This window comes from Macaca fascicularis, chromosome 8, assembly GCF_037993035.2.
Source record: "Macaca fascicularis isolate 582-1 chromosome 8, T2T-MFA8v1.1".
NCBI lineage: Eukaryota > Metazoa > Chordata > Mammalia > Primates > Cercopithecidae > Macaca > Macaca fascicularis.
The window spans coordinates 53,340,487-53,412,575 of record NC_088382.1 but is presented as its reverse complement, the minus strand read 5'-3'; positions in this window follow the sequence as shown (position 1 = coordinate 53,412,575).

The following is a 72,089-nucleotide window of genomic DNA, read 5'->3' as shown; positions in this document are numbered from 1 at the left end:
ATCTCACAGAGTTACAGCTTTCCCCTCAAGAAGCCTTTCGCTAAGACAGTTCTTGAGGAATTGGAAAAGTGATATTTTTAAGCCCATAGAGGGCTATGGTGAAAAAGGAAATATCCTCAGATGAAATCTGGAAAGAAGCTTTCTGAGAAACTGCTTAGTGTTCTGTTCATTCATCTCACGGAGTTACATGTGTATTTCGTGGATCTCTTTGCTAGCCTTATTTCTGTGGAATCTGAGAACAGATATTTCGGATCCCTTTGAAGACTATAGGGCCAAAGGAAATATCCTCCGATAACAAAGAGAAAGAAGCTTTCTGAGAAACTTCTTTGTGTTCTGTGAAATCATCTCACAGAGTTACAGCTTTGCCCTCAAGAAGCCTTTCGCTAAGACAGTTCTTGTGGAATTGGCAAAGTGATATTTGGAAGCCAATATAGGGCTATGTTGAAAAAGGAAATATCCTCAGATGAAACCTGGAAAGAAGCTTTCTGAAAACTGCTCTGTGATGTGTGACTTCCACTCACGGAGTTACATCTGTATTTCGTGGATCTCTTTGCTAGCCTTATTTCTGTGGAATCTGAGAACAGATATTTCGGATCCCTTTGAAGACTATAGGGCCCAAGGAAATATCCTCCGATAACAAAGAGAAAGAAGCTTTCTGAGAAACTTCTTTGTGTTCTGTGAAATCATCTCACAGAGTTACAGCTTTCCCCTCAAGAAGCCTTTCGCTAAGACAGTTCTTGTGGAATTTGCAAAGTAATATTTGGAATCCCATAGAGGGCTATGGTGAAAAAGGAAATATCCTCAGATGAAATCTGGAAAGAAGCTTTCTGAGAAACTGCTCTGTGATGTGTGACTTCCACACACAGAGTTACATCTGTATTTCGTCAATCTCCTTGCTAGCCTTATTTCTGTGGAATCTGAGAACAGATATTTCGGATCCCTTTGAAGACTATAGGGCCAAAGGAAATATCCTCTGATAACAAAGAGAAAGAAGCTTTCTGAGAAACTTCTTTGTGTTCTGTGAAATCATCTCACAGAGTTACAGCTTTCCCCTCAAGAAGCCTTTCGCTAAGACAGTTCTTGAGGAATTGGAAAAGTGATATTTTTAAGCCCATAGAGAGCTATGGTGAAAAAGGAAATATCCTCAGATGAAATCTGGAAAGAAGCTTTCTGAGAAACTGTTTAGTGTTCTGTTCATTCATCTCACGGAGTTACATGTGTATTTCGTGGATCTCTTTGCTAGCCTTATTTCTGTGGAATCTGAGAACAGATATTTCGGATCCCTTTGAAGACTATAGGGCCCAAGGAAATATCCTCCGATAACGAAGAGAAAGAAGCTTTCTGAGAAACTTCTTTGTGTTCTGTGAAATCATCTCACAGAGTTACAGCTTTGCCCTCAAGAAGCCTTTCGCTAAGACAGTTCTTGTGGAATTGGCAAAGTGATATTTGGAAGCCCATAGAGGGCTATGTTGAAAAAGGAAATATCCTCAGATGAAATCTGGAAAGAAGCTTTCTGAAAACTGCTCTGTGATGTGTGACTTCCACTCACGGAGTTACATCTGTATTTCGTGGATCTCTTTGCTAGCCTTATTTCTGTGGAATCTGAGAATAGATATTTCAGATCCCTTTGAAGACTATAGGGCCAAAGGAAATATCCCCCGATAACAAAGAGAAAGAAGCTTTCTGAGAAACTTCTTTGTGTTCCGTGAAATCATCTCACAGAGTTACAGCTTTCCCCTCAAGAAGCCTTTCGCTAAGACAGTTCTTGTGGAATTTGCAAAGTAATATTTGGAAGCCCATAGAGGGCTATGGTGAAAAAGGAAATATCCTCAGATGAAATCTGGAAAGAAGCTTTCTGAGAAACTGCTCTGTGATGTGTGACTTCCACTCACAGAGTTACATCTGTATTTCGTGGATCTCCTTGCTAGCCTTATTTCTGTGGAATCTGAGAACAGATATTTCGGATCCCTTTGAAGACTATAGGGCCAAAGGAAATATCCTCTGATAACAAAGAGAAAGAAGCTTTCTGAGAAACTTCTTTGTGTTCTGTGAAATCATCTCACAGAGTTACAGCTTTCCCCTCAAGAAGCCTTTCGCTAAGACAGTTCTTGAGGAATTGGAAAAGTGATATTTTTAAGCCCATAGAGGGCTATGGTGAAAAAGGAAATATCCTCAGATGAAATCTGGAAAGAAGCTTTCTGAGAAACTGCTTAGTGTTCTGTTCATTCATCTCACGGAGTTACATCTGTATTTCGTGGATCTCTTTGCTAGCCTTATTTCTGTGGAATCTGAGAACAGATATTTCGGATCCCTTTGAAAACTATAGGGCCGAAAGGAAATATCCTCCGATAACAAAGAGAAAGAAGCTTTCTGAGATACTTCTTTGTGTTCTGTGAAATCATCTCACAGAGTTACAGCTTTCCCCTCAAGAAGCCTTTCACTAAGACAGTTCTTGTGGAATTGGCAAAGTGATATTTGGAAGCCCATAGAGGTCTATGATGAAAAAGGATATATCCTCAGATGAAATATGGAAAGAAGCTTTCTGAGAAACTGCTCTGTGATGTGTGACTTCCACTCACAGAGTTACATCTGTATTTTGTGGATCTCTTTGCTAGCCTTATTTCTGTGGAATCTGAGAACAGATATTTCGTATCCCTTTGAAGACTATAGGGCCAAAGGAAATATCCTCCGATAACAAAGAGAAAGAAGCTTTCTGAGAAACTTCTTTGTGTTCTGTGAAATCATCTCACAGAGTTACAGCTTTCCCATTAAGAAGCCTTTCGCTAAGACAGTTCTTGTGGAATTGGCAAAGTGATATTTGGAAGCCCATAGAGGGCTATGGTGAAAAAGGAAATATCCTCAGGTGAAATCTGGAAAGAAGCTTTCTGAGAAACTGCTCTGTGATGTGTGACATCCACTCAAAGAGTTACATCTGTATTTTGTGGATCTCTTTGCTAGCCTTATTTCTGTTGAATCTGAGAACAGATATTTCGGATCCCTTTGAAGACTATAGGGCCAAAGGAAATATCCTCCAATAACAAAGAGAAAGAAGCTTTCTGAGAAACTTCTTTGTGTTCTGTGAAATCATCTCACAGAGGTACAGCTTTCCCCTCAAGGAGCCTTTCGCTAAGACAGTTCTTGTTTAATTGGCAAAGTGATATTTGGAAGCCCATAGAGGGCTATGGTGAAAAAGGAAATATCCTCAGATGAAATCTGGAAAAAAGCTTTCTGAGAAACTGCTTAGTGTTCTGTTCATTCATCTCACAGAGTTACGTCTGTATTACGTGGATCTCTTTGCTAGCCTTATTTCTGTGGAATCTGAGAACAGATATTTCGGATCCCTTTGAAGACTATAGGGCCAAAGGAAATATCCTCCGATAACAAAGAGAAAGAAGCTTTCTGAGAAACTTCTTTGTGTTCTGTGAAATCATCTCACAGAGTTACAGCTTTCCCCTCAAGAAGCCTTTCGCTAAGACAGTTCTTGTGGATTTGGCAAAGTGATATTTGGAAGCCCATATAGGGCTTTTTTAAAAAAGGAAATATCCTCAGATGAAATCTGGAAGGAAGCTTTCTGAGAAACTGCTCTGTTTTGTGTGACTTCCACTCACGGAGTTATATCTGCATTTCGTGGATCTCCTTGCTAGCCTTATTTCTGTGGAATCTGAGAACAGATATTTCGTATCCCTTTGAAGACTATAGGGCCAAAGGAATTATCCTCCGATAACAAGGAGAAAGAAGCTTCCTGAGAAACTTCTTTGTGTTCTGTGAAATCATCTCACAGAGTTACAGCTTTCCCCTCAAGAAGCCTTTCGCTAAGACAGTTCTTGTGGAATTTGCAAAGTAATAATTGGAAGCCCATAGAGGGCTATGGTGAAAAAGGAAATATCCTCAGATGAAATCTGGAAAGAAGCTTTCTGAGAAACTTCTCTGTGATGTGTGACTTCCACTCACAGAGTTACATCTGTATTTCGTCGATCTCCTTGCTAGCCTTATTTCTGTGGAATTTGAGAACAGATATTTCGGATCCCTTTGAAGACTATAGGGCCAAAGGAAATATCCTCTGATAACAAAGAGAAAGAAGCTTTCTGAGAAACTTCTTTGTGTTCTGTGAAATCATCTCACAGAGTTACAGCTTTCCCCTCAAGGAGCCTTTCGCTAAGACAGTTCTTGTGGAATTGTAAAAGTGATATTTTTAAGCCCATAGAGGGCTATGGTGAAAAAGGAAATATCCTCAGATGAAATCTGGAAAGAAGCTTTCTGAGAAACTGCTTAGTGTTCTGTTCATTCATCTCACAGAGTTACATCTGTATTTCGTGGATCTCTTTGCCAGCCTTATTTCTGTGGAATCTGAGAACAGACATTTCGGATCCCTTTGAAGACTATAGGGCCAAAGGAAATATCCTCCGATAACAAAGAGAAAGAAGCTTTCTGAGAAACTTCTTTGTGTTCTGTGAAATCATCTCACAGAGTTACAGCTTTCCCCTCAAGAAGCCTTTCGCTAAGACAGCTCTTGTGGAATTGGCAAAGTGATATTTGGAAGCCCATAGAGGGCTATGGTGAAAAAGGAAATATCCTCAGATGAAATCTGGAAAGAAGATTTCTGAGAAACTGCTTAGTGTTCTGTTCATTCATCTCACAGAGTTACATCTGTATTTCGTGGATCTCTTTGCTAGCCTTATTTCTGTGGAATCTGAGAACAGATATTTCGGATCAATTTGAAGACTAAAGGGCCAAAGGAAATATCCTCCGATAACAAAGAGAAAGAAGCTTTCTGAGAAACTTCTTTGTGTTCTGTGAAATCATCTCACAGAGTTACAGCTTTCCCCTAAAGAAGCCTTTCGCTAAGACAGTTCTTGTGGAATTGGCAAAGTGATATTTGGAAGCCCATAGAGGGCTATGGTGAAAAAGGAAATATCCTCAGATGAAATCTGGAAAGAAGCTTTCTGAGAAACTGCTTAGTGTTCTGTTCATTCATCTCACATAGTTACATCTGTATTTCGTGGATCTCTTTGCTAGCCTTATTTCTGTGGAATCTGAGAACAGATATTTCGGATCCCTTTGAAGACTATAGGGCCAAAGGAAATATCCTCCGATAACAAAGAGAAAGAAGCTTTCTGAGAAACTTCTTTGTGTTCTGTGAAATCATCTCACAGAGTTACAGCTTTCCCCTCAAGAAGCCTTTCCCTAAGACAGTTCCTGTGGAATTTGCAAAGTAATATTTGGAAGCCCATAGAGGGCTATGGTGAAAAAGGAAATATCCTCAGATGAAATGTGGAAAGAAGCTTTCTGAGAAACTGCTCTGTGATGTGTGATTTCCACTCACAGAGTTACATCTGTATTTCGTGGATCTCCTTGCTAGCCTTATTTCTGTGGAATCTGAGAACACATATTTCGGATCCCTTTGAAGACTATAGGGCCAAAGGAAATATCCTCTGATAACAAAGAGAAAGAAGCTTTCTGAGAAACTTCTTTGTGTTCTGTGAAATCTTCTCACAGAGTTACAGCTTTCCCCTCAAGAAGCCTTTCGCTAAGACAGTTCTTGAGGAATTGGAAAAGTGATATTTTTAAGCCCATAGAGGGCTATGGTGAAAAAGGAAATATCCTCAGATGAAATCTGGAAAGAAGCTTTCTGAGAAACTGCTTAGTGTTCTGTTCATTCATCTCACGGAGTTACATCTGTATTTCGTGGATCTCTTTGCTAGCCTTATTTCTGTGGAATCTGAGAACAGATATTTCGGATCCCTTTGAAGAGTATAGGGCCAAAGGAAATATCCTCCGATAACAAAGAGAAAGAAGCTTTCTGAGAAACTTCTTTGTGTTCTGTGAAATCATCACACAGAGTTACAGCTTTCCCCTCAAGAAGCCTTTCGCTAAGACAGTTCTTGTGGAATTGGCAAAGTAATATTTGGAAGCCCATAGAGGGCTATGGTGAAAAAGGAAATATCCTCAGATGAAATCTGGAAAGAAGCTTTCTGAGAAACTGCTCTGTGATGTGTGACTTCCACTCACAGAGATATATCTGTATTTCGTGGATCTCTTTGCTAGCCTTATTTCTGTGGAATCTGAGAACAGATATTTTGGATCCCTTTGAAGACTATAGGGCCAAAGGAAATATCCTCCAATAACAAAGAGAAAGAAGCTTTCTGAGAAACTTCTTTGTGTTCTGTGAAATAATCTCACAGAGTTACAGCTTTCCCCTCAAGAAGCCTTTCGCTAAGACAGTTCTTGTGGAATTGTCAAAGTGATATTTGGAAGCCCATAGAGGGCTATGGTGAAAAAGGAAATATCCTCAGATGAAATCTGGAAAGAAGATTTCTGAGAAACTGCTTAGTGTTCTGTTCATTCATCTCACAGAGTTACATCAGTATTTCGTGTATCTCTTTGCTAGCCTTATTTCTGTGGAATCTGAGAACAGATATTTCGGATCCCTTTGAAGAGTATAGGGCCAAAGGAAATATCCTCCGATAACAAAGAGAAAGAAGCTTTCTGAGAAACTTCTTTGTGTTCTGTGAAATCATCTCACAGAGTTACAGCTTTCCCCTCAAGAAGCCTTTCGCTAAGACAGTTCTTCTGGAATTGGCAAAGTGATATTTGGAAGCCCATAGAGGGCTACGGTGAAAAAGGAAATATCCTCAGATGAAATCTGGAAGGAAGCTTTCTGAGAAACTGCTTAGTGTTCTGTTCATTCATCTCGCAGAGGTACATCTGCATTTCGTGGATCTCTTTGCTAGCCTTATTTCTGTGGAATCTGAGAACAGATATTTCAGATCCCTTTGAAAACTATAGGGCCGAAAGGAAATATCCTCCGATAACAAAGAGAAAGAAGCTTTCTGAGATACTTCTTTGTGTTCTGTGAAATCATCTCACAGAGTTACAGCTTTCCCCTCAAGAAGCCTTTCGCTAAGACAGTTCTTGTGGAATTGGCAAAGTGATATTTGGAAGCCCATAGAGGTCTATGGTGAAAAAGGATATATCCTCAGATGAAATATGGAAAGAAGCTTTCTGAGAAACTGCTCTGTGATGTGTGACTTCCACTCACAGAGTTACATCTGTATTTTGTGGATCTCTTTGCTGGCCTTATTTCTGTGGAATCTGAGAACAGATATTTCGGATCCCTTTGAAGACTATAGGGCCAAAGGAAATATCCTCCGATAAAAAAGAGAAAGAAGCTTTCTGAGAAACTTCTTTGTGTTCTGTGAAATCATCTCACAGAGTTACAGCTTTCCCATTAAGAAGCCTTTCGCTAAGACAGTTCTTGTGGAATTGGCAAAGTGATATTTGGAAGCCCATAGAGGGCTATGTTGAAAAAGGAAATATCCTCAGGTGAAATCTGGAAAGAAGCTTTCTGAGAAACTGCTCTGTGATGTGTGACATCCACTCAAAGAGTTACATCTGTATTTTGTGGATCACTTTGCTAGCCTTATTTCTCTGGAATCTGAGAACACATATTGCGGATCCCTTTGAAGACTATAGGGCCAAAGGAAATATCCTCCGATAACAAAGAGAAAGAAGCTTTCTGAGAAACTTCTTTGTGTTCTGTGAAATCATCTCACAGAGTTACAGCTTTGCCCTCAAGAAGCCTTTCGCTAAGACAGTTCTTGTGGAATTGGCAAAGTGATATTTGGAAGCCCATATAGGGCTATGTTGAAAAAGGAAATATCCTCAGATGAAATCTGGAAAGAAGCTTTCTGAGAAACTGCTCTGTGATGTGTGACTTCCACTCACAGAGTTACATCTCTATTTCGTGGATCTCCTTGCTAGCCTTATTTCTGTGGAATCTGAGAACAGATATTTCGGATCCCTTTGAAGACTATAGGGCAAAAGGAAATATCCTCTGATAACAAAGAGAAAGAAGCTTTCTGAGAAACTTCTTTGTGTTCTGTGAAATCATCTCACAGAGTTACAGCTTTCCCCTCAAGAAGCCTTTCGCTAACACAGTTCTTGTGGAATTGGCAAAGTGATATTTGGAAGCCCATAGAGGGCTATGGTGAAAAAGGAAATATCCTCAGATGAAATCTGGAAAGAAGCTTTCTGAGAAACTGCTTAGTGTTCTGTTCATTCATCTCACAGAGTTACGTCTGTATTTTGTGGATCTCTTTGCTAGCCTTATTTCTGTGGAATCTGAGAACAGATATTTCGGATCCCTTTGAAGACTATAGGGCCAAAGGAAATATCCTCCGATAACAAAGAGAAAGAAGCTTTCTGAGAAACTTCTTTGTATTCTGTGAAATCATCTCACAGAGTTACAGCTTTGCCCTCAAGAAACCTTTCGCTAAGACAGTTCTTGTGGAATTGGCAAAGTGATATTTGGAAGCCCATATAGGGCTACGTTGAAAAAGGAAATATCCTCAGATGAAATCTGGAAAGAAGCTTTCTGAAAACTGCTCTGTGATGTGTGACTTCCACTCACGGTGTTACATCTGTATTTCGTGGATCTCTTTGCTAGCCTTATTTCTGTGGAATCTGAGAACAGATATTTCGGATCCCTTTGAAGAGTATAGGGCCCAAGGAAATATCCTCCGATAACAAAGAGAAAGAAGCTTTCTGAGAAACTTCTTTGTGTTCTGTGAAATCATCGCACAGAGTTACAGCTTTCCTCTCAAGAAGCCTTTCGCTAAGACAGTTCTTGTGGAATTTGCAAAGTAATATTTGGAAGCCCATAGAGGGCTATGGTGAAAAAGGAAATATCCTCAGATGAAATCTGGAAAGAAGCTTTCTGAGAAACTGCTCTGTGATGTGTGACTTCCACTCACAGAGTTACATCTGTATTTCGTCGATCTCCTTGCTAGCCTTATTTCTGTGGAATCTGAGAACAGATATTTCGGATCCCTTTGAAGACTATAGGGCCAAAGGAAATATCCTCCGATAACAAAGAGAAAGAAGCTTTCTGAGAAACTTCTTTGTGTTCTGTGAAATCATCTCACAGAGTTACAGCTTTCCCCTCAAGAAGCCTTTCGCTAAGACACTTCTTGAGGAATTGGAAAAGTGATATTTTTAAGCCCATAGAGGGCTATGGTAAAAAAGGAAATATCCTCAGATGAAATCTGGAAAGAAGCTTTCTGAGAAACTGCTTAGTGTTCTGTTCATTCATCTCACGGAATTACATGTGTATTTCGTGGATCTCTTTGCTAGCCTTATTTCTGTGGAATCTGAGAACAGATATTTCGGATCCCTTTGAAGACTATAGGGCCCAAGGAAATATCCACCGATAACAAAGAGAAAGAAGCTTTCTGAGACACTTCTTTGTGTTCTGTGAAATCATCTCACAGAGTTACAGCTTTCCCCTCAAGAAGCCTTTCGCTAAGACAGTTCTTGTGGAATTGGCAAAGTGATATTTGGAAGCCCATAGAGGCCTATGGTGAAAAAGGAAATATCCTCAGATGAAATCTGGAAAGAAGCTTTCTGAGAAACTGCTTAGTGTTCTGTTCATTCATCTCACAGAGTTACGTCTGTATTTTGTGGATCTCTTTGCTAGCCTTATTTCTGTGGAATCTGAGAACAGATATTTCGGATCCCTTTGAAGACTATAGGGCCAAAGGAAATATCCTCCGATAACAAAGAGAAAGAAGCTTTCTGAGAAACTTCTTTGTATTCTGTGAAATCATCTCACAGAGTTACAGCTTTGCCCTCAAGAAACCTTTCGCTAAGACAGTTCTTGTGGAATTGGCAAAGTGATATTTGGAAGCCCATATAGGGCTACGTTGAAAAAGGAAATATCCTCAGATGAAATCTGGAAAGAAGCTTTCTGAAAACTGCTGTGTGATGTGTGACTTCCACTCACGGAGTTACATCTGTATTTCGTGGATCTCTTTGCTAGCCTTATTTCTGTGGAATCTGAGAACAGATATTTCGGATCCCTTTGAAGAGTATAGGGCCCAAGGAAATATCCTCCGATAACAAAGAGAAAGAAGCTTTCTGAGAAACTTCTTTGTGTTCTGTGAAATCATCGCACAGAGTTACAGCTTTCCTCTCAAGAAGCCTTTCGCTAAGACAGTTCTTGTGGAATTTGCAAAGTAATATTTGGAAGCCCATAGAGGGCTATGGTGAAAAAGGAAATATCCTCAGATGAAATCTGGAAAGAAGCTTTCTGAGAAACTGCTCTGTGATGTGTGACTTCCACTCACAGAGTTACATCTGTATTTCGTCGATCTCCTTGCTAGCCTTATTTCTGTGGAATCTGAGAACAGATATTTCGGATCCCTTTGAAGACTATAGGGCCAAAGGAAATATCCTCTGATAACAAAGAGAAAGAAGCTTTCTGAGAAACTTCTTTGTGTTCTGTGAAATCATCTCACAGAGTTACAGCTTTCCCCTCAAGAAGCCTTTCGCTAAGACAGTTCTTGAGGAATTGGAAAAGTGATATTTTTAAGCCCATAGAGGGCTATGGTGAAAAAGGAAATATCCTCAGATGAAATCTGGAAAGAAGCTTTCTGAGAAACTGCTTAGTGTTCTGTTCATTCATCTCACGGAGTTACATGTGTATTTCGTGGATCTCTTTGCTAGCCTTATTTCTGTGGAATCTGAGAACAGATATTTCGGATCCCTTTGAAGACTATAGGGCCCAAGGAAATATCCTCCGATAACAAAGAGAAAGAAGCTTTCTGAGACACTTCTTTGTGTTCTGTGAAATCATCTCACAGAGTTACAGCTTTCCCCTCAAGAATCCTTTCGCTAAGACAGTTCTTGTGGAATTGGCAAAGTGATATTTGGAAGCCCATAGAGGGCTATGGTGAAAAAGGAAATATCCTCAGATGAAATCTGGAAAGAAGCTTTCTGAGAAACTGCTTAGTGTTCTGTTCATTCATTTCACAGAGTTACGTCTGTATTTTGTGGATCTCTTTGCTAGCCTTATTTCTGTGGAATCAGAGAACAGATATTTCGGATCCCTTTGAAGACTATAGGGTCAAACGAAATATCCTCCGATAACAAAGAGAAAGAAGCTTTCTGAGAATCTTCTTTGTATTCTGTGAAATCATCTCACAGAGTTACAGCTTTGCCCTCAAGAAACCTTTCGCTAAGACAGTTCTTGTGGAATTGGCAAAGTGATATTTGGAAGCCCATAGAGGGCTATGGTGAAAAAGGAAATATCCTCAGATGAAATCTGGAAAGAAGCTTTCTGAAAACTGCTCTGTGATGTGTGACTTCCACTCACGGAGTTACATCTGTATTTCGTGGATCTCTTTGCTAGCCTTATTTCTGTGGAATCTGAGAACAGATATTTCGGATCCCTTTGAAGAGTATAGGGCCCAAGGAAATATCCTCCGATAACAAAGAGAAAGAAGCTTTCTGAGAAACTTCTTTGTGTTCTGTGAAATCATCGCACAGAGTTACAGCTTTCCTCTCAAGAAGCCTTTCGCTAAGACAGTTCTTGTGGAATTTGCAAAGTAATATTTGGAAGCCCATAGAGGGCTATGGTGAAAAAGGAAATATCCTCAGATGAAATCTGGAAAGAAGCTTTCTGAGAAACTGCTCTGTGATGTGTGACTTCCACTCACAGAGTTACATCTGTATTTCGTCGATCTCCTTGCTAGCCTTATTTCTGTGGAATCTGAGAACAGATATTTCGGATCCCTTTGAAGACTATAGGGCCAAAGGAAATATCCTCTGATAACAAAGAGAAAGAAGCTTTCTGAGAAACTTCTTTGTGTTCTGTGAAATCATCTCACAGAGTTACAGCTTTCCCCTCAAGAAGCCTTTCGCTAAGACAGTTCTTGAGGAATTGGAAAAGTGATATTTTTAAGCCCATAGAGGGCTATGGTGAAAAAGGAAATATCCTCAGATGAAATCTGGAAAGAAGCTTTCTGAGAAACTGCTTAGTGTTCTGTTCATTCATCTCACGGAGTTACATGTGTATTTCTTGGATCTCTTTGCTAGCCTTATTTCTGTGGAATCTGAGAACAGATATTTCGGATCCCTTTGAAGACTATAGGGCCCAAGGAAATATCCTCCGATAACAAAGAGAAAGAAGCTTTCTGAGACACTTCTTTGTGTTCTGTGAAATCATCTCACAGAGTTACAGCTTTGCCCTCAAGAAGCCTTTCGCTAAGACAGTTCTTGTGGAATTGGCAAAGTGATATTTGGAAGCCCATATAGGGCTATGGTGAAAAAGGAAATATCCTCAGATGAAATCTGGAAAGAAGCTTTCTGAAAACTGCTCTGTGATGTGTGACTTCCACTCACAGAGTTACATCTGTATTTCGTGGATCTCTTTGCTAGCCTTATTTCTGTGGAATCTGAGAACAGATATTTCAGATCCCTTTGAAGACTATAGGGCCAAAGGAAATATCCCCCGATAACAAAGAGAAAGAAGCTTTCTGAGAAACTTCTTTGTGTTCTGTGAAATCATCTCACAGAGTTACAGCTTTCCCCTCAAGAAGCCTTTCGCTAAGACAGTTCTTGTGGAATTTGCAAAGTAATATTTGGAAGCCCATAGAGGGCTATGGTGAAAAAGGAAATATCCTCAGATGAAATCTGGAAAGAAGCTTTCTGAGAAACTGCTCTGTGATGTGTGACTTCCACTCACAGAGTTACATCTGTATTTCGTGGATCTCCTTGCTAGCCTTATTTCTGTGGAATCTGAGAACAGATATTTCGGATCCCTTTGAAGACTATAGGGCCAAAGGAAATATCCTCCGATAACAAAGAGAAAGAAGCTTTCTGAGAAACTTCTTTGTGTTCTGTGAAATCATCTCACAGAGTTACAGCTTTCCCCTCAAGAAGCCTTTCGCTAAGACAGTTCTTGTGGAATTGGCAAAGTGATATTTGGAAGCCCATAGAGGGCTATGGTGAAAAAGGAAATATCCTCAGATGAAATCTGGAAAGAAGCTTTCTGAGAAACTGCTTAGTGTTCTGTTCATTCATCTCACAGAGTTACGTCTGTATTTTGTGGATCTCTTTGCTAGCCTTATTTCTGTGGAATCTGAGAACAGATATTTCGGATCCCTTTGAAGACTATAGGGCCAAAGGAAATATCCTCCGATAACAAAGACAAAGAAGCTTTCTGAGAAACTTCTTTGTATTCTGTGAAATCATCTCACAGAGTTACAGCTTTGCCCTCAAGAAACCTTTCGCTAAGACAGTTCTTGTGGAATTGGCAAAGTGATATTTGGAAGCCCATATAGGGCTATGTTGAAAAAGGAAATATCCTCAGATGAAATCTGGAAAGAAGCTTCCTGAAAACTGCTCTGTGATGTGTGACTTCCACTCACGGAGTTACATCTGTATTTCGTGGATCTCTTTGCTAGCCTTATTTCTGTGGAATCTGAGAACAGATATTTCGGATCCCTTTGAAGAGTATAGGGCCCAAGGAAATATCCTCCGATAACAAAGAGAAAGAAGCTTTCTGAGAAACTTCTTTGTGTTCTGTGAAATCATCGCACAGAGTTACTGCTTTCCTCTCAAGAAGCCTTTCGCTAAGACAGTTCTTGTGGAATTTGCAAAGTAATATTTGGAAGCCCATAGAGGGCTATGGTGAAAAAGGAAATATCCTCAGATGAAATCTGGAAAGAAGCTTTCTGAGAAACTGCTCGGTGATGTGTGACTTCCACTCACAGAGTTACATCTGTATTTCGTCGATCTCCTTGCTAGCCTTATTTCTGTGGAATCTGAGAACAGATATTTCGGATCCCTTTGAAGACTATAGGGCCAAAGGAAATATCCTCTGATAACAAAGAGAAAGAAGCTTTCTGAGAAACTTCTTTGTGTTCTGTGAAATCATCTCACAGAGTTACAGCTTTCCCCTCAAGAAGCCTTTCGCTAAGACAGTTCTTGAGGAATTGGAAAAGTGATATTTTTAAGCCCATAGAGGGCTATGGTGAAAAAGGAAATATCCTCAGATGAAATCTGGAAAGAAGCTTTCTGAGAAACTGCTTAGTGTTCTGTTCATTCATCTCACGGAGTTACATGTGTATTTCGTGGATCTCTTTGCTAGCCTTATTTCTGTGGAATCTGAGAACAGATATTTCGGATCCCTTTGAAGACTATAGGGCCCAAGGAAATATCCTCCGATAACAAAGAGAAAGAAGCTTTCTGAGACACTTCTTTGTGTTCTGTGAAATCATCTCACAGAGTTACAGCTTTCCCCTCAAGAAGCCTTTCGCTAAGACAGTTCTTGTGGAATTGGCAAAGTGATATTTGGAAGCCCATAGAGGGCTATGGTGAAAAAGGAAATATCCTCAGATGAAATCTGGAAAGAAGCTTTCTGAGAAACTGCTTAGTGTTCTGTTCATTCATCTCACAGAGTTACGTCTGTATTTTGTGGATCTCTTTGCTAGCCTTATTTCTGTGGAATCTGAGAACAGATATTTCGGATCCCTTTGAAGACTATAGGGCCAAAGGAAATATCCTCCGATAACAAAGAGAAAGAAGCTTTCTGAGAAACTTCTTTGTATTCTGTGAAATCATCTCACAGAGTTACAGCTTTGCCCTCAAGAAACCTTTCGCTAAGACAGTTCTTGTGGAATTGGCAAAGTGATATTTGGAAGCCCATATAGGGCTATGTTGAAAAAGGAAATATCCTCAGATGAAATCTGGAAAGAAGCTTTCTGAAAACTGCTCTGTGATGTGTGACTTCCACTCACGGAGTTACATCTGTATTTCGTGGATCTCTTTGCTAGCCTTATTTCTGTGGAATCTGAGAACAGATATTTCGGATCCCTTTGAAGAGTATAGGGCCCAAGGAAATATCCTCCGATAACAAAGAGAAAGAAGCTTTCTGAGAAACTTCTTTGTGTTCTGTGAAATCATCGCACAGAGTTACAGCTTTCCTCTCAAGAAGCCTTTCGCTAAGACAGTTCTTGTGGAATTTGCAAAGTAATATTTGGAAGCCCATAGAGGGCTATGGTGAAAAAGGAAATATCCTCAGATGAAATCTGGAAAGAAGCTTTCTGAGAAACTGCTCTGCGATGTGTGACTTCCACTCACAGAGTTACATATGTATTTCGTCGATCTCCTTGCTAGCCTTATTTCTGTGGAATCTGAGAACAGATATTTCGGATCCCTTTGAAGACTATAGGGCCAAAGGAAATATCCTCTGATAACAAAGAGAAAGAAGCTTTCTGAGAAACTTCTTTGTGTTCTGTGAAATCATCTCACAGAGTTACAGCTTTCCCCTCAAGAGGCCTTTCGCTAAGACAGTTCTTGAGGAATTGGAAAAGTGATATTTTTAAGCCCATAGAGGGCTATGGTGAAAAAGGAAATATCCTCAGATGAAATCTGGAAAGAAGCTTTCTGAGAAACTGCTTAGTGTTCTGTTCATTCATCTCACGGAGTTACATGTGTATTTCGTGGATCTCTTTGCTAGCCTTATTTCTGTGGAATCTGAGAACAGATATTTCGGATCCCTTTGAAGACTATAGGGCCCTAGGAAATATCCTCCGATAACAAAGAGAAAGAAGCTTTCTGAGACACTTCCTTGTGTTCTGTGAAATCATCTCACAGAGTTACAGCTTTGCCCTCAAGAAGCCTTTCGCTAAGACAGTTCTTGTGGAATTGGCAAAGTGATATTTGGAAGCCCATATAGGGCTATGTTGAAAAAGGAAATATCCTCAGATGAAATCTGGAAAGAAGCTTTCTGAGAAACTGCTCTGTGATGTGTGACTTCCAAACACAGAGTTAAATCTCTATTTCGTGGATCTCCTTGCTAGCCTTATTTCTGTGGAATCTGAGAACACATATTTCGGATCCCTTTGAAGACTATAGGGCCAAAGGAAATATTCTCTGATAACAAAGAGAAAGAAGCTTTCTGAGAAACTTCTTTGTGTTCTGTGAAATCATCTCACAGAGTTGCAGCTTTCCCCTCAAGAAGCCTTTCGCTAAGACAGTTCTTGTGGAATTGGCAAAGTGATATTTGGAAGCCCATATAGGGCTATGTTGAAAAAGGAAATATCCTCAGATGAAATCTGGAAAGAAGCTTTCTGAGAAACTGCTCTGTGATGTGTGACTTCCACTCACAGAGTTACATCTCTATTTCGTGGATCTCCTTGCTAGCCTTATTTCTGTGGAATCTGAGAACAGATATTTCGGATCCCTTTGAAGACTATAGGGCCAAAGGAAATATCCTCTGATAACAAAGAGAAAGAAGCTTTCTGAGAAACTTCTTTGTGTTCTGTGAAATCATCTCACAGAGTTACAGCTTTCCCCTCAAGAAGCCTTTCGCTAAGACAGTTCTTGTGGAATTGGCAAAGTGATATTTGGAAGCCCATAGAGGGCTATGGTGAAAAAGGAAATATCCTCAGATGAAATCTGGAAAGAAGCTTTCTGAGAAACTGCTTAGTGTTCTGTTCATTCATCTCACAGAGTTACGTCTGTATTTTGTGGATCTCTTTGCTAGCCTTATTTCTGTGGAATCTGAGAACAGATATTTCGGATCCCTTTGAAGACTATAGGGCCAAAGGAAATATCCTCCGATAACAAAGAGAAAGAAGCTTTCTGAGAAACTTCTTTGTATTCTGTGAAATCATCTCACAGAGTTACAGCTTTGCCCTCAAGAAACCTTTCGCTAAGACAGTTCTTGTGGAATTGGCAAAGTGATATTTGGAAGCCCATATAGGGCTATGTTGAAAAAGGAAATATCCTCAGATGAAATCTGGAAAGAAGCTTTCTGAAAACTGCTCTGTGATGTGTGACTTCCACTCACGGTGTTACATCTGTATTTCGTGGATCTCTTTGCTAGCCTTATTTCTGTGGAATCTGAGAACAGATATTTCGGATCCCTTTGAAGAGTATAGGGCCCAAGGAAATATCCTCCGATAACAAAGAGAAAGAAGCTTTCTGAGAAACTTCTTTGTGTTCTGTGAAATCATCGCACAGAGTTACAGCTTTCCTCTCAAGAAGCCTTTCGCTAAGACAGTTCTTGTGGAATTTGCAAAGTAATATTTGGAAGCCCATAGAGGGCTATGGTGAAAAAGGAAATATCCTCAGATGAAATCTGGAAAGAAGCTTTCTGAGAAACTGCTCTGTGATGTGTGACTTCCACTCACAGAGTTACATCTGTATTTCGTCGATCTCCTTGCTAGCCTTATTTCTGTGGAATCTGAGAACAGATATTTCGGATCCCTTTGAAGACTATAGGGCCAAAGGAAATATCCTCCGATAACAAAGAGAAAGAAGCTTTCTGAGAAACTTCTTTGTGTTCTGTGAAATCATCTCACAGAGTTACAGCTTTCCCCTCAAGAAGCCTTTCGCTAAGACAGTTCTTGAGGAATTGGAAAAGTGATATTTTTAAGCCCATAGAGGGCTATGGTAAAAAAGGAAATATCCTCAGATGAAATCTGGAAAGAAGCTTTCTGAGAAACTGCTTAGTGTTCTGTTCATTCATCTCACGGAATTACATGTGTATTTCGTGGATCTCTTTGCTAGCCTTATTTCTGTGGAATCTGAGAACAGATATTTCGGATCCCTTTGAAGACTATAGGGCCCAAGGAAATATCCTCCGATAACAAAGAGAAAGAAGCTTTCTGAGACACTTCTTTGTGTTCTGTGAAATCATCTCACAGAGTTACAGCTTTCCCCTCAAGAAGCCTTTCGCTAAGACAGTTCTTGTGGAATTGGCAAAGTGATATTTGGAAGCCCATAGAGGGCTATGGTGAAAAAGGAAATATCCTCAGATGAAATCTGGAAAGAAGCTTTCTGAGAAACTGCTTAGTGTTCTGTTCATTCATCTCACAGAGTTACGTCTGTATTTTGTGGATCTCTTTGCTAGCCTTATTTCTGTGGAATCTGAGAACAGATATTTCGGATCCCTTTGAAGACTATAGGGCCAAGGAAATATCCTCCGATAACAAAGAGAAAGAAGCTTTCTGAGAAACTTCTTTGTATTCTGTGAAATCATCTCACAGAGTTACAGCTTTGCCCTCAAGAAACCTTTCGCTAAGACAGTTCTTGTGGAATTGGCAAAGTGATATTTGGAAGCCCATATAGGGTTATGTTGAAAAAGGAAATATCCTCAGATGAAATCTGGAAAGAAGCTTTCTGAAAACTGCTGTGTGATGTGTGACTTCCACTCACGGAGTTACATCTGTATTTCGTGGATCTCTTTGCTAGCCTTATTTCTGTGGAATCTGAGAACAGATATTTCGGATCCCTTTGAAGAGTATAGGGCCCAAGGAAATATCCTCCGATAACAAAGAGAAAGAAGCTTTCTGAGAAACTTCTTTGTGTTCTGTGAAATCATCGCACAGAGTTACAGCTTTCCTCTCAAGAAGCCTTTCGCTAAGACAGTTCTTGTGGAATTTGCAAAGTAATATTTGGAAGCCCATAGAGGGCTATGGTGAAAAAGGAAATATCCTCAGATGAAATCTGGAAAGAAGCTTTCTGAGAAACTGCTCTGTGATGTGTGACTTCCACTCACAGAGTTACATCTGTATTTCGTCGATCTCCTTGCTAGCCTTATTTCTGTGGAATCTGAGAACAGATATTTCGGATCCCTTTGAAGACTATAGGGCCAAAGGAAATATCCTCTGATAACAAAGAGAAAGAAGCTTTCTGAGAAACTTCTTTGTGTTCTGTGAAATCATCTCACAGAGTTACAGCTTTCCCCTCAAGAAGCCTTTCGCTAAGACAGTTCTTGAGGAATTGGAAAAGTGATATTTTTAAGCCCATAGAGGGCTATGGTGAAAAAGGAAATATCCTCAGATGAAATCTGGAAAGAAGCTTTCTGAGAAACTGCTTAGTGTTCTGTTCATTCATCTCACGGAGTTACATGTGTATTTCGTGGATCTCTTTGCTAGCCTTATTTCTGTGGAATCTGAGAACAGATATTTCGGATCCCTTTGAAGACTATAGGGCCCAAGGAAATATCCTCCGATAACAAAGAGAAAGAAGCTTTCTGAGACACTTCTTTGTGTTCTGTGAAATCATCTCACAGAGTTACAGCTTTCCCCTCAAGAATCCTTTCGCTAAGACAGTTCTTGTGGAATTGGCAAAGTGATATTTGGAAGCCCATAGAGGGCTATGGTGAAAAAGGAAATATCCTCAGATGAAATCTGGAAAGAAGCTTTCTGAGAAACTGCTTAGTGTTCTGTTCATTCATTTCACAGAGTTACGTCTGTATTTTGTGGATCTCTTTGCTAGCCTTATTTCTGTGGAATCTGAGAACAGATATTTCGGATCCCTTTGAAGACTATAGGGTCAAAGGAAATATCCTCCGATAACAAAGAGAAAGAAGCTTTCTGAGAAACTTCTTTGTATTCTGTGAAATCATCTCACAGAGTTACAGCTTTGCCCTCAAGAAACCTTTCGCTAAGACAGTTCTTGTGGAATTGGCAAAGTGATATTTGGAAGCCCATATAGTGCTATGTTGAAAAAGGAAATATCCTCAGATGAAATCTGGAAAGAAGCTTTCTGAAAACTGCTCTGTGATGTGTGACTTCCACTCACGGAGTTACATCTGTATTTCGTGGATCTCTTTGCTAGCCTTATTTCTGTGGAATCTGAGAACAGATATGTCGGATCCCTTTGAAGAGTATAGGGCCCAAGGAAATATCCTCCGATAACAAAGAGAAAGAAGCTTTCTGAGAAACTTCTTTGTGTTCTGTGAAATCATCTCACAGAGTTACAGCTTTCCCCTCAAGAAGCCTTTCGCTAAGACAGTTCTTGAGGAATTGGAAAAGTGATATTTTTAAGCCCATAGAGGGCTATGGTAAAAAAGGAAATATCCTCAGATGAAATCTGGAAAGAAGCTTTCTGAGAAACTGCTTAGTGTTCTGTTCATTCATCTCACGGAATTACATGTGTATTTCGTGGATCTCTTTGCTAGCCTTATTTCTGTGGAATCTGAGAACAGATATTTCGGATCCCTTTGAAGAGTATAGGGCCCAAGGAAATATCCTCCGATAACAAAGAGAAAGAAGCTTTCTGAGAAACTTCTTTGTGTTCTGTGAAATCATCGCACAGAGTTACAGCTTTCCCCTCAAGAAGACTTTCGCTAAGACAGTTCTTGAGGAATTGGAAAAGTGATATTTTTAAGCCCATAGAGGGCTATGGTGAAAAAGGAAATATCCTCAGATGAAATCTGGAAAGAAGCTTTCTGAGAAACTGCTTAGTGTTCTGTTCATTCATCTCACGGAGTTACATGTGTATTTCGTGGATCTCTTTGCTAGCCTTATTTCTGTGGAATCTGAGAACAGATATTTCGGATCCCTTTGAAGACTATAGGGCCCAAGGAAATATCCTCCGATAACAAAGAGAAAGAAGCTTTCTGAGACACTTCTTTGTGTTCTGTGAAATCATCTCACAGAGTTACAGCTTTCCCCTCAAGAATCCTTTCGCTAAGACAGTTCTTGTGGAATTGGCAAAGTGATATTTGGAAGCCCATAGAGGGCTATGGTGAAAAAGGAAATATCCTCAGATGAAATCTGGAAAGAAGCTTCCTGAGAAACTGCTTAGTGTTCTGTTCATTCATTTCACAGAGTTACGTCTGTATTTTGTGGATCTCTTTGCTAGCCTTATTTCTGTGGAATCTGAGAACAGATATTTCGGATCCCTTTGAAGACTATAGGGTCAAAGGAAATATCCTCCGATAACAAAGAGAAAGAAGCTTTCTGAGAAACTTCTTTGTATTCTGTGAAATCATCTCACAGAGTTACAGCTTTGCCCTCAAGAAACCTTTCGCTAAGACAGTTCTTGTGGAATTGGCAAAGTGATATTTGGAAGCCCATATAGTGCTATGTTGAAAAAGGAAATATCCTCAGATGAAATCTGGAAAGAAGCTTTCTGAAAACTGCTCTGTGATGTGTGACTTCCACTCACCGAGTTACATCTGTATTTCGTGGATCTCTTTGCTAGCCTTATTTCTGTGGAATCTGAGAACAGATATTTCGGATCCCTTTGAAGAGTATAGGGCCCAAGGAAATATCCTCCGATAACAAAGAGAAAGAAGCTTTCTGAGAAACTTCTTTGTGTTCTGTGAAATCATCGCACAGAGTTACAGCTTTAATCTCAAGAAGCCTTTCGCTAAGACAGTTCTTGTGGAATTTGCAAAGTAATATTTGGAAGCCCATAGAGGGCTATGGTGAAAAAGGAAATATCCTCAGATGAAATCTGGAAAGAAGCTTTCTGAGAAACTGCTCTGTGATGTGTGACTTCCACTCACAGAGTTACATCTGTATTTCGTCGATCTCCTTGCTAGCCTTATTTCTGTGGAATCTGAGAACAGATATTTCGGATCCCTTTGAAGACTATAGGGCCAAAGGAAATATCCTCTGATAACAAAGAGAAAGAAGCTTTCTGAGAAACTTCTTTGTGTTCTGTGAAATCATCTCACAGAGTTACAGCTTTCCCCTCAAGAAGCCTTTCGCTAAGACAGTTCTTGAGGAATTGGAAAAGTGATATTTTTAAGCCCATAGAGGGCTATGGTGAAAAAGGAAATATCCTCAGATGAAATCTGGAAAGAAGCTTTCTGAGAAACTGCTTAGTGTTCTGTTCATTCATCTCACGGAGTTACATGTGTATTTCGTGGATCTCTTTGCTAGCCTTATTTCTGTGGAATCTGAGAACAGATATTTCGGATCCCTTTGAAGACTATAGGGCCCAAGGAAATATCCTCCGATAACAAAGAGAAAGAAGCTTTCTGAGACACTTCTTTGTGTTCTGTGAAATCATCTCACAGAGTTACAGCTTTGCCCTCAAGAAGCCTTTCGCTAAGACAGTTCTTGTGGAATTGGCAAAGTGATATTTGGAAGCCCATATAGGGCTATGGTGAAAAAGGAAATATCCTCAGATGAAATCTGGAAAGAAGCTTTCTGAAAACTGCTCTGTGATGTGTGACTTCCACTCACAGAGTTACATCTGTATTTCGTGGATCTCTTTGCTAGCCTTATTTCTGTGGAATCTGAGAACAGATATTTCAGATCCCTTTGAAGACTATAGGGCCCAAGGAAATATCCTCCGATAACAAAGAGAAAGAAGCTTTCTGAGACACTTCTTTGTGTTCTGTGAAATCATCTCACAGAGTTACAGCTTTGCCCTCAAGAAGCCTTTCGCTAAGACAGTTCTTGTGGAATTTGCAAAGTAATATTTGGAAGCCCATAGAGGGCTATGGTGAAAAAGGAAATATCCTCAGATGAAATCTGGAAAGAAGCTTTCTGAGAAACTGCTCTGTGATGTGTGACTTCCACTCACAGAGTTACATCTGTATTTCGTGGATCTCCTTGCTAGCCTTATTTCTGTGGAATCTGAGAACAGATATTTCGGATCCCTTTGAAGACTATAGGGCCAAAGGAAATATCCTCTGATAACAAAGAGAAAGAAGCTTTCTGAGAAACTTCTTTGTGTTCTGTGAAATCATCTCACAGAGTTACAGCTTTCCCCTCAAGAAGCCTTTCGCTAAGACAGTTCTTGTGGAATTGGCAAAGTGATATTTGGAAGCCCATAGAGGGCTATGGTGAAAAAGGAAATATCCTCAGATGAAATCTGGAAAGAAGCTTTCTGAGAAACTGCTTAGTGTTCTGTTCATTCATCTCACAGAGTTACGTCTGTATTTTGTGGATCTCTTTGCTAGCCTTATTTCTGTGGAATCTGAGAACAGATATTTCGGATCCCTTTGAAGACTATAGGGCCAAAGGAAATATCCTCCGATAACAAAGACAAAGAAGCTTTCTGAGAAACTTCTTTGTATTCTGTGAAATCATCTCACAGAGTTACAGCTTTGCCCTCAAGAAACCTTTCGCTAAGACAGTTCTTGTGGAATTGGCAAAGTGATATTTGGAAGCCCATATAGGGCTATGTTGAAAAAGGAAATATCCTCAGATGAAATCTGGAAAGAAGCTTCCTGAAAACTGCTCTGTGATGTGTGACTTCCACTCACGGAGTTACATCTGTATTTCGTGGATCTCTTTGCTAGCCTTATTTCTGTGGAATCTGAGAACAGATATTTCGGATCCCTTTGAAGAGTATAGGGCCCAAGGAAATATCCTCCGATAACAAAGAGAAAGAAGCTTTCTGAGAAACTTCTTTGTGTTCTGTGAAATCATCGCACAGAGTTACAGCTTTCCTCTCAAGAAGCCTTTCGCTAAGACAGTTCTTGTGGAATTTGCAAAGTAATATTTGGAAGCCCATAGAGGGCTATGGTGAAAAAGGAAATATCCTCAGATGAAATCTGGAAAGAAGCTTTCTGAGAAACTGCTCTGCGATGTGTGACTTCCACTCACAGAGTTACATCTGTATTTCGTCGATCTCCTTGCTAGCCTTATTTCTGTGGAATCTGAGAACAGATATTTCGGATCCCTTTGAAGACTATAGGGCCAAAGGAAATATCCTCTGATAACAAAGAGAAAGAAGCTTTCTGAGAAACTTCTTTGTGTTCTGTGAAATCATCTCACAGAGTTACAGCTTTCCCCTCAAGAAGCCTTTCGCTAAGACAGTTCTTGAGGAATTGGAAAAGTGATATTTTTAAGCCCATAGAGGGCTATGGTGAAAAAGGAAATATCCTCAGATGAAATCTGGAAAGAAGCTTTCTGAGAAACTGCTTAGTGTTCTGTTCATTCATCTCACGGAGTTACATGTGTATTTCGTGGATCTCTTTGCTAGCCTTATTTCTGTGGAATCTGAGAACAGATATTTCGGATCCCTTTGAAGACTATAGGGCCCAAGGAAATATCCTCCGATAACAAAGAGAAAGAAGCTTTCTGAGACACTTCTTTGTGTTCTGTGAAATCATCTCACAGAGTTACAGCTTTGCCCTCAAGAAGCCTTTCGCTAAGACAGTTCTTGTGGAATTGGCAAAGTGATATTTGGAAGCCCATATAGGGCTATGTTGAAAAAGGAAATATCCTCAGATGAAATCTGGAAAGAAGCTTTCTGAGAAACTGCTCTGTGATGTGTGACTTCCACTCACAGAGTTACATCTCTATTTCGTGGATCTCCTTGCTAGCCTTATTTCTGTGGAATCTGAGAACACATATTTCGGATCCCTTTGAAGACTATAGGGCCAAAGGAAATATTCTCTGATAACAAAGAGAAAGAAGCTTTCTGAGAAACTTCTTTGTGTTCTGTGAAATCATCTCACAGAGTTGCAGCTTTCCCCTCAAGAAGCCTTTCGCTAAGACAGTTCTTGTGGAATTGGCAAAGTGATATTTGGAAGTCCATAGAGGGCTATGGTGAAAAAGGAAATATCCTCAGGTGAAATCTGGAAAGAAGCTTTCTGAGAAACTGCTTAGTGTTCTGTTCATTCATCTCACAGAGTTACGTCTGTATTTTGTGGATCTCTTTGCTAGCCTTATTTCTGTGGAATCTGAGAACAGATATTTCGGATCCCTTTGAAGACTATAGGGCCAAAGGAAATATCCTCCGATAACAAAGAGAAAGAAGCTTTCTGAGAAACTTCTTTGTGTTCTGTGAAATCATCTCACTGAGTTACAGCTTTGCCCTCAAGAAGCCTTTCGCTATGACAGTTCTTGTGGAATTGGCAAAGTGATAGTTGGAAGCCCACATAGGGCTATGTTGAAAAAGGAAATATCCTCAGATGAAATCTGGAAAGAAGCTTTCTGAAAACTGCTCTGTGATGTGTGACTTCCACTCACGGAGTTACATCTGTATTTCGTGGATCTCTTTGCGAGCCTTATTTCTGTGGAATCTGAGAACAGATATTTCAGATCCCTTTGAAGACTATAGGGCCAAAGGAAATATCCCCCGATAACAAAGAGAAAGAAGCTTTTTGAGAAACTTCTTTGTGTTCCGTGAAATCATCTCACAGAGTTACAGCTTTCCCCTCAAGAAGCCTTTCGCTAAGACAGTTCTTGTGGAATTTGCAAAGTAATATTTGGAAGCCCATAGAGGGCTATGGTGAAAAAGGAAATATCCTCAGATGAAATCTGGAAAGAAGCTTTCTGAGAAACTGCTCTGTGATGTGTGACTTCCACTCACAGAGTTACATCTGTATTTCGTGGATCTCCTTGCTAGCCTTATTTCTGTGGAATCTGAGAACAGATATTTCGGATCCCTTTGAAGACTATAGGGCCAAAGGAAATATCCTCTGATAACAAAGAGAAAGAAGCTTTCTGAGAAACTTCTTTGTGTTATGTGAAATCATCTCACAGAGTTACAGCTTTCCCCTCAAGAAGCCTTTCGCTAAGACAGTTCTTGAGGAATTGGAAAAGTGATATTTTTAAGCCCATAGAGGGCTATGGTGAAAAAGGAAATATCCTCAGATGAAATCTGGAAAGAAGCTTTCTGAGAAACTGCTTAGTGTTCTGTTCATTCATCTCACGGAGTTACATCTGTATTTCGTGGATCTCTTTGCTAGCCTTATTTCTGTGGAATCTGAGAACAGATATTTCGGATCCCTTTGAAAACTATAGGGCCGAAAGGAAATATCCTCCGATAACAAAGAGAAAGAAGCTTTCTGAGATACTTCTTTGTGTTCTGTGAAATCATCTCACAGAGTTACAGCTTTCCCCTCAAGAAGCCTTTCACTAAGACAGTTCTTGTGGAATTGGCAAAGTGATATTTGGAAGCCCATAGAGGTCTATGATGAAAAAGGATATATCCTCAGATGAAATATGGAAAGAAGCTTTCTGAGAAACTGCTCTGTGATGTGTGACTTCCACTCACAGAGTTACATCTGTATTTTGTGGATCTCTTTGCTAGCCTTATTTCTGTGGAATCTGAGAACAGATATTTCGTATCCCTTTGAAGACTATAGGGCCAAAGGAAATATCCTCCGATAACAAAGAGAAAGAAGCTTTCTGAGAAACTTCTTTGTGTTCTGTGAAATCATCTCACAGAGTTACAGCTTTCCCATTAAGAAGCCTTTCGCTAAGACAGTTCTTGTGGAATTGGCAAAGTGATATTTGGAAGCCCATAGAGGGCTATGGTGAAAAAGGAAATATCCTCAGGTGATTCTGGAAAGAAGCTTTCTGAGAAACTGCTCTGTGATGTGTGACATCCACTCAAAGAGTTACATCTGTATTTTGTGGATCTCTTTGCTAGCCTTATTTCTGTTGAATCTGAGAACAGATATTTCGGATCCCTTTGAAGACTATAGGGCCAAAGGAAATATCCTCCAATAACAAAGAGAAAGAAGCTTTCTGAGAAACTTCTTTGTGTTCTGTGAAATCATCTCACAGAGTTACAGCTTTCCCCTCAAGGAGCCTTTCGCTAAGACAGTTCTTGTTTAATTGGCAAAGTGATATTTGGAAGCCCATAGAGTGCTATGGTGAAAAAGGAAATATCCTCAGATGAAATCTGGAAAGAAGCTTTCTGAGAAACTGCTTAGTGTTCTGTTCATTCATCTCACAGAGTTACGTCTGTATTACGTGGATCTCTTTGCTAGCCTTATTTCTGTGGAATCTGAGAACAGATATTTCGGATCCCTTTGAAGACTATAGGGCCAAAGGAAATATCCTCCGATAACAAAGAGAAAGAAGCTTTCTGAGAAACTTCTTTGTGTTCTGTGAAATCATCTCACAGAGTTACAGCTTTCCCCTCAAGAAGCCTTTCGCTAAGACAGTTCTTTTGGATTTGGCAAAGTGATATTTGGAAGCCCATATAGGGCTTTTTTAAAAAAGGAAATATCCTCAGATGAAATCTGGAAGGAAGCTTTCTGAGAAACTGCTCTGTTTTGTGTGACTTCCACTCACGGAGTTATATCTGCATTTCGTGGATCTCCTTGCTAGCCTTATTTCTGTGGAATCTGAGAACAGATATTTCGTATCCCTTTGAAGACTATAGGGCCAAAGGAATTATCCTCCGATAACAAGGAGAAAGAAGCTTCCTGAGAAACTTCTTTGTGTTCTGTGAAATCATCTCACAGAGTTACAGCTTTCCCCTCAAGAAGCCTTTCGCTAAGACACTTCTTGTGGAATTTGCAAAGTAATAATTGGAAGCCCATAGAGGGCTATGGTGAAAAAGGAAATATCCTCAGATGAAATCTGGAAAGAAGCTTTCTGAGAAACTTCTCTGTGATGTGTGACTTCCACTCACAGAGTTACATCTGTATTTCGTCGATCTCCTTGCTAGCCTTATTTCTGTGGAATTTGAGAACAGATATTTCGGATCCCTTTGAAGACTATAGGGCCAAAGGAAATATCCTCTGATAACAAAGAGAAAGAAGCTTTCTGAGAAACTTCTTTGTGTTCTGTGAAATCATCTCACAGAGTTACAGCTTTCCCCTCAAGAAGCCTTTCGCTAAGACAGTTCTTGTGGAATTGTAAAAGTGATATTTTTAAGCCCATAGAGGGCTATGGTGAAAAAGGAAATATCCTCAGATGAAATCTGGAAAGAAGCTTTCTGAGAAACTGCTTAGTGTTCTGTTCATTCATCTCACAGAGTTACATCTGTATTTCGTGGATCTCTTTGCCAGCCTTATTTCTGTGGAATCTGAGAACAGACATTTCGGATCCCTTTGAAGACTATAGGGCCAAAGGAAATATCCTCCGATAACAAAGAGAAAGAAGCTTTCTGAGAAACTTCTTTGTGTTCTGTGAAATCATCTCACAGAGTTACAGCTTTCCCCTCAAGAAGCCTTTCGCTAAGACAGTTCTTGTGGAATTGGCAAAGTGATATTTGGAAGCCCATAGAGGGCTATGGTGAAAAAGGAAATATCCTCAGATGAAATCTGGAAAGAAGATTTCTGAGAAACTGCTTAGTGTTCTGTTCATTCATCTCACAGAGTTGCATCTGTATTTCGTGGATCTCTTTGTTAGCCTTATTTCTGTGGAATCTGAGAACAGATATTTCGGATCAATTTGAAGACTAGAGGGCCAAAGGAAATATCCTCCGATAACAAAGAGAAAGAAGCTTTCTGAGAAACTTCTTTGTGTTCTGTGAAATCATCTCACAGAGTTACAGCTTTCCCCTCAAGAAGCCTTTCGCTAAGACAGTTCTTGTGGAATTGGCAAAGTGATATTTGGAAGCCCATAGAGGGCTATGGTGAAAAAGGAAATATCCTCAGATGAAATCTGGAAAGAAGCTTTCTGAGAAACTGCTTAGTGTTCTGTTCATTCATCTCACATAGTTACATCTGTATTTCGTGGATCTCTTTGCTAGCCTTATTTCTGTTGAATCTGAGAACAGATATTTCGGATCCCTTTGAAGACTATAGGGCCAAAGGAAATATCCTCCGATAACAAAGAGAAAGAAGCTTTCTGAGAAACTTCTTTGTGTTCTGTGAAATCATCTCACAGAGTTACAGCTTTCCCCTCAAGAAGCCTTTCCCTAAGACAGTTCTTGTGGAATTTGCAAAGTAATATTTGGAAGCCCATCGAGGGCTATGTTGAAAAAGGAAATATCCTCAGATGAAATGTGGAAAGAAGCTTTCTGAGAAACTGCTCTGTGATGTGTGACTTCCACTCACAGAGTTACATCTGTATTTCGTGGATCTCCTTGCTAGCCTTATTTCTGTGGAATCTGAGAACACATATTTCGGATCCGTTTGAAGACTATAGGGCCAAAGGAAATATCCTCTGATAACAAAGAGAAAGAAGCTTTCTGAGAAACTTCTTTGTGTTCTGTGAAATCTTCTCACAGAGTTACAGCTTTCCCCTCAAGAAGCCTTTCGCTAAGACAGTTCTTGAGGAATTGGAAAAGTGATATTTTTAAGCCCATAGAGGGCTATGGTGAAAAAGGAAATATACTCAGATGAAAACTGGAAAGAAGCTTTCTGAGAAAATGCTTAGTGTTCTGTTCATTCATCTCACGGAGTTACATCTGTATTTCGTGGATCTCTTTGCTAGCCTTATTTCTGTGGAATCTGAGAACAGATATTTCGGATACCTTTGAAGAGTATAGGGCCAAAGGAAATATCCTCCGATAACAAAGAGAAAGAAGCTTTCTGAGAAACTTCTTTGTGTTCTGTGAAATCATCACACAGAGTTACAGCTTTCCCCTCAAGAAGCCTTTCGCTAAGACAGTTCTTGTGGAATTGGCAAAGTAATATTTGGAAGCCCATAGAGGGCTATGGTGAAAAAGGAAATATCCTCAGATGAAATCTGGAAAGAAGCTTTCTGAGAAACTGCTCTGTGATGTGTGACTTCCACTCACAGAGATATATCTGTATTTCGTGGATCTCTTTGCTAGCCTTATTTCTGTGGAATCTGAGAACAGATATTTTGGATCCCTTTGAAGACTATAGGGCCAAAGGAAATATCCTCCAATAACAAAGAGAAAGAAGCTTTCTGAGAAACTTCTTTGTGTTCTGTGAAATAATCTCACAGAGTTACAGCTTTCCCCTCAAGAAGCCTTTCGCTAAGACAGTTCTTGTGGAATTGGCAAAGTGATATTTGGAAGCCCATAGAGGGCTATGGTGAAAAAGGAAATATCCTCAGATGAAATCTGGAAAGAAGATTTCTGAGAAACTGCTTAGTGTTCTGTTCATTCATCTCACAGAGTTACATCAGTATTTCGTGTATCTCTTCGCTAGCCTTATTTCTGTGGAATCTGAGAACAGATATTTCGGATCCCTTTGAAGAGTATAGGGCCAAAGGAAATATCCTCCGATAACAAAGAGAAAGAAGCTTTCTGAGAAACTTCTTTGTGTTCTGTGAAATCATCTCACAGAGTTACAGCTTTCCCCTCAAGAAGCCTTTCGCTAAGACAGTTCTTCTGGAATTGGCAAAGTGATATTTGAAAGCCCATAGAGGGCTATGCTGAAAAAGGAATAATCCTCAGATGAAATCTGGAAAGAAGCTTTCTGAGAAACTGCTCTGTGATGTGTGACTTCCACTCACAGAGTTACATCTGTATTTCGTGGATCTCTTTGCTAGCCTTATTTCTGTGGAATCTGAGAACAGATATTTCAGATCCCTTTGAAAACTATAGGGCCGAAAGGAAATATCCTCCGATAACAAAGAGAAAGAAGCTTTCTGAGAAACTTCTTTGTGTTCTGTGAAATCATCTCACAGAGTTACAGCTTTCCCCTCAAGAAGCCTTTCGCTAAGACAGTTCTTGTGGAATTGGCAAAGTGATATTTGGAAGCCCATAGAGGTCTATGGTGAAAAAGGATATATCCTCAGATGAAATATGGAAAGAAGCTTTCTGAGAAACTGCTCTGTGATGTGTGACTTCCACTCACAGAGTTACATCTGTATTTTGTGGATCTCTTTGCTGGCCTTATTTCTGTGGAATCTGAGAACAGATATTTCGGATCCCTTTGAAGACTATAGGGCCAAAGGAAATATCCTCCGATAACAAAGAGAAAGAAGCTTTCTGAGAAACTTCTTTGTGTTCTGTGAAATCATCTCACAGAGTTACAGCTTTCCCATTAAGAAGCCTTTCGCTAAGACAGTTCTTGTGGAATTGGCAAAGTGATATTTGGAAGCCCATAGAGGGCTATGTTGAAAAAGGAAATATCCTCAGGTGAAATCTGGAAAGAAGCTTTCTGAGAAACTGCTCTGTGATGTGTGACATCCACTCAAAGAGTTACATCTGTATTATATGGATCTCTTTGCTAGCCTTATTTCTGTTGAATCTGAGAACAGATATTTCGGATCCCCTTGAAGACTATAGGGCCAAAGGAAATATCCTCCAATAACAAAGAGAAAGAATCTTTCTGAGAAACTTCTTTGTGTTCTGTGAAATCATCTCACAGAGTTACAGCTTTCCCCTCAAGGAGCCTTTCGCTAAGACAGTTCTTGTTTAATTGGCAAAGTGATATTTGGAAGCCCCTAGAGGGCTATGGTGAAAAAGGAAATATCCTCAGATGAAATCTGGAAAGAAGCTTTCTGAGAAACCTCTTAGTGTTCTGTTCATTCATCTCACAGAGTTACGTCTGTATTACGTGGATCTCTTTGCTAGCCTTATTTCTGTGGAATCTGAGAACAGATATTTCGGATCCCTTTGAAGACTATAGGGCCAAAGGAAATATCCTCCGATAACAAAGAGAAAGAAGCTTTGTGAGAAACTTGTTTGTGTTCTGTGAAATCATCTCACAGAGTTACAGCTTTCCCCTCAAGAAGCCTTTTGCTAAGACAGTTCTTGTGGAATTTGCAAAGTAATAATTGGAAGCCCATAGAGGGCTACGGTGAAAAAGGAAATATCCTCAGATGAAATCTGGAAAGAAGCTTTCTGAGAAACTTCTCTGTGATGTGTGACTTCCACTCACAGAGTTACATCTGTATTTCGTGGATCTCCTTGCCAGCCTTATTTCTGTGGAATCTGAGAACAGATATTTCGGATCCCTTTGAAGACTATAGGGCCAAAGGAAATATCCTCTGATAACAAAGAGAAAGAAGCTTTCTGAGAAACTTCTTTGTGTTCTGTGAAATCATCTCACAGTGTTACAGCTTTCCCCTCAAGAAGCCTTTCGCTAAGACAGTTCTTGTGGAATTGGAAAAGTGATATTTTTAAGCCCATAGAGGGCTATGGTGAAAAAGGAAATATCCTCAGATGAAATCTGGAAAGAAGCTTTCTGAGAAACTGCTTAGTGTTCTGTACATTCATCTCACAGAGTTACATCTGTATTTCGTGAATCTCTTTGCTAGCCTTATTTCTGTGGAATCTGAGAACAGACATTTCGGATCCCTTTGAAGACTAGAGGGCCAAAGGAAATATCCTCCGATAAATAAGAGAAAGAAGCATTCTGAGAAACTTCTTTGTGTTCTGTGAAATCATCTCACAGAGTTACAGCTTTCCCCTCAAGAAGCCTTTCGCTAAGACAGTTCTTGTGGAATTGGAAAAGTGATACTTTTAAGCCCATAGAGGGCTATGGTGAAAAAGGAAATATCCTCAGATGAAATCTGGAAAGAAGCTTTCTGAGAAACTGCTTAGTGTTCTGTTCATTCATCTCACAGAGTTACATCTGTATTTCGTGGATCTCTTTGCTAGCCTTATTTCTGTGGAATCTGAGAACAGATATTTCGGATCCCTTTGAAGAGTATAGGGCCAAAGGAAATATCCTCCGATAACAAAGAGAAACAAGCTTTCTGAGAAACTTCTTTGTGTTCTGTGAAATCATCACACAGAGTTACAGCTTTCCCCTCAAGAAGCCTTTCGCTAAGACAGTTCTTGTGGAATTGGCAAAGTGATATTTGGAAGCCCATAGAGGTCTACGGTGAAAAAGGAAATATCCTCAGATGAAATCTGGAAAGAAGATTTCTGAGAAACTGCTTAGTGTTCTGTTCATTCATCTCACAGAGTTACATCTGTATTTCGTGGATCTCTTTGCTAGCCTTATTTCTGTGGAATCTGAGAACAGATATTTCGGATCCCTTTGAAGACTATAGGGCCAAAGGAAATATCCTCCGATAACAAAGAGAAAGAAGCTTCCTGAGAAACTTCTTTGTGTTCTGTGAAATCATCTCACAGAGTTACAGCTTTCCCCTCAAGAAGCCTTTCGCTAAGACAGTTCTTGTGGAATTGGCAAATTGATATTTGGAAGCCCATAGAGGGCTATGGTGAAAAAGGAAATATCCTCAGATGAAATCTGGAAAGAAGCTTTCTGAGAAACTGCTCTGTGTTGTGTGACTTCCACTCACAGAGTTACATCTCTATTTCGTGGATCTTCTGGCTAGCCTTATTTCTGTGGAATCTGAGAGCAGATATTTCGGATATCTTTGAAGACTATAGGGCCAAAGGAAATATCCTCTGATAAAAAAGAGAAAGAAGCTTTCTGAGAAACATCTTTGTGTTCTGTGAAATCATTTCACAGAGTTACAGCTTTCCCCTCAAGAAGCCTTTCGCTGAGACAGTTCTTGTGGAATTGGCAAAGTGATATTTGGAAGCCCTTAGAGGGCTATGGTGAAAAAGGAAATATCCTCAGATGAAATCTGGAAAGAAGCTTTCTGAGAAACTGCTCGGTGATGTGTGACTTCCACTCACAGAGTTACATCTCTATTTCGTGGATCTCCTTGCTAGCCTTATTTCTGTGGAATCTGAGAACAGATATTTCGGATCCCTTTGAAGACTATAGGGCCAAAGGAAATATCCTCTGATAACAAAGAGAAAGAAGCTTTCTGAGAAACTTCTTTGTGTTCTGTGAAATCATCTCACAGATTTACAGCTTTCCCCTCAAGAAGCCTTTCGGTAAGACAGTTCTTGTGGAATTGGAAAAGTGATACTTTTAAGCCCATAGAGGGCTATGGTGAAAAAGGAAATATCCTCAGATGAAATCTGGAAAGAAGCTTTCTGAGAAACTGCTTAGTGTTCTGTTCATTCATCTCACAGAGTTACATCTGTATTTCGTGGATCTCTTTGCTAGCCTTATTTCTGTGGAATCTGAGAACAGATATTTCGGATCCCTTTGAAGAGTATAGGGCCAAAGGAAATATCCTCCGATAACAAAGAGAAACAAGCTTTCTGAGAAACTTCTTTGTGTTCTGTGAAATCATCACACAGAGTTACAGCTTTCCCCTCAAGAAGCCTTTCGCTAAGACAGTTCTTGTGGAATTGGCAAAGTAATATTTGGAAGCCCATAGAGGGCGATGGTGAAAAAGGAAATATCCTCAGATGAAATCTGGAAAGAAGCTTTCCGAGAAACTGCTCTGTGACGTGTGACTTCCACTCACAGTGTTACATCTGTATTTCGTGGATCTCTTTGCTAGCCTTATTTCTGTGGAATCTGAGAACAGATATTTTGGATCCCTTTGAAGACTATAGGGCCAAATGAAATATCCTCTGATAACAAAGAGAAAGAAGCTTTCTGAGAAACTTCTTTGTGTTCTGTGAAATCATCTCACAGAGTTACAGCTTTCCCCTCAAGAAGCCTTTCGCTAAGACAGTTCTTGTGGAATTGGCAAAGTGATATTTGGAAGCCCATAGAGGTCTACGGTGAAAAAGGAAATATCCTCAGATGAAATCTGGAAAGAAGATTTCTGAGAAACTGCTTAGTGTTCTGTTCATTCATGTCACAGAGTTACATCTGTATTTCGTGGATCTCTTTGCTAGCCTTATTTCTGTGGAATCTGAGAACAGATATTTCGGATCCCTTTGAAGACTATAGGGCCAAAGGAAATATCCTCCGATAACAAAGAGAAAGAAGCTTCCTGAGAAACTTCTTTGTGTTCTGTGAAATCATCTGACAGAGTTACAGCTTTCCCCTCAAGAAGCCTTTCGCTAAGACAGTTCTTGTGGAATTGGCAAAGTGATATTTGGAAGCCCATAGAGGGCTATGGTGAAAAAGGAAATATCCTCAGATGAAATCTGGAAAGAAGCTCTGAGAAACTGCTCTGTGATGTGTGACTTCCAGTCGCAGAGTTACATCTCTATTTCGTGGATCTCCTTGCTAGCCTTATTTCTGTGGAATCTGAGAACAGATATTTCGGATCCAGTTGAAGACTATAGGGCCAAAGGAAATATCCTCTGATAACAAAGAGAAAGAAGCTTTCTGAGAAACTTCTTTGTGTTCTGTGAAATCATCTCACAGAGTTACAGCTTTCCCCTCAAGAAGCCTTTCGCTAAGACAGTTCTTGTGGAATTGGAAAAGTGATATTTTTAACCCCTATAGGGCTATGGTGAAAAAGGAAATATCCTCAGATGAAATCTGGAAAGAAGCTTTCTGAGAAACTGCTTAGTGTTCTGTTCATTCATCTCACAGAGTTACATCTGTATTTCGTGGATCTCTTTGCTAGCCTTATTTCTGTGGAATCTGAGAACAGATATTTCGGATCCCTTTGAAGACTATAGGGCCAAAGGAAATATCCTCCGATAACAAAGAGAAAGAAGCTTTCTGAGAAACTTCTTTGTGTTCTGTGAAATCATCACACAGAGTTACAGCTTTCCCCTCAAGAAGCCTTTCGCTAAGACAGTTCTTGTGGAATTGGCAAAGTAATATTTGGAAGCCCCTAGAGGGCTTTGGTGAAAAAGGAAATATCCTCAGATGAAATCTGGAAAGAAGCTCTGAGAAACTGCTCTGTGATGTGTGACTTCCACTCACAGAGTTACATCTGTATTTCGTGGATCTCTTTGCTAGCCTTATTTCTGTGGAATCTGAGAACAGATATTTTGGATCCCTTTGAAGACTATAGGGCCAAAGGAAATATCCTCTGATAACAAAGAGAAAGAAGCTTTCTGAGAAACTTCTTTGTGTTCTGTGAAATCATCTCACAGAGTTACAGCTTTCCCCTCAAGAAGCCTTTCGCTAAGACAGTTCTTGTGGAATTGGCAAAGTGATATTTGGAAGCCCATAGAGGGCTATGGTGAAAAAGGAAATATCCTCAGATGAAATCTGGAAAGAAACTTTCTGAGAAACTGCTTAGTGTTCTGTTCATTCATCTCACAGAGTTACATCTGTATTTCGTGGATCTCTTTGCTAGCCTTATTTCTGTGGAATCTGAGAACAGATATTTCGAATCCCTTTGAAGACTATAGGGCCAAAGGAAGTATCCTCCGATAACAAAGAGAAAGAAGCTTTCTGAGAAACTTCTTTGTGTTCTGTGTAATCATCTCACAGAGTTACAGCTTTCCCCTCAAGAAGCCTTTCGCTAAGACAGTTCTTGTGGAATTGGCAAAGTGATATTTGGAAGCCCATAGAGGGCTATGGTGAAAAAGGAAATATCCTCAGATGAAATCTGGAAAGAAGATTTCTGAGAAACTGCTTAGTGTTCTGTTCATTCATCTCCCAGAGTTACATCTGTATTTCGTGGATCTCTTTGCTAGCCTTATTTCTGTGGAATCTGAGAACAGATATTTCGGATCCCTTTGAAGACTATAGGGCCAAAGGAAATATCCTCCGATAACAAAGAGAAAGAAGCTTTCTGAGAAACTTCTTTGTGTTCTGTAAAATCACCTCACAGAGTTACAGCTTTCCCCTCAAGAAGCCTTTCCCTAAGACAGTTCTTGTGGAATTGGCAAAGTGATATTTGGAAGCCCATAGAGGGCTATGGTGAAAAAGGAAATATCCTCAGATGAAATCTGGAAAGAAGCTCTGAGAAACTGCTCTGTGATGTGTGACTTCCACTCGCAGAGTTACATCTCTATTTCGTGGATCTCCTTGCTAGCCTTATTTCTGTGGAATCTGAGAATAGATATTTCGGATCCCTTTGAAGACTATAGGGCCAAAGGAAATATCCTCTGATAACAAAGAGAAAGAAGCTTTCTGAGAAACTTCTTTGTGTTCTGTGAAATCATCTCACAGAGTTACAGCTTTCCCCTCAAGAAGCCTTTCGCTAAGACAGTTCTTGTGGAATTGGAAAAGTGATATTTTTAAGCCCATATAGGGCTATGGTGAAAAAGGAAATATCCTCAGATGAAATCTGGAAAGAAGGTTTCGGAGATACTGCTTAGTGTTCTGTTCATTCATCTCACAGAGTTACATCTGTATTTCGTGGATCTCTTTGCTAGCCTTATTTCTGTGGAATCTGAGAACAGATATTTCGGATCCCTTTGAAGAGTATAGGGCCAAAGGAAATATCCTCCGATAACAAAGAGAAAGAAGCTTTCTGAGAAACTTCTTTGTGTTCTGTGAAATCATCACACAGAGTTACAGCTTTCCCCTCAAGAAGCCTTTCGCTAAGACAGTTCTTGTGGAATTGGCAAAGTAATATTTGGAAGCCCCTAGAGGGCTTTGGTGAAAAAGGAAATATCCTCAGATGAAATCTGGAAAGAAGCTCTGAGAAACTGCTCTGTGATGTGTGACTTCCACTCACAGAGTTACATCTGTATTTCGTGGATCTCTTTGCTAGCCTTATTTCTGTGGAATCTTAGAACAGATATTTCGGATCCCTTTGAAGACTATAGGGCCAAAGGAAATATCCTCCGATAACAAAGAGAAAGAAGCTTTCTGAGAAACTTCTTTGTGTTCTGTGAAATCATCTCACAGAGTTACAACTTTCCCCTCAAGAAGCCTTTCGGTAAGACAGTTCTTGTGGAATTTGCAAAGTAATATTTGGAAGCCCATAGAGGGCTATGGTGAAAAAGGAAATATCCTCAGATGAAATCTGGAAAGAAGCTTTCTGAGAAACTGCTCTGTGATGTGTGACTTCCACTCACAGAGTTACATCTGTATTTCGTGGATCTCCTTGCTAGCCTTATTTCTGTGGAATCTGAGAACAGATATTTCGGATCCATTTGAAGACTATAGGGCCAAAGGAAACATCCTCTGATAACAAAGAGAAAGAAGCTTTCTGAGAAACTTCTTTGTGTTCTCTGAAATCATCTCACAGATTTACAGCTTTCCCCTCAAGAAGCCTTTCGCTAAGACAGTTCTTGTGGAATTGGAAAAGTGATATTTTTAAGCCCATAGAGGGCTGTGGTGAAAAAGGAAATATCATATGAAATCTGGAAAGAAGCTTTCTGAGAAACTGCTTAGTGTTCTGTTCATTCATCTCACAGAGTTACATCTGTATTTCGTGGATCTCTTTGCTAGCCTTATTTCTGTGGAATCTGAGAACAGATATTTCGGATCCCTTTGAAGACTATAGGGCCAAAGGAAATATCCTACGATAACAAAGAGAAAGAAGCTTTCTGAGAAACTTCTTTGTGTTCTGTGAAATCATCTCACAGAGTTACAGCTTTCCCCTCAAGAAGCCTTTCGCTAAGACAGTTCTTGTGGAATTGGCAAAGTGATATTTGGAAGCCCATAGAGGGCTATGGTGAAAAAGGAAATATCCTCAGATGAAATCTGGAAAGAAGATTTCTGAGAAACTGCTTAGCATTCTGTTCATTCATCTCACAGAGTTACATCTGTATTTCGTGGATCTCTTTGCTAGCCTTATTTCTGTGGAATCTGAGAACAGATATTTCGGATCCCTTTGAAGACTATAGGGCCAAAGGAAATATCCTCCGATAACAAAGAGAAAGAAGCTTTCTGAGAAACTTCTTTGTGTTCTGTGAAATCATCTCACAGAGTTACAGCTTTCCCCTCAAGAAGCCTTTCGCTAAGACAATTCTTGTGGAATTGGCAAAGTGATATTTGGAAGCCCATAGAGGGCCATGGTGAAAAAGGAAATATCCTCACATGAAATCTGGAAAGAAGCTTTCTGAGAAACTGCTCTGTGATGTGTGACTTCCACTCACGGAGTTACATCTGTATTTCGTGGATCTCTTTGCTAGCCTTATTTCTGTGGAATCTGAGAACAGATATTTCGGATCCCTTTGATGACTATAGGGCCAAAGGAAATATCCTCTGATAACAAAGAGAAAGAAGCTTTCTGAGAAACTTCTTTGTGTTCTGTGAAATCATCTCACAGAGTTACAGCTTTCCCCTCAAGAAGCCTTTCGCTAAGACAGTTCTTGTGGAATTGGAAAAGTGATACTTTTAAGCCCATAGAGGGCTATGGTGAAAAAGGAAATATCCTCAGATGAAATCTGGAAAGAAGCTTTCTGAGAAACTGCTTAGTGTTCTGTTCATTCATCTCACAGAGTTACATCTGTATTTCGTGGATCTCTTTGCTAGCCTTATTTCTGTGGAATCTGAGAACAGATATTTCGGATCCCTTTGAAGAGTATAGGGCCAAAGGAAATATCCTCCGATAACAAAGAGAAACAAGCTTTCTGAGAAACTTCTTTGTGTTCTGTGAAATCATCACACAGAGTTACAGCTTTCCCCTCAAGAAGCCTTTCGCTAAGACAGTTCTTGTGGAATTGGCAAAGTGATATTTGGAAGCCCATAGAGGTCTACGGTGAAAAAGGAAATATCCTCAGATGAAATCTGGAAAGAAGATTTCTGAGAAACTGCTTAGTGTTCTGTTCATTCATCTCACAGAGTTACATCTGTATTTCGTGGATCTCTTTGCTAGCCTTATTTCTGTGGAATCTGAGAACAGATATTTCGGATCCCTTTGAAGACTATAGGGCCAAAGGAAATATCCTCCGATAACAAAGAGAAAGAAGCTTCCTGAGAAACTTCTTTGTGTTCTGTGAAATCATCTCACAGAGTTACAGCTTTCCCCTCAAGAAGCCTTTCGCTAAGACAGTTCTTGTGGAATTGGCAAATTGATATTTGGAAGCCCATAGAGGGCTATGGTGAAAAAGGAAATATCCTCAGATGAAATCTGGAAAGAAGCTTTCTGAGAAACTGCTCTGTGTTGTGTGACTTCCACTCACAGAGTTACATCTCTATTTCGTGGATCTTCAGGCTAGCCTTATTTCTGTGGAATCTGAGAGCAGATATTTCGGATATCTTTGAAGACTATAGGGCCAAAGGAAATATCCTCTGATAAAAAAGAGAAAGAAGCTTTCTGAGAAACTTCTTTGTGTTCTGTGAAATCATTTCACAGAGTTACAGCTTTCCCCTCAAGAAGCCTTTCGCTGAGACAGTTCTTGTGGAATTGGCAAAGTGATATTTGGAAGCCCATAGAGGGCTATGGTGAAAAAGGAAATATCCTCAGATGAAATCTGGAAAGAAGCTTTCTGAGAAACTGCTCGGTGATGTGTGACTTCCACTCACAGAGTTACATCTCTATTTCGTGGATCTCCTTGCTAGCCTTATTTCTGTGGAATCTGAGAACAGATATTTCGGATCCCTTTGAAGACTATAGGGCCAAAGGAAATATCCTCTGATAACAAAGAGAAAGAAGCTTTCTGAGAAACTTCTTTGTGTTCTGTGAAATCATCTCACAGATTTACAGCTTTCCCCTCAAGAAGCCTTTCGGTAAGACAGTTCTTGTGGAATTGGAAAAGTGATACTTTTAAGCCCATAGAGGGCTATGGTGAAAAAGGAAATATCCTCAGATGAAATCTGGAAAGAAGCTTTCTGAGAAACTGCTTAGTGTTCTGTTCATTCATCTCACAGAGTTACATCTGTATTTCGTGGATCTCTTTGCTAGCCTTATTTCTGTGGAATCTGAGAACAGATATTTCGGATCCCTTTGAAGAGTATAGGGCCAAAGGAAAAATCCTCCGATAACAAAGAGAAACAAGCTTTCTGAGAAACTTCTTTGTGTTCTGTGAAATCATCACACAGAGTTACAGCTTTCCCCTCAAGAAGCCTTTCGCTAAGACAGTTCTTGTGGAATTGGCAAAGTAATATTTGGAAGCCCATAGAGGGCTATGTTGAAAAAGGAAATATCCTCAGATGAAATCTGGAAAGAAGCATTCCGAGAAACTGCTCTGTGACGTGTGACTTCCACTCACAGAGTTACATCTGTATTTCGTGGATCTCTTTGCTAGCCTTATTTCTGTGGAATCTGAGAACAGATATTTCGGATCCCTTTGAAGACTATAGGGCCAAAGGAAATATCCTCCGATAACAAAGAGAAAGAAGCTTTCTGAGAAACTTCTTTGTGTTCTGTGAAATCATCTCACAGAGTTACAACTTTCCCCTCAAGAAGCCTTTCGCTAAGACAGTTCTTGTGGAATTTGCAAAGTAATATTTGGAAGCCCATAGAGGGCTATGGTGAAAAAGGAAATATCCTCAGATGAAATCTGGAAAGAAGCTTTCTGAGAAACTGCTCTGTTATGTGTGACTTCCACTCACAGAGTTACATCTGTATTTCGTGGATCTCCTTGCTAGCCTTATTTCTGTGGAATCTGAGAACAGATATTTCGGATCCGTTTGAAGACTATAGGGCCAAAGGAAACATCCTCTGATAACAAAGAGAAAGAAGCTTTCTGAGAAACTTCTTTGTGTTCTCTGAAATCATCTCACAGATTTACAGCTTTCCCCTCAAGAAGCCTTTCGCTAAGACAGTTCTTGTGGAATTGGAAAAGTGATATTTTTAAGCCCATAGAGGGCTATGGTGAAAAAGGAAATATCATCATATGAAATCTGGAAAAAAGCTTTCTGAGAAACTGCTCTGTGATGTGTGACTTCCACTCACGGAGTTACATCTGTATTTCGTGGATCTCTTTGCTAGCCTTATTTCTGTGGAATCTGAGAACAGATATTTCGGATCCCTTTGATGACTATAGGGCCAAAGGAATTATCCTCTGATAACAAAGAGAAAGAAGCTTTCTGAGAAACTTCTTTGTGTTCTGTGAAATCATCTCACAGAGTTACAGCTTTCCCCTCAAGAAGCCTTTCGCTAAGACAGTTCTTGTGGAATTGGAAAAGTGATACTTTTAAGCCCATAGAGGGCTATGGTGAAAAAGGAAATATCCTCAGATGAAATCTGGAAAGAAGCTTTCTGAGAAACTGCTTAGTGTTCTGTTCATTCATCTCACAGAGTTACATCTGTATTTCGTGGATCTCTTTGCTAGCCTTATTTCTGTGGAATCTGAGAACAGATATTTCGGATCCCTTTGAAAACTATAGGGCCAAAGGAAATATCCTCTGATAACAAAGAGAAAGAAGCTTTCTGAGAAACTTCTTTGTGTTCTGTGAAATCATCTCACACAGTTACAGCTTTCCCCTCAAGAAGCCTTTCGCTAAGACAGTTCTTGTGGAATTGGCAAAGTGATATTTGGAAGCCCATAGAGGGCTATGGTGAAAAAGGAAATATCCTCAGATGAAATCTGGAAAGAAGCTTTCTGAGAAACTGCTGTGTGATGTGTGACTTCCACTCACGGAGTTACATCTGTATTTCGTGGATCTCTTTGCTAGCCTTATTTCTGTGGAATCTGAGAACAGATATTTTGGATCCCTTTGAAGACTATAGGGCCAAAGGAAATATCCTCCGATAACAAAGAGAAAGAAGCTTTCTGAGAAACTTCTTTGTGTTCTGTGAAATCATCTCACAGAATTACAGCTTTCCCCTCAAGAAGCCTTTCGCTAAGACAGTTCTTGTGGAATTTCCAAATTGAAATTTGGAAGCCCCTAGGGGCTATGGTAAAAAAGGAAATATCCTCCGATGAAATCTGGAAAGAAGCTTTCTGAGAAACTGCTCTGTGATGTGTGACATCCATTCAAAGAGTTACATCTGTATTTTGTGGATCTCTTTGCTAGCCTTATTTCTGTTGAATCTGAGAACATATATTTCGGATCCCTTTGAAGACTATAGGGCCATAGGAAATATCCTCCGATAACAAAGAGAAAGAAGCTTTCTGAGAAACTTCTTTGTGTTCTGTGAAATCATCTGACAGAGTTACAGCTTTCCTCTCAAGAAGCCTTTCGCTAAGACAGTTCTTGTGGAATTGGCAAAGTGATATTTGGAAGCCCAAAGAGGGCTATGGTGAAAAAGGAAATATCCTCAGATGAAATCTGGAAAGAAGCTTTCTGAGAAACTGCTTAGTGTTCTGTTCATTCATCTCACAGAGTTACGTCTGTATTTCGTGGATCTCTTTGCTAGCCTTATTTCTGTGGAATCTGAGAACAGATATTTCGGATCCCTTTGAAGACTATAGGGCCAAAGGAAATATCCTCCGATAACAAAGAGAAAGAAGCTTTCTGAGAAGCTTCTTTGTGTTCTGTGAAATCATCTCACAGAGTTACAGCTTTCCCCTCAAGAAGCCTTTCGCTAAGACAGTTCTTGTGGAATTGGCAAAGTGATATTTGGAAGCCCATATAGGGCTATGTTGAAAAAGGAAATATCCTCAGATGAAATCTGGAAAGAAGCTTTCTGAGAAACTGCTCTGTGATGTGTGACTTCCACTCACGGAGTTACATCTGTATTTCGTGGATCTCTTTGCTAGCCTTATTTCTGTGGAATCTGAGAACAGATATTTCGGATCCCTTTGAAGACTATAGGGCCAAAGGAAATATCCTCCGATAACAAAGAGAAAGAAGCTTTCGGAGAAACTTCTTTGTGTTCTGTGAAATCATCTCACAGAGTTACAACTTTCCCCTCAAGAAGCCTTTCGGTAAGACAGTTCTTGTGGAATTTGCAAAGTAATATTTGGAAGCCCATAGAGGGCTATGGTGAAAAAGGAAATATCCTCAGATGAAATCTGGAAAGAAGCTTTCTGAGAAACTGCTCTGTTATGTGTGACTTCCACTCACAGAGTTACATCTGTATTTCGTGGATCTCCTTGCTAGCCTTATTTCTGTGGAATCTGAGAACAGATATTTCGGATCCGTTTGAAGACTATAGGGCCAAAGGAAACATCCTCTGATAAAAAAGAGAAAGAAGCTTTCTGAGAAACTTCTTTGTGTTCTCTGAAATCATCTCACAGATTTACAGCTTTCCCCTCAAGAAGCCTTTCGCTAAGACAGTTCTTGTGGAATTGGAAAAGTGATATTTTTAAGCCCATAGAGGGCTATGGTGAAAAAGGAAATATCCTCAGATGAAATCTGGAAAGAAGATTTCTGAGAAACTGCTTAGTGTTCTGTTCATTCATCTCCCAGAGTTACATCTGTATTTCGTGGATCTCTTTGCTAGCCTTATTTCTGTGGAATATGAGAACAGATATTTCGGATCCTTTTGAAGACTATAGGGCCAAAGGAAATATCCTGCGATAACAAAGAGAAAGAAGCTTTCTGAGAAACTTCTTTGTGTTCTGTAAAATCACCTCACAGAGTTACAGCTTTCCCCTCAAGAAGCCTTTCCCTAAGACAGTTCTTGTGGAATTGGCAAAGTGATATTTGGAAGCCCATAGAGGGCTATGGTGAAAAAGGAAATATCCTCAGATGAAATCTGGAAAGAAGCTTTCTGAGAAACTGCTTAGTGTTCTGTTCATTCATCTCACATAGTTACATCTGTATTTCGTGGATCTCTTTGCTAGCCTTATTTCTGTGGAATCTGAGAACAGATATTTCGGATCCCTTTGAAGACTATAGGGCCAAAGGAAATATCCTCCGATAACAAAGAGAAAGAAGCTTTCTGAGAAACTTCTTTGTGTTCTGTGAAATCATCTCACAGAGTTACAACTTTCCCCTCAAGAAGCCTTTCGCTAAGACAGTTCTTGTGGAATTGGCAAAGTGATATTTGGAAGCCCATAGAGGGCTATGGTGAAAAAGGAAATATCCTCAGATGAAATCTGGAAAGAAGATTTCTGAGAAACTGCTTAGTATTCTGTTCATTCATCTCACAGAGTTACATCTGTATTTCGTGGATCTCTTTGCTAGCCTTATTTCTGTTGAATCTGAGAACAGATATTTCGGATCCCTTTGAAGACTATAGGGCCAAAGGAAATATCCCCCGATAACAAAGAGAAAGAAGCTTTCTGAGAAACTTCTTTGTGTTCTGTGAAATCATCTCACAGAGTTACAGCTTTCCCCTCAAGAAGCCTTTCGCTAAGACAATTCTTGTGGAATTGGCAAAGTGATATTTGGAAGCCCATAGAGGGCCATGGTGAAAAAGGAAATATCCTCAGATGAAATCTGGAAAGAAGCTTTCTGAGAAACTGCTCTGTGATGTGTGACTTCCACTCACGGAGTTACATCTGTATTTCGTGGATCTCTTTGCTAGCCTTATTTCTGTGCAATCTGAGAACAGATATTTTGGATCCCTTTGATGACTATAGGGCCAAAGGAAATATCCTCCGATAACAAAGAGAAAGAAGCTTTCTGAGAAACTTCTTTGTGTTCTGTGAAATCCTCTCACAGAATTACAGCTTTCCCCTCAAGAAGCCTTTCGCTAAGACAGTTCTTGTGGAATTGGCAAAGTGAAATTTGGAAGCCCCTAAAGGGCTATGGTGAAAAAGGAAATATCCTCAGATGAAATCTGGAAAGAAGCTTTCTGAGAAACTGCTCTGTGATGTGTGACTTCCACTCACAGAGTTATATCTCTATTTCGTGGATCTCCTTGCTAGCCTTATTTCTGTGGAATCTGAGAACAGATATTTCGGATCCCTTTGAAGACTATAGGGCCAAAGGAAATATCCTCTGATAACAAAGAGAAAGAAGCTTTCTGAGAATCTTCTTTGTGTTCTGTGAAATCATCTCACAGAGTTACTGCTTTCCCCTCAAGAAGCCTTTCGCTAAGACAGTTCTTGTGGAATTGGCAAAGTGATATTTGGAAGCCCATAGAGGGCTATGGTGAAAAAGGAAATATCCTCAGATGAAATCTGGAAAGAAGCTTTCTGAGAAACTGCTTAGTGTTGTGTTCATTCATCTCACAGAGTTACGTCTGTATTTCGTGGATCTCTTTGCTAGCCTTATTTCTGTGGAATCTGAGAACAGATATTTCGGATCCCTTTGAAGAGTAGAGGGGCAAAGGAAATATCCTCCGATAACAAAGAGAAAGAAGCTTTCTGAGAAACTTCTTTGTGTTCTGTGAAATCATCTCACAGAGTTACAGCTTTGTCCTCAAGAAGCCTTTCGCTAAGACAGTTCTTGTGGAATTGGCAAAGTGATATTTGGAAGCCCATATAGGGCTATGTTGAAAAAGGAAATATCCTCAGATGAAATCTGGAAAGAAGCTTTCTGAAAACTGCTCTGTGATGTGTGACTTCCACTCACGGAGTTACATCTGTATTTCGTGGATCTCTTTGCTAGCCTTATTTCTGTGGAATCTGAGAACAGATATTTCGGATCCCTTTGAAGACTATAGGGCCAAAGGAAATATCCTCTGATAACAAAGAGATAGAAGCTTTCTGAGAAACTTCTTTGTGTTCTGTGAAATCATCTCACAGAGTTACAGCTTTCCCCTCAAGAAGCCTTTCGCTAAGGCAGTTCTTGAGGAATTGGAAAAGTGATATTTTTAAGCCCCTAGAGGGCTATAGTGAAAAAGGAAATATCCTCAGATGAAATCTGGAAAGACGATTTCTGAGAAACTGCTTAGTGTTCTGTTCATTCATCTCACAGAGTTACATCTGTATTTCGTGGATCTCTTTGCTAGCCTTATTTCTGTTTAATCTGAGAACAGATATTTCGGATCCGTTTGAAGACTAGGGCCAAAGGAAATATCCTACGATAACAAAGAGAAAGAAGCTTTCTGAGAAACTTCTTTGTGTTCTGTGAAATCATCTCACAGAATTACAGCTTTCCCCTCAAAAAGCCTTTCGCTAAGATAATTCTTGTGGAATTGGCAAAGTGATATTTGGAAGCCCGTAGAGGGCTATGGTGAAAAAGGAAATATCCTCAGATGAAATCTGGAAAGAAGCTTTCTGAGAAACTGCTCTGTGATGTGTGACTTCCACTCACGGAGTTACATCTGTATTTCGTGGATCTCTTTGCTAGCCTTATTTCTGTGGAATCTGAGAACAGATATTTCGGATCCCTTTGAAGACTATAGGGCCAAAGGAAATATCCTCCGATAACAATGAGAAAGAAGCTTTCTGAGAAACTTCTTTGTGTTCTGTGAAATCATCTCACAGAATTACAGCTTTCCCCTCAAGAAGCCTTTCGCTAAGACAGTTCTTGTGGAATTGGCAAAGTGAAATGTGAAAGCCCCTAGAGGGCTATGGTGAAAAAGGAAATATCCTCAGATGAAATGTGGAAAGAAGCTTTCTGAGAAACTGCTCTGTGATGTGTGACTTCCACTCACAGAGTTACATCTGTATTTCGTGGATCTCCTTGCTAGCCTTATTTCTGTGGAATCTGAGAACAGATATTTCGGATCCCTTTGAAGACTATAGGGCCAAAGGAAATATCCTCTGATAACAAAGAGAAAGAAGCTTTCTGAGAAACTTCTTTGTGTTCTGTGAAATCATCTCACAGAGTTACAGCTTTCCCCTCAAGAAGCCTTTCGCTAAGACAGTTCTTGTGGAATTGGAAAAGTGATACTTTTAAGCCAATAGAGGGCTATGGTGAAAAAGGAAATATCCTCAGATGAAATCAGGAAAGAAGCTTTCTGAGAAACTGCTTAGTGTTTTGTTCATTCATCTCACAGAGTTACATCTGTATTTCGTGGATCTCTTTGCTAGCCTTATTTCTGTGGAATCTGAGAACAGATATTTCGGATCCCTTTGAAGAGTATAGGGCCAAAGGAAATATCCTCCGATAACAAAGAGAAACAAGCTTTCTGAGAAACTTCTTTGTGTTCTGTGAAATCATCACTCAGAGTTACAGCTTTCCCCTCAAGAAGCCTTTCGCTAAGACAGTTCTTGTGGAATTGGCAAAGTAATATTTGGAAGCCCATAGAGGGCGATGGTGAAAAAGGAAATATCCTCAGATGAAATCTGGAAAGAAGCTTTCTGAGAAACTGCTCTGTGACGTGTGACTTCCACTCACAGAGTTACATGTGTATTTCGTGGATCTCTTTGCTAGCCTTATTTCTGTGGAATCTGAGAACAGATATTTTGGATCCCTTTGAAGACTATAGGGCCAAAGGAAATATCCTCTGATAACAAAGAGAAAGAAGCTTTCTGAGAAACTTCTTTGTGTTCTGTGAAATCATCTCACAGAGTTACAGCTTTCCCCTCAAGAAGCCTTTCGCTAAGACAGTTCTTGTGGAATTGGCAAAGTGATATTTGGAAGCCCATAGAGGGCTATGGTGAAAAAGGAAATATCCTCAGATGAAATCTGGAAAGAAGCTTTCTGAGAAACTGCTTAGTGTTCTGTTCATTCATCTCAGAGAGTTACATCTCTATTTCGTGGATCTCTTTGCTAGCCTTATTTCTGTGGAATCTGAGAACAGATATTTCGGATCCCTTTGAAGACTATAGGGCCAAAGGAAATATCCTCCGATAACAAAGAGAAAGAAGCTTTCTGAGAAACTTCTTTGTGTTCTGTGTAATCATCTCACAGAGTTACAGCTTTCCCCTCAAGAAGCCTTTCACTGAGACAGTTCTTGTGGAATTGGAAAAGTGATATTTGGAAGCCCATAGAGGGCTGTGGTGAAAAAGGAAATATCCTCAGATGAAATCTGGAAAGAAGATTTCTGAGAAACTGCTTAGTGTTCTGTTTATTCATCTCACAGAGTTACATCTGCATTTCGTGGATCTCCTTGCTAGCCTTATTTCTGTGGAATCTGAGAACAGATATTTCGGATCCCTTTGAAGACTATAGGGCCAAAGGAAATATCCTGCGATAACAAAGAGAAAGAAGCTTTTTGAGAAACTTCTTTGTGTTCTGTGAAATCATCTCACAGAGTTACAGCTTTCCCCTCAAGAAGCCTTTCGCTAAGACAGTTCTTGTGGAATAGGCAAAGTGATATTTGGAAGCCCATAGAGGGCTATGGTGAAGAAGGAAATATCCTCAGATGAAATCTGGAAAGAAGCTTTCTGAGAAACTGCTTAGTGTTCTGTTCATTCATCTCACATAGTTACATCTGTATTTCGTGGATCTCTTTGCTAGCCTTATTTCTGTGGAATCTGAGAACAGATATTTCGGATCCCTTTGAAGACTATAGGGCCAAAGGAAATATCCTCCGATAACAAAGAGAAAGAAGCTTTGTGAGAAACTTCTTTGTGTTCTGTGAAATCATCTCACAGAGTTACAACTTTCCCCTCAAGAAGCCTTTCGCTAAGACAGTTCTTGTGGAATTGGCAAAGTGATATTTGGAAGCCCATAGAGGGCTATGGTGAAAAAGGAAATATCCTCAGATGAAATCTGGAAAGAAGATTTCTGAGAAACTGCTTAGTATTCTGTTCATTCATCTCACAGAGTTACATCTGTATTTCGTGGATCTCTTTGCTAGCCTTATTTCTGTGGAATCTGAGAACAGATATTTCGGATCCCTTTGAAGACTATAGGGCCAAAGGAAATATCCCCCGATAACAAAGAGAAAGAAGCTTTCTGAGAAACTTCTTTGTGTTCTGTGAAATCATCTCACAGAGTTACAGCTTTCCCCTCAAGAAGCCTTTCGCTAAGACAATTCTTGTGGAATTGGCAAAGTGATATTTGGAAGCCCATAGAGGGCCATGGTGAAAAAGGAAATATCCTCAGATGAAATCTGGAAAGAAGCTTTCTGAGAAACTGCTCTGTGATGTGTGACTTCCACTCACGGAGTTACATCTGTATTTCGTGGATCTCTTTGCTAGCCTTATTTCTGTGGAATCTGAGAACAGATATTTTGGATCCCTTTGATGACTATAGGGCCAAAGGAAATATCCTCCGATAACAAAGAGAAAGAAGCTTTCTGAGAAACTTCTTTGTGTTCTGTGAAATCCTCTCACAGAATTACAGCTTTCCCCTCAAGAAGCCTTTCGCTAAGACAGTTCTTGTGGAATTGGCAAAGTGAAATTTGGAAGCCCCTAAAGGGCTATGGTGAAAAAGGAAATATCCTCTGATGAAATCTGGAAAGAAGCTTTCTGAGAAACTGCTCTGTGATGTGTGAGTTCCACTCACAGAGTTATATCTCTATTTCGTGGATCTCCTTGCTAGCCTTATTTCTGTGGAATCTGAGAACAGATATTTCGGATCCCTTTGAAGACTATAGGGCCAAAGGAAATTTCCTCTGATAACAAAGAGAAAGAAGCTTTCTGAGAAACTTCTTTGTGTTCTGTGAAATCATCTCACAGAGTTACAGCTTTCCCCTCAAGAAGCCTTTCGCTAAGACAGTTCTTGTGGAATTGGCAAAGTGATATTTGGAAGCCCATAGAGGGCTATGGTGAAAAAGGAAATATCCTCAGATGAAATCTGGAAAGAAGCTTTCTGAGAAACTGCTTAGTGTTGTGTTCATTCATCTCACAGAGTTACGTCTGTATTTCGTGGATCTCTTTGCTAGCCTTATTTCTGTGGAATCTGAGAACAGATATTTCGGATCCCTTTGAAGAGTAGAGGGGCAAAGGAAATATCCTCCGATAACAAAGAGAAAGAAGCTTTCTGAGAAACTGCTCTGTGATGTGTGACTTCCACTCACAGAGTTACATCTCTTTTTCGTGGATCTTCTTGCTAGCCTTATTTCTGTGGAATCTGAGATCAGATATTTCGGATCCCTTTGAAGACTATAGGGCCAAAGGATATATCCTCTGATAACAAAGAGAAAGAAGCTTTCTGAGAAACTTCTTTGTGTTCTGTGAAATCATCTCACAGAGTTACAGCTTTCCCCTCAAGAAGACTTTCGCTAAGACAGTTCTTGTGGAATTGGAAAAGTGATATTTTTAAGCCCATAGAGGGCTATGGTGAAAAAGGAAATATCCTCAGATGAAATCTGGAAAGAAGTTTCTGAGAAACTGCTTAGTGTTCTGTTCATTCATCTCACAGAGTTACATCTGTATTTCCTGGATCTCTTTGCTAGCCTTATTTATGTGGAATCTGAGAACAGATATTTCAGATCCCTTTGAAGACTATAGGGCCAAAGGAAATATCCTCCGATAACAAAGAGAAAGAAGCTTTCTGGGAAACTTCTTTGTGTTCTGTGAAATCATCTCACAGAGTTACAGCTTTCCCCTCAAGAAGCCTTTCGCTAAGACAGTTCTTGTGGAATTGGCAAAGTGATATTTGGAAGCCCATAGAGGTCTACGGTGAAAAAGGAAATATCCTCAGATGAAATCTGGAAAGAAGATTTCTGAGAAACTGCTTAGTGTTCTGTTCATTCATCTGACAGAGTTACATCTGTATTTCGTGGATCTCTTTGCTAGCCTTATTTCTGTGGAATCTGAGAACAGATATTTCGGATCCCTTTGAAGACTATAGGGCCAAAGGAAATATCCTCCGATGACAAAGAGAAAGAAGCTTTCTGAGAAACTTCTTTGTGTTTTGGGAAATTATCTCACAGAGTTACAGCTTTCCCCTCAAGAAGCCTTTCGCAAAGACAGTTCTTGTGGAATTGGCAAAGTGATATTAGGAAGCCCATAGAGGGCTATGGTGAAAAAGGAAATATCCTCAGATGAAATCTGGAAAAAGATTACTGAGAAACTGCTTAGTGTTCTGTTCATTCATCTTACAGAGATACATCTGTATTTCGTGGGTCTCTTTGCTAGCCTTATTTCTGTGGAATCTGAGAACAGATATTTCAGATCCCTTTGAAGACTATAGGGCCAAAGGAAATATCATCCTATAACAAAGAGAAAGAAGCTTTCTGAGAAACTTCTTTGTGTTCTGTGAAATCATCTCACAGAGTAACATCTTTCCCCTCAAGAAGCCTTTCGCTAAGACAGTTCTTGTGGAATTGGCAAAGTGATATTTGGAAGCCCATAGAGGGCTATGGTGAAAAAGGAATAATCCTCAGATGAAATCTGGAAAGAAGCTTTCTGAGAAACTGCTCTGTGATGTGTGACTTCCACTCACGGAGTTAAATCTGTATTTCGTGGATCTCTTTGCTAGCCTTATTTCTGTGGAATCTGAGAACAGATATTTTGGATCCCTTTGAAGACTATAGGGCCAAAGGAAATATCCTCCGATAACAAAGAGAAAGAAGCTTCCTGAGAAACTTCTTTGTGTTCTGTGAAATCATCTCACAGAGTTACAGCTTTCCCCTCAAGAAGCCTTTCGCTAAGACAGTTCTTGTGGAATTGGCAATGTAATATTTGGAACCCCTAGAGGGCTATGGTGAAAAAGGAAATATCTACAGATGAAATCTGGAAAGAAGCTTTCTGAGAAACTGCTCTGTGATGTGTGACTTCCACTCACAGAGTTACATCTCTATTTCGTGGATCTTCTTGCTAGCCTTATTTCTGTGGAATCTGAGAACAGATATTTCGGATCCCTTTGAAGTCTATAGGGCCAAAGGAAATATCCTCTGATAACAAAGAGAAAGAAGCTTTCTGAGAAACTTCTTTGTGTTCTGTGAAATCATCTCACAGAGTTACAGCTTTCCCCTCAAGAAGCCTTTCGCTAAGACAGTTCTTGTGGAATTGGCAAAGTGATATTTGGAAGCCCATAGAGGGCTATGGTGAAAAAGGAAATATCCTCAGATGAAATCTGGAAAGAAGCTTTCTGAGAAACTGCTTAGTGTTCTGTTCATTCATCTCACAGAGTTACATCTGTATTTCGTGGATCTCTTTGCGAGCCTTATTTCTGTGGAATCTGAGAACAGATATTTCGGATCCCTTTGAAGACTATAGGGCCAAAGGAAATATCCTCCGATAACAAAGAGAAAGAAGCTTTCTGAGAATCTTCTTTGTGTTCTGTGAAATCATCTCACAGAGTTACAGCTTTCCCCTCAAGAAGCCTTTCGCTAAGACAGTTCTTGTGGAATTCGCAAAGTGATATTTGGAAGCTCATAGAGGGCTATGGTGAAAAAGGATATATCCTCAGATGAAATCTGGAAAGAAGATTTCTGAGAAACTGCTTAGTGTTCTGTTCATTCATCTCACAGAGTTACATCTGTATTTCGTGGATCTCTTTGCTAGCCTTATTTCTGTGGAATCTGAGAACAGATATTTCGGATCCCTTTGAAGACTAGAGGGCCAAAGGAAATATCCTGGGATAACAAAGAGAAAGAAGCTTTCTGAGAAACTTCTTTGTGTTCTGTGAAATCATCTCACAGAGTTACAGCTTTCCCATCTAGAAGCCTTTCGCTAAGACAGTTGTGTGGAATTGGCAAAGTGATATTTGGATGCCCACAGAGGTCTACGGTGAAAAAGGAAATATCCTCAGATGAAATCTGGAAAGAAGATTTCTGAGAAACTGCTTAGTGTTCTGTTCATTCATCTCACAGAGTTACATCTGTATTTCGTGGATCTCTTTGCTAGCCTTATTTCTGTGGAATCTGAGAACAGATATTTCGGATCCCTTTGAAGACTATAGGGCCAAAGGAAATATCCTCCGATAACAAAGAGAAACAAGCTTCCTGAGAAACTTCTTTGTGTTCTGTGAAATCATCTCACAGAGGTCCAGCTTTCCCCTCAAGAAGCCTTTCACTAAGACAGTTCTTTTGGAATTGGCAAAGTAATATTTGGAAGCCCATAGAGGGCTATGGTGAAAAAGGAAATATCCTCAGATGAAATCTGGAAAGAAGCTTTCTGAGAAACTGCTCTGTGATGTGTGACTTCCACTCACAGAGTTACATCTCTATTTCGTGGATCTTCTTGCTAGCCTTATTTCTGTGGCATCTGAGATCAGATATTTCGGATCCCTTTGAAGACTATAGGGCCAAAGGATATATCCTCTGATAACAAAGAGAAAGAAGCTTTCTGAGAAACTTCTTTGTGTTCTGTGAAATCATCTCACAGAGTTACAGCTTTCCCCTCAAGAAGACTTTCGCTAAGACAGTTCTTGTGGAATTGGAAAAGTGATATTTTTAAGCCCATAGAGGGCTATGGTGAAAAAGGAAATATCCTCAGATGAAATCTGGAAATAAGCTTTCTGAGAAACTGCTTAGTGTTCTGTTCATTCATCTCACAGAGTTACATCTGTATTTCCTGGATCTCTTTGCTAGCCTTATTTCTGTGGAATCTGAGAACAGATATTTCAGATCCCTTTGAAGACTATAGGGCCAAAGGAAATATCCTCCGATAACAAAGAGAAAGAAGCTTTCTGGGAAACTTCTTTGTGTTCTGGGAAATCATCTCACAGAGTTACAGCTTTCCCCTCAAGAAGCCTTTCGCTAAGACAGTTCTTGTGGAATTGGCAAAGTGATATTTGGAAGCCCATAGAGGTCTACGGTGAAAAAGGAAATATCCTCAGATGAAATATGGAAAGAAGATTTCTGAGAAACTGCTTAGTGTTCTGTTCATTCATCTGACAGAGTTACATCTGTATTTCGTGGATCTCTTTGCTAGCCTTATTTCTGTGGAATCTGAGAACAGATATTTCGGATCCCTTTGAAGGCTATAGGGCCAAAGGAAATATCCTCCGATAACAAAGAGAAAGAAGCTTTCTGAGAAACTTCTTTGTGTTCTGGGAAATTATCTCACAGAGTTACAGCTTTCCCCTCAAGAAGCCTTTCGCAAAGACAGTTCTTGTGGAATTGGCAAAGTGATATTAGGAAGCCCATAGAGGGCTATGGTGAAAAAGGAAATATCCTCAGATGAAATCTGGAAAAAGATTACTGAGAAACTGCTTAGTGTTCTGTTCATTCATCTCACAGAGTTACATCTGTATTTCGTGGATCTCTTTGCTAGCCTTATTTCTGTGGAATCTGAGAACAGATATTTCAGATCCCTTTGAAGACTATAGGGCCAAAGGAAATATCCTCCTATAACAAAGAGAAAGAAGCTTCCTGAGAAACTTCTTTGTGTTCTGTGAAATCATCTCACAGAGTTACAGCTTTCCCCTCAAGAAGCCTTTCGCTAAGACAGTTCTTGTGGAATTGGCAATGTAATATTTGGAAGCCCATAGAGGGCTATGGTGAAAAAGGAAATATCTACAGATGAAATCTGGAAAGAAGCTTTCTGAGAAAATGCTCTCTGATGTGTGACTTCCACTCACAGAGGTACATCTCTATTTCGTGGATCTTCTTGCTAGCCTTATTTCTGTGGAATCTGAGAACAGATATTTCGGATCCCTTTGAAGACTATAGGGCCAAAGGAAATATCCTCTGATAACAAAGAGAAAGAAGCTTTCTGAGAAACTTCTTTGTGTTCTGTGAAATCATCTCACAGAGTTACAGCTTTCCCCTCAAGAAGCCTATCGCTAAGACAGTTCTTGTGGAATGGGAAAAGTGATATTTGGAAGCCCATAGAGGTCTACGGTGAAAAAGGAAATATCCTCAGATGAAATCTGGAAACAAGATTTCTGAGAAACTGCTTAGTGTTCTGTTCATTCATCTCACAGAGTTACATCTGTATTTCGTGGATCTCTTTGCTAGCCTTATTTCTGTGGGATCTGAGAACAGATATTTCGGATCCCTTTGAAGACTGTAGGGCCGAAAGGAAATATCCTCCGATAACAAAGAGAAAGAAGCTTTCTGAGAAACTTCTTTGTGTTCTGTGAAATCATGTCACAGAGTTACCGCTTTCCCCTCAAGAAGCCTTTCGCTAAGACAGTTCTTGTGAAATTGGCAAAGTGATATTTGGAAGCCCATAGAGGGCTATGGTGAAAAAGGAAATATCCTCAGATGAAATCTGGAAAGAAGCTTTCTGAGAAACTGCTCTGTGATGTGTGACTTCCACTCACGGAGTTACATCTGTATTTCGTGGATCTCTTTGCTAGCCTTATTTCTGTGGAATCTGAGAACAGATATTTCGGATCCCTTTGAAGACTATAGGGCCAAAGGAAATATCCTCTGATAACAAAGAGAAAGAAGCTTTCTGAGAAACTTCTTTGTGTTTTGTGAAATCATCTCACAGAGTTACAGCTTTCCCCTCAAGAAGCCTTTCGCTAAGACAGTTCTTGTGGAATTGGCAAAGTGATATTTGGAAGCCCATAGAGGGCTATGGTGAAAAAGGAAATATCCTCAGATGAAATCTGGAAAGAAGCTTTCTGAGAAACTGCTTAGTGTTCTGTTCATTCATCTCACAGAGTTACATCTGTATTTCGTGGATCTCTTTGCTAGCCTTATTTCTGAGGAATCTGAGAACAGATATTTCGGATCCCTTTGAAGAGTATAGGGCCAAAGGAAATATCCTCCGATAACAAAGAGAAAGAAGTTTTCTGAGAAACTTCTTTGTGTTCTGTGAAATCATCTCACAGAGTTACAGCTTTCCCCTCAAGAAGCCTTTTGCTAAGACAGTTCTTGTGGAATTGTCAAAGTGATATTTGGAAGCCCATAGAGGGCTATGGTGAAAAAGGAAATATCCTCAGGTGAAATCTGGAAAGAAGCTTTTTGAGAAACTGCTCTGTGATGTGTGACTTCCACTCACAGAGTTACATCTGTATTTCGTGTATCTCTTTGCTAGCGTTATTTCTGTATAATCTGAGAACAGATATTTCGGATCCCTTTGAAGACTATAGGGCCAAAGGAAATATCATCCTATAACAAAGAGAAAGAAGCTTTCTGAGAAACTTCTTTGTGTTCTGTGAAATCATCTCACAGAGTTACAGCTTTCCCCTCAAGAAGCCTTTCGCTAAGACAGTTCTTGTGGAATTGGCAAAGTGATATTTGGAAGCCCATAGAGGGCTATGGTGAAAAAGGAAATAACCTCAGATGAAATCTGGAAAGAAGCATTCTGAGAAACTGCTCTGTGATGTGTTACTTCCACTCACAGAGTTACATCAGTATTTCGTGGATCTCTTTGCTAGCCTTATTTCTGTGGAATCTGAGAACAGATATTTCAGATCCCTTTGAAGACTATAGGGCCAAAGGAAATATCCTCCGATAAGAAAGAGAAAGAAGCTTTCTGAGAAACTTCTTTGTGTTCTGTGAAATCATCTCACAGAGTTACAGCTTTCCCCTCAAGAAGACTTTCGCTAAGACAGTTCTTGTGGAATTGGCAAAGTGATATTTGGAAGCCCAAAGAGGGCTATGGTGAAAAAGGAAATATCCTCAGATGAAATCTGGAAAGAAGCTTTCTGAGAAACTGCTTAGTGTTCTGTTCATTCATCTCACTGAGTTACATCTGTATTTCGTGGATCTCTTTGCTAGCCTTATTTCTGTGGAATCTGAGAACAGATATTTCGGATCCCTTTGAAGACTATAGGGCCAAAGGAAATATCCTCCGATAACAAAGCGAAAGAAGCTTTCTGAAAAACTTCTTTGTGTTCTGTGAAATAATCTCACAGAGTTACAGCTTTCCCCTTAAGAAGCCTTTCGCAAAGACAGTTCTTGTGGAATTGGCAAAGTGATATTAGGAAGCTCATAGAGGGCTATGGTGTAATAGGAAATATCCTCAGATGAAATCTGGAAAGAAGATTTCTGAGAAACTGCTTAGTGTTCTGTTCATTCATCGCACAGAGTTACATCTGTATTTCATGGATCTCTTTGCTAGCCTTATTTCTGTGGAATCTGAGAACAGATATTTCGGATCCCTTTGAAGAATATAGGGCCAAAGGAAATATCCTGCGATAACAAAGAGAAAGAAGCTTTCTGAGAAACTTCTTTGTGTTCTGTGAAATCATCTCACAGAGTTACAGCTTTCCCCTCAAGAAGCCTTTCGCTAAGACAGTTCTTAAGGAATTGTCAAAGTGATATTTGGAAGCCCATAGAGGGCTATGGTGAAAAAGGAAATATCCTCAGGTGAAATCTGGAAAGAAGCTTTTTGAGAAACTGCTCTGTGATGTGTGACTTCCACTCACAGAGTTACATCTGTATTTCGTGTATCTCTTTGCTAGCGTTATTTCTGTATAATCTGAGAACAGATATTTCGGATCCCTTTGAAGACTATAGGGCCAAAGGAAATATCATCCTATAACAAAGAGAAAGAAGCTTTCTGAGAAACTTCTTTGTGTTCTGTGAAATCATCTCACAGAGTAACAGCTTTCCCCTCAAGAAGCCTTTCGCTAAGACAGTTCTTGTGGAATTGGCAAAGTGATATTTGGAAGCCCATAGAGGGCTATGGTGAAAAAGGAAATAACCTCAGATGAACTCTGGAAAGAAGCATTCTGAGAAACTACTCTGTGATGTGTTACTTCCACTCACAGAGTTACATCACTATTTCGTGGATCTCTTTGCTAGCCTTATTTCTGTGGAATCTGAGAACAGATATTTCGGATCCCTTTGAAGACTATAGGGACGAAAGGAAATATCCTCCGATAACAAAGAGAAAGAAGCTTTCTGAGAAACTTCTTTGTGTTCTGTGAAATCATCTCACAGAGTTACAGCTATCCCCTCAAGAAGCCTTTCGCTAAGACAGTTCTTGTGAATTGGCAAAGTGATATTTGAAAGCCCATAGAGGGCTATGCTGAAAAAGGAATTATCCTCAGATGAAATCTGGAAGGAAGCTTTCTGAGAACCTGCTCTGTGATGTGTGACTTCCACTCACGGAGTTATATCTGTATTTCGTGGATCTTTTTGCTAGCCTTATTTCTGTGGAATCTGAGATCAGATATTTCGGATCCCTTTGAAGACTATAGGGCCAAAGGAAATATCCTCCGATAACAAAGAGAAAGAAGCTTTCTGAGAAACTTCTTTGTGTTCTGTGAAATCATCTCACAGAGTTACAGCTTTCCCCTCAAGAAGACTTTCGCTAGGACAGTTCTTGTGAAATTGGCAAAGTGATATTTGGAAGCCCATAGAGGGCTAAGGTGAAAAAGGAAATATCCTCAGATGAAATCTGGAAAGAAGCTGTCTGAGAAACTGCTTAGTGTTCTGTTCATTCATCTCACTGAGTTACATCTGTATTTCGTGGATCTCTTTGCTAGCCTTATTTCTGTGGAATCTGAGAACAGATATTTCGGATCCCTTTGAAGACTATAGGGCCAAAGGAAATATCCTCCGATAACAAAGCGAAAGAAGCTTTCTGAAAAACTTCTTTGTGTTCTGTGAAATAATCTCACAGAGTTACAGCTTTCCCCTCAAGAAGCCTTTCGCAAAGACAGTTCTTGTGGAATTGGCAAAGTAATATTTGGAAGCCCATAGAGGGCTATGGTTAAAAAGGAAATATCCTCAGATGAAATCTGGAAAGAAGCTTTCTGAGAAACTGCTTAGTGTTCTGTTCATTCATCTCAGAGAGTTGCATCTGTATTTCGTGGATCTCTTTGCTAGCCTTATTTCTGTGGAATCTGAGAACAGATATTTCGGATCCCTTTGAAGACTATACGGCCAAAGGAAATATCCTGCGATAACAAAGAGAAAGAATCTTTCGGAGAAACTTCTTTGTGTTCTGTGAAATCATCACACAGAGTTACAGCTTTCCCTCAAGAAGCCTTTCGCTAAGACAGTTCTTGTGGAAATGGCAAAGTAATACTTGGAAGCACATAGAGGGCTATGGTGAAAAAGGAAATATCCTCAGATGAAATCTGGAAAGAAGCTTTCTGAGAAACTGCTCTGTGATATGTGACTTCCACTCACAGAGTTACATCTGTATTTCGTGGATCTCTTTGCTAGCCTTATTTCTGTGGAATCTGAGAACAGATATTTTGGATCCCTTTGAAGACTATGGGGCCAAAGGAAATATCCTCTGATAACAAAGAGAAAGAAGCTTTCTGAGAAACTTCTTTGTGTTCTGTGAAATCATCTCACAGAGTTTCAGCTTTCCCCTCAAGAAGCCTTTCGCTAAGACAGTTCTTGTGGAATTGGCAAAGTGATATTTGGAAGCCCATAGAGGGCTATGGTGAAAAAGGAAATATCCTCAGATGAAATCTGGAAAGAAGCTTTCTGAGAAACTGCTTAGTGTTCTGTTCATTCATCTCACAGAGTTACATCTGTATTTCGTGGATCTCTTTGCTAGCCTTATTTCTGTGGAATCTGAGAACAGATATTTCGGATCCCTTTGAAGACTATAGGGCCAAAGGAAATATCCTCCGATAACAAAGAGAAAGAAGCGTTCTGAGAATCTTCTTTGTGTTCTTTGAAATCATCTCACAGAGTTACAGCTTTCCCCTCAAGAAGCCTTTCGCTAAGGCAGTTCTTGTGGAATTCGCAAAGTGATATTTGGAAGCTCATAGATGGCTATGGTGAAAAAGGATATATCCTCAGATGAAATCTGGAAAGAAGATTTCTGAGAAACTGCTTAGTGTTCTGTTCATTCATCTCACAGAGTTACATCTGTATTTCGTGGATCTCTTTGCTAGTCTTATTTCTGTGGAATCTGAGAACAGATATTTCGGATCCCTTTGAAGACTAGAGGGCCAAAGGAAATATCCTGCGATAACAAAGAGAAAGAAGCTTTCTGAGAAACTTCTTTGTGTTCTGTGAAATCATCTCACAGAGTTACAGCTTTCCCATCTAGAAGCCTTTCGCTAAGACAGTTGTGTGGAATTGGAAAAGTGATATTTGGAAGCCCATAGAGGGCTATGGTGAAAAAGGAAATATCCTCAGATGAAATCTGGAAAGAAGCTTTCTGAGAAACTGCTTAGTGTTCTGTTCATTCATCTCACATAGTTACATCTGTATTTCGTGGATCTTTTTGCTAGCCTTATTTCTGTGGAATCTGAGAACAGATATTTCGGATCCCTTTGAAGACTAGAGGGCCAAAGGAAATATCCTCCGATAACAAAGAGAAAGAAGCTTTCTGAGAAACTTCTTTGTGTTCTGTGAAATCATCTCACAGAGTTACAGCTTTCCCCTCAAGAAGCCTTTCGCTAAGACAGTTCTTGTGGAATTGGCAAAGTGATATTTGAAAGCCCATAGAGGGCTATGCTGAAAAAGGAATTTTCCTCAGATGAAATCTGGAAAGAAGCTTTCTGAGAAACTGCTCTGTGATGTGTGACTTCCACTCACGGAGTTATATCTGTATTTCCTGGATCTTTTTGCTAGCCTTATTTCTGTGGAATCTGAGATCAGATATTTCGGATCCCTTTGAAGACTATAGGGCCAAAGGAAATATCCTCCGATAACAAAGAGAAAGAAGCTTTCTGAGAAACTTCTTTGTGTTCTGTGAAATCATCTCACAGAGTTACAGCTTTCCCCTCAAGAAGACTTTCGCTAGGACAGTTCTTGTGAAATTGGCAAAGTGATATTTGGAAGCCCATAGAGGGCTATGGTGAAAAAGGAAATATCCTCAGATGAAATCTGGAAAGAAGCTTTCTGAGAAACTGCTTAGTGTTCTGTTCATTCATCTCACTGAGTTACATCTGTATTTCGTGGATCTCTTTGCTAGCCTTATTTCTGTGGAATCTGAGAACAGATAATTCGGATCCCTTTGAAGACTATAGGGCCAAAGGAAATATCCTCCGATAACAAAGCGAAAGAAGCTTTCTGAAAAACTTCTTTGTGTTCTGTGAAATCATCTCACAGAGTTACAGCTTTCCCCTCAAGAAGCCTTTCTCAAAGACAGTTCTTGTGGAATTGGCAAAGTGATATTTGGAAGCCCATAGAGGGCTATGGTGAAAAAGGAAATATCCTCAGATGAAATCTGGAAAGAAGCTTTCTGAGAAACTGCTTAGTGTTCTGTTCATTCATCTCAGAGAGTTGCATCTGTATTTCTTGGATCTCTTTGCTAGCCTTATTTCTGTGGAATCTGAGAACAGATATTTCGGATCCCTTTGAAGACTATAGGGCCAAAGGAAATATCCTGCGATAACAAAGAGAAAGAATCTTTCGGAGAAACTTCTTTGTGTTCTGTGAAATCATCACACAGAGTTACAGCTTTCCCTCAAGAAGCCTTTCGCTAAGACAGTTCTTGTGGAAATGGCAAAGTAATACTTGGAAGCACATAGAGGGCTATGGTGAAAAAGGAAATATCCACAGATGAAATCTGGAAAGAAGCTTTCTGAGAAACTGCTCTGTGATGTGTGACTTCCACTCACAGAGTTACATCTGTATTTCCTGGATCTCTTTGCTAGCCTTATTTCTGTGGAATCTGAGAACAGATATTTTGGATCCCTTTGAAGACTATAGGGCCAAAGGAAATATCCTCTGATAACAAAGAGAAAGAAGCTTTCTGAGAAACTTCTTTGTGTTCTGTGAAATCATCTCACAGAGTTACAGCTTTCCCCTCAAGAAGCCTTTCGCTAAGACAGTTCTTGTGGAATTGGCAAAGTGATATTTGGAAGCCCATAGAGGGCAATGGTGAAAAAGGAAATATCCTCAGATGAAATCTGGAAAGAAGCTTTCTGAGAAACTGCTTAGTGTTCTGTTCATTCATCTCACAGAGTTACATCTGTATTTCGTGGATCTCTTTGCTAGCCTTATTTCTGTGGAATCTGAGAACAGATATTTCGGATCCCTTTGAAGACTATAGGGCCAAAGGAAATATCCTCCGATAACAAAGAGAAAGAAGCGTTCTGAGAATCTTCTTTGTGTTCTGTGAAATCATCTCACAGAGTTACAGCTTTCCCCTCAAGAAGCCTTTCGCTAAGGCAGTTCTTGTGGAATTCGCAAAGTGATATTTGGAAGCTCATAGAGGGCTATGGTGAAAAAGGATATATCCTCAGATGAAATCTGGAAAAAGATTTCTGAGAAACTGCTTAGTGTTCTGTTCATTCATCTCACAGAGTTACATCTGTATTTCGTGGATCTCTTTGCTAGTCTTATTTCTGTGGAATCTGAGAACAGATATTTCGGATCCCTTTGAAGACTAGAGGGCCAAAGGAAATATCCTGCGATAACAAAGAGAAAGAAGCTTTCTGAGAAACTTCTTTGTGTTCTGTGAAATCATCTCACAGAGTTACAGCTTTCCCATCTAGAAGCCTTTCGCTAAGACAGTTGTGTGGAATTGGCAAAGTGATATTTGGAAGCCCATAGAGGGCTATGGTGAAAAAGGAAATATCCTCAGATGAAATCTGGAAAGAAGCTTTCTGAGAAACTGCTTAGTGTTCTGTTCATTCATCTCACATAGTTACATCTGTATTTCGTGGATCTTTTTGCTAGCCTTATTTCTGTGGAATCTGAGAACAGATATTTCGGATCCCTTTGAAGACTAGAGGGCCAAAGGAAATATCCTCCGATAACAAAGAGAAAGAAGCTTTCTGAGAAACTTCTTTGTGTTCTGTGAAATCATCTCACAGAGTTACAGCTTTCCCCTTAAGAAGCCTTTCGCTAAGACAGTTCTTGTGGAATTGGCAAAGTGATATTTGAAAGCCCATAGAGGGCTATGCTGAAAAAGGAATTTTCCTCAGATGAAATCTGGAAAGAAGTTTTCTGAGAAACTGCTCTGTGATGTGTGACTTCCACTCACAGAATTACATCTATATTTCGTGGATCTCTTTGATAGCCTTATTTCTGTGGAATCTGAGAACAGATATTTCGGATCCCTTTGAAGACTAAAGGGCCAAAGGAAATATCCTCTGATAACAAAGAGAAAGAAGCTTTCTGAGAAACTTCTTTGTGTTCTGTGAAATCATCTCACAGAGTTACAGCTTTCCCCTCAAGAAGCCTTTCGCTAAGACAGTTCTTGTGGAATTGGAAATGTGATATTATTAAGCCCATAGAGGGCTATGGTGAAAAAGGAAATATCCTCCGATGAAATCTGGAAAGAAGCTTTCTGAGAAACTGCTTAGTGTTCTGTTCATTCATCTCACAAAGTTACATCTGTATTTCGTGGATCTCTTTGCTAGCCTTATTTCTGTGGAATCTGAGAACAGATATTTCGGATCCCTTTGAAGACTATAGGGCCAAAGGAAATATCCTCCGATAACAAAGAGAAAGAAGGTTTCTGAGAAACTTCTTTGTGTTCTGTGAAATCATCTCACAGAGTAACAGCTTTCCCCTCAAGAAGCCTTACGCTAAGACAGTTCTTGTGGAATTGGCAAAGTGATATTTGGAAGCCCATAGAGGGCTAAGGTGAAAAAGGAAATATCCTCAGATGAAATCTGGAAAGAAGCTTTCTGAGAAACTGCTCTGTGATGGGTGACTTCCACTCACGGAGTTACATCTGTATTTCGTGGATCTCTTTGCTAGCCTTATTTCTGTGGAATCTGAGAACAGATATTTCGGATCCCTTTGAAGACTATAGGGCCAAAGGAAATATCCTCCGATAACAAAGAGAAACAAGCTTTGTGAGAGACTTCTTTGTGTTCTGTGAAATCATCTCACAGAGTTACAGCTTTCCCCTCAAGAAGCCTTTCGCTAAGACAGTTCTTGTGGAATTGGCAAAGTGATATTTGGAAGCCCCTAGAGGGCTATGGTGAAAACTGAAATATCCTCAGATGAAATCTGGAAAGAAGCTTTCTGAGAAACTGCTTAGTGTTCTGTTCATTCATCTCACATAGTTACATCTGTATTTCGTGGATCTCTTTGCTAGCCTTATTTCTGTGGAATCTGAGAACAGATATTTTGGATCCCTTTGAAGACTAGAGGGCCAAAGGAAATATCCTCCGATAACAAAGAGAAAGACGCTTTCTGAGAAATTTCTTTGTGTTCTGTGAAATCATCTCACAGAGTTACAGCTTTCCCCTCAAGAAGCCTTTCGCTAAGACAGTTCTTGTGGAATTGGCAAAGTGATATTTGGAAGCCCATAGAGGGCTATGGTGAAAAAGGAAATATCCTCAGATGAAATCTTGAAAGAAGCTTTCTGAGAAACTGCTTAGTGTTCTGTCCATTCATCTCACAGAGTTACATCAGTATTTCGTGGATCTCTTTGCTAGCCTTATTTCTGTGGAATCTGAGAACCGATATTTCGGATCCCTTTGAAGACTATAGGGCCAAAGGAAATATCCTCCGATAACAAAGAGAAAGAAGCTTTCTGAGAAACTTCTTTGTGTTCTGTGAAATCATCTCACAGAGTTACAGCTTTCCCCTCAAGAAGCCTTTCGCTAAGACAGTTCTTGTGGAATTGTCAAAGTGATATTTGGAAGCCCATAGAGGGCTATGGTGAAAAAGGAAATATCCTCAGGTGAAATCTGGAAAGAACCTTTTTGAGAAACTGCTCTGTGATGTGTGACTTCCACTCACAGAGTTACATCTGTATTTCGTGGATCTCTTTGCTAGCGTTATTTCTGTATAATCTGAGAACAGATATTTCGGATCCCTTTGAAGACTATAGGGCCAAAGGAAATATCATCCTATAACAAAGAGAAAGAAGCTTTCTGAGAAACTTCTTTGTGTTCTGTGAAATCATCTCACAGAGTTACAGCTTTCCCCTCAAGAAGCCTTTCGCTAAGACAGTTCTTGTGGAATTGGCAAAGTGATATTTGGAAGCCCATAGAGGGCTATGGTGAAAAAGGAAATACCCTCAGATGAAATCTGGAAAGACGCCCTCTGAGAAACTGCTCTGTGATGTGTGACTTCCACTCACGGAGTTACATCTGTATTTCGTGGATCTCTTTTCTAGCCTTATTTCTGTGGAATCTGAGAACAGATATTTCGGATCCCTTTGAAGACTATAGGGCCAAAGGAAATATCCTCCGATAACAAAGAGAAAGAAGCTTTCTGAGAAACTTCTTTGTGTTCTGTGAAATCATCTCACAGAGTTACAGCTTTCCCCTCAAGAAGCCTTTCGCTAAGACAGTTCTTGTGGAATTGGCAAAGTGATATTTGGAAGCCCATAGAGGGCTATGGTGAAAAAGGAAATAACCTCAGATGAAATCTGGAAAGAAGCATTCTGAGAAACTGCTCTGTGATGTGTTACTTCCACTCACAGAGTTACATCAGTATTTCGTGGATCTCTTTGCTAGCCTTATTTCTGTGGAATCTGAGAACAGATATTTCGGATCCCTTTGAAGAGTATAGGGCCAAAGGAAATATCCTCCGATAACAAAGAGAAAGAAGCTTTCTGAGAAACTTCTTTGTGTTCTGTGAAATCATCTCACAGAGTTACAGCTTTCCCCTCAAGAAGACTTTCGCTAAGACAGTTCTTGTGGAATTGGAAAAGTGATGTTTTTAAGCCCATAGAGGGCTATGGTGAAAAAGGAAATATCCTCAGATGAAATCTGGAAAGAAGCTTTCTGAGAAACTGCTTAGTGTTCTGTTCATTCATCTCACAGAGTTACATCTGTATTTCCTGGATCTCTTTGCTAGCCTTATTTCTGTGGAATCTGAGAACAGATATTTCAGATCCCTTTGAAGACTATAGGGCCAAAGGAAATATCCTCTGATAACAAAGAGAAAGAAGCTTTCTGGGAAACTTCTTTGTGTTCTGTGAAATCATCTCACAGAGTTACAGCTTTCCCCTCAAGAAGCCTTTCGCTAAGACAGTTCTTGTGGAATTGGCAAAGTGATATTTGGAAGCCCATAGAGGTCTACGGTGAAAAAGGAAATATCCTCAGATGAAATCTGGAAAGAAGATTTCTGAGAAACTGCTTAGTGTTCTGTTCATTCATCTGACAGAGTTACATCTGTATTTCGTGGATCTCTTTGCTAGCCTTATTTCTGTGGGATCTGAGAACACATATTTCGGATCCCTTTGAAGACTATAGGGCCAAAGGAAATATCCTCTAATAACAAAGAGAAAGAAGCTTTCTGAGAAACTTCTTTGTGTTCTGGGAAATTATCTCACAGAGTTACAGCTTTCCCCTCAAGAAGCCTTTCGCAAAGACAGTTCTTGTGGAATTGGCAAAGTGATATTAGGAAGCCCATAGAGGGCTATGGTGAAAAAGGAAATATCCTCAGATGAAATCTGGAAAAAGATTACTGAGAAACTGCTTAGTGTTCTGTTCATTCATCTCACAGAGTTACATCTGTATTTCGTGGATCTCTTTGCTAGCCTTATTTCTGTGGAATCTGAGAACAGATATTTCGTATCCCTTTGAAGACTATAGGGCCAAAGGAAATATCATCCTATAACAAAGAGAAAGAAGCTTTCTGAGAAACTTCTTTGTGTTCTGTGAAATCATCTCACAGAGTAACAGCTTTCCCCTCAAGAAGCCTTTCGCTAAGACAGTTCTTGTGGAATAGGCAAAGTGATATTTGGAAGCCCCTAGAGGGCTATGGTGAAAAAGGAAATAACCTCAGATGAAATCTGGAAAGAAGCATTCTGAGAAACTGCTCTGTGATGTGTTACTTCCACTCACAGAGTTACATCAGTATTTCGTGGATCTCTTTGCTAGCCTTATTTCTGTGGAATCTGAGAACAGATATTTCGGATCCCTTTGAAGACTATAGGGCCCAAGGAAATATCCTCTGATAACAAAGAGAAAGAAGCTTTCTGAGAAACTTCTTTGTGTTCTGTGAAATCATCTCACAGAGTTACAGCTTTCCCCTCAAGAAGCCTTTCGCTAAGACAGTTCTTGTGGAATTGGCAAAGTGATATTTGGAAGCCCATAGAGGGCTATGGTGAAAAAGGAAATAACCTCAGATGAAATCTGGAAAGAAGCATTCTGAGAAACTGCTCTGTGATGTGTTACTTCCACTCACAGAGTTACATCAGTATTTCGTGGATCTCTTTGCTAGCCTTATTTCTGTGGAATCTGAGAACAGATATTTCGGATCCCTTTGAAGACTATAGGGCCCAAGGAAATATCCTCTGATATCAAAGAGAAAGAAGCTTTCGGAGAAACTTCTTTGTGTTCTGTGAAATCATCTCACAGAGTTACAGCTTTCCCCTCAAGAAGCCTTTCGCTAAGACAGTTCTTGTGGAATTGGCAAAGTGATATTTGGAAGCCCATAGAGGGCTATGGTGAAAAAGGAAATATCCTCAGATGAAATCTGGAAAGAAGCTTTCTGAGAAACTGCTTAGTGTTCTGTTCATTCATCTCACAGAGTTACATCTGTATTTCGTGGATCTCTTTGCTAGCCTTATTTCTGAGGAATCTGAGAACAGATATTTCGGATCCCTTTGAAGAGTATAGGGCCAAAGGAAATATCCTCCGATAACAAAGAGAAAGAAGCTTTCTGAGAAACTTCTTTGTGTTCTGTGAAATCATCTCACAGAGTTACAGCTTTCCCCTCAAGAAGCCTTTCGCTAAGACAGTTCTTGTGGAATTGTCAAAGTGATATTTGGAAGCCCATAGAGGGCTATGGTGAAAAAGGAAATATCCTCAGGTGAAATCTGGAAAGAAGCTTTTTGAGAAACTGCTCTGTGATGTGTGACTTCCACTCACAGAGTTACATCAGTATTTCGTGGATCTCTTTGCTAGCCTTATTTCTGTGGAATCTGAGAACAGATATTTCGGATCCCTTTGAAGACTATAGGGCCAAAGGAAATATCCTCCGATAACAAAGAGAAAGAAGCTTTCTGAGAAACTTCTTTGTGTTCTGTGAAATCATCTCACAGAGTTACAGCTTTCCCCTCAAGAAGCCTTTCGCTAAGACAGTTCTTGTGGAATTGTCAAAGTGATATTTGGAAGCCCATAGAGGGCTATGGTGATAAAGGAAATATCCTCAGGTGAAATCTGGAAAGAAGCTTTTTGAGAAACTGCTCTGTGATGTGTGACTTCCACTCACAGAGTTACATCTGTATTTCGTGTATCTCTTTGCTAGCGTTATTTCTGTATAATCTGAGAACAGATATTTCGGATCCCTTTGAAGACTATAGGGCCAAAGGAAATATCCCCCGATAACAAAGAGAAAGAAGCTTTCTGAGAAACTTCTTTGTGTTCTGTGAAATCATCTCACAGAGTTACAGCTTTCCCCTCAAGAAGCCTTTCGCTAAGACAGTTCTTGTGGAATTGGCAAAGTGATATTTGGAAGCCCATAGAGGGCTATGGTGAAAAAGGAAATATCCTCAGATGAAATCTGGAAAGACGCCCTCTGAGAAACTGCTCTGTGATGTGTGACTTCCACTCACGGAGTTACATCTGTATTTCGTGGATCTCTTTTCTAGCCTTATTTCTGTGGAATCTGAGAACAGATATTTCGGATCCCTTTGAAGACTATAGGGCCAAAGGAAATATCCTCCGATAACAAAGAGAAAGAAGCTTTCTGAGAAACTTCCTTGTGTTCTGTGAAATCATCTCACAGAGTTACAGCTTTCCCCTCAAGAAGCCTTTCGCTAAGACAGTTCTTGTGGAATTGGCAAAGTGATATTTGGAAGCCCATAGAGGGCTATGGTGAAAAAGGAAATAACCTCAGATGAAATCTGGAAAGAAGCATTCTGAGAAACTGCTCTGTGATGTGTTACTTCCACTCACAGAGTTACATCAGTATTTCGTGGATCTCTTTGCTAGCCTTATTTCTGTGGAATCTGAGAACAGATATTTCGGATCCCTTTGAAGACTATAGGGCCAAAGGAAATATCCTCCGATAACAAAGAGAAAGAAGCTTTCTGAGAAACTGCTTTGTGTTCTGTGAAATCATCTCACAGAGTTACAGCTTTCCCCTCAAGAAGACTTTCGCTAAGACAGTTCTTGTGGAATTGGAAAAGTGATATTTTTAAGCCCATAGAGGGCTATGGTGAAAAAGGAAATATCCTCAGATGAAATCTGGAAAGAAGCTTTCTGAGAAACTGCTTAGTGTTCTGTTCATTCATCTCACAGAGTTACATCTGTATTTCCTGGATCTCTTTGCTAGCCTTATTTCGGTGGAATCTGAGAACAGATATTTCAGATCCCTTTGAAGACTATAGGGCCAAAGGAAATATCCTCCGATAACAAAGAGAAAGAAGCTTTCTGGGAAACTTCTTTGTGTTCTGGGAAATCATCTCACAGAGTTACAGCTTTCCCCTCAAGAAGCCTTTCGCTAAGACAGTTCTTGTGGAATTGGCAAAGTGATATTTGGAAGCCCATAGAGGTCTACGGTGAAAAAGGAAATATCCTCAGATGAAATCTGGAAAGAAGATTTCTGAGAAACTGCTTAGTGTTCTGTTCATTCATCTGACAGAGTTACATCAGTATTTCGTGGATCTCTTTGCTAGCCTTATTTCTGTGGAATCTGAGAACAGATATTTCGGATCCCTTTGAAGACTATAGGGCCAAAGGAAATATCCTCCGATAACAAAGAGAAAGAAGCTTTCTGAGAAACTTCTTTGTGTTCTGTGAAATCATCTCACAGAGTTACAGCTTTCCCCTCAAGAAGCCTTTCGCTAAGACAGTTCTTGTGCAATTGTCAAAGTGATATTTGGAAGCCCATAGAGGGCTATGGTGAAAAAGGAAATATCCTCAGGTGAAATCTGGAAAGAAGCTTTTTGAGAAACTGCTCTGTGATGTGTGACTTCCACTCACAGAGTTACATCTGTATTTCGTGTATCTCTTTGCTAGCGTTATTTCTGTATAATCTGAGAACAGATATTTCGGATCCATTTGAAGACTATAGGGCCAAAGGAAATATCATCCTATAACAAAGAGAAAGAAGCTTTCTGAGAAAATTCTTTGTGTTCTGTGAAATCATCTCACAGAGTTACAGCTTTCCCCTCAAGAAGCCTTTCGCTAAGACAGTTCTTGTGGAATTGGCAAAGTGATATTTGGAAGCCCATAGAGGGCTATGGTGAAAAAGGAAATATCCTCAGATGAAATCTGGAAAGACGCCCTCTGAGAAACTGCTCTGTGATGTGTGACTTCCACTCACGGAGTTACATCTGTATTTCGTGGATCTCTTTTCTAGCCTTATTTCTGTGGAATCTGAGAACAGATATTTCGGATCCCTTTGAAGACTATAGGGCCAAAGGAAATATCCTCCGATAACAAAGAGAAAGAAGCTTTCTGAGAAACTTCTTTGTGTTCTGTGAAATCATCTCACAGAGTTACAGCTTTCCCCTCAAGAAGCCTTTCGCTAAGACAGTTCTTGTGGAATTGGCAAAGTGATATTTGGAAGCCCATAGAGGGCTAAGGTGAAAAAGGAAATAACCTCAGATGAAATCTGGAAAGAAGCATTCTGAGAATCTGCTCTGTGATGTGTTACTTCCACTCACAGAGTTACATCAGTATTTCGTGGATCTCTTTGCTAGCCTTATTTCTGTGGAATCTGAGAACAGATATTTCGGATCCCTTTGAAGACTATAGGGCCAAAGGAAATATCCTCCGATAACAAAGAGAAAGAAGCTTTCTGAGAAACTTCTTTGTGTTCTGTGAAATCATCTCACAGAGTTACAGCTTTCCCCTCAAGAAGACTTTCGCTAAGACAGTTCTTGTGGAATTGGAAAAGTGATATTTTTAAGCCCATAGAGGGCTATGGTGAAAAAGGAAATATCCTCAGATTAAATCTGGAAAGAAGCTTTCTGAGAAACTGTTTAGTGTTCTGTTCATTCATCTCACAGAGTTACATCTGTATTTCCTGGATCTCTTTGCTAGCCTTATTTCTGTGGAATCTGAGAACCGATATTTCAGGTCCCTTTGAAGACTATAGGGCCATAGGAAATATCATCCTATAACAAAGAGAAAGAAGCTTTCTGAGGAACTTCTTTGTGTTCTGTGAAATCATCTCACAGAGTAACAGCTTTCCCCTCAAGAAGCCTTTCGCTAAGACAGTTCTTGTGGAATTGGCAAAGTGATATTTGGAAGCCCATAGAGGGCTATGGTGAAAAAGGAAATAACCTCAGATGAAATCTGGAAATAAGCATTCTGAGAAACTGCTCTGTGATGTGTTACTTCCACTCACAGAGTTACATCAGTATTTCGTGGATCTCTTTGCTAGCCTTATTTCTGTGGAATCTGAGAACAGATATTTCGGTTCCCTTTGAAGACTATAGGGACGAAAGGAAATATCCTCCGATAACAAAGAGAAAGAAGCTTTCTGAGAAACTTCTTTGTGTTCTGTGAAATCGCCTCACAGAGTTGCAGCTTTCCCCTCAAGAAGCCTTTCGCTAAGACAGTTCTTATGAAATTGGCAAAGTGATATTTGAAAGCCCATAGAGGGCTATGCTGAAAAAGGAATTATCCTCAGATGAAATCTGGAAAGAAGCTTTCTGAGAAACTGCTCTGTGATGTGTGACTTCCACTCACGGAGTTACATCTGTATTTCGTGGATCTCTTTGCTAGCCTTATTTCTGTGGAATCTGAGAACAGATATTTCGGATCCCTTTGAAGACTATAGGGCCAAAGGAAATATCCTCCGATAACAAAGAGAAAGAAGCTTTCTGAGAAACGTCTTTGTGTTCTGTGAAATCATCTCACAGAGTTACAGCTTTCCCCTCAAGAAGCCTTTCGCTAAGACAGTTCTTGTGGAATTGGCAAAGTGATATTTGGAAGCCCAAAGAGGGCTATGGTGAAAAAGGAAATATCCTCAGATGAAATCTGGAAAGACGCTTTCTGAGAAACTGCTCTGTGATGTGTGACTTCCACTAACGGAGTTAAATCTGTATTTCGTGGATCTCTTTGCTAGCCTTATTTCTGTGGAATCTGAGAACAGATATTTTGGATCCCTTTGAAGACTATAGGGCCAAAGGAAATATCCTCCGATAACAAAGAGAAAGAAGCTTCCTGAGAAACTTCTTTGTGTTCTGTGAAATCATCTCACAGAGTTACAGCTTTCCCCTCAAGAAGCCTTTCGCTAAGACAGTTCTTGTGGAATTGGCAATGTAATATTTGGAAGCCCATAGAGGGCTATGGTGAAAAAGGAAATATCCTCAGATGAAATCTGGAAAGAAGCTTTCTGAGAAACTGCTCTGTGATGTGTGACTTCCACTCACAGAGTTACATCTCTATTTCGTGGATCTTCTTGCTAGCCTTATTTCTGTGGAATCTGAGAACAGATATTTCGGATCCCTTTGAAGACTATAGCTCCAAAGGAAATATCCTCTGATAACAAAGAGAAAGAAGCTTTCTGAGAAACTTCTTTGTGTTCTGTGAAATCATCTCACAGAGTTACAGCTTTCCCCTCAAGAAGCCTTTCGCTAAGACAGTTCTTGTGGAATTGGAAAAGTGATATTTGGAAGCCCATAGAGGTCTACGGTGAAAAAGGAAATATCCTCAGATGAAATCTGGAAACAAGATTTCTGAGAAACTGCTTAGTGTTCTGTTCATTCATCTGACAGAGTTACATCTGTATTTCGTGGATCTCTTTGCTAGCCTTATTTCTGTGGGATCTGAGAACAGATATTTCGGATCCCTTTGAAGACTGTAGGGTCGAGAGGAAATATCCTCCGATAACAAAGAGAAAGAAGCTTTCTGAGAAACTTCTTTGTGTTCTGTGAAATCATCTCACAGAGTTACAGCTTTCCCCTCAAGAAGCCTTTCGCTAAGACAGTTCTTGTGGAATTGGCAATGTAATATTTGGAAGCCCATAGAGGGCTATGGTGAAAAAGGAAATATCCTCAGATGAAATCTGGAAAGAAGCTTTCTGAGAAACTGCTCTGTGATGGGTGACTTCCACTCACGGAGTTACATCTGTATTTCGTGGATCTCTTTGCTAGCCTTATTTCTGTGGAATCTGAGAACAGATAATTCGGATCCCTTTGAAGACTAT